The sequence below is a fragment of the Arvicanthis niloticus genome, chromosome 13, assembly GCF_011762505.2.
Source record: "Arvicanthis niloticus isolate mArvNil1 chromosome 13, mArvNil1.pat.X, whole genome shotgun sequence".
Classification (NCBI taxonomy): Eukaryota; Metazoa; Chordata; class Mammalia; order Rodentia; family Muridae; genus Arvicanthis; species Arvicanthis niloticus.
The window spans coordinates 31,281,541-31,353,629 of record NC_047670.1 but is presented as its reverse complement, the minus strand read 5'-3'; the positions used below and the strand labels follow the sequence as shown (position 1 = coordinate 31,353,629).

The window sequence follows — 72,089 nt, the reverse complement described above, 5'->3', positions numbered from 1 at the left end:
TTGGAAACAAGAGACTCTTGTTAATCTCATCTATACCATGACAGGTGAAAACAAACTTGTCGTCCCAACTAAGGAAAGACACTCAAGAGGATGGACTGAAAGGTAGATTTGAAAATGGCATTTTAAGGTGCATTTTATATAAACTGCAAAGTGCAGGGTGGCAACTGAATGTTCAACAACACATGGTTTTCTACATCAGAATTACATTTTAATATCCATAGGTGAGTCTGGAAAATAAAACAAGGAAGAGAATTATAATCAGACAATAGATAACTTGGATTCTATGTAGTAATCAGTACATTTCGAAGGCAAAGGAAGGGTTAGAAGTTGTGACTATATTTAGGAAAACTGAAGTCAGTGAGTTATATGTATTTTTGAAGCACAGAAGATACTTAATGAAAGATGGGTTCTTTTACAATGATAGAGTCCAAAGTTTTTGAATCAGTGTTTCCATTGTCAGCTGCCTTATCAACCCCATAAGCCTGTTCGCTGACAGTAACAGAAAGTCATAGAAACTTGGCAGGCTTTGGGTCACAATACAAAATTTATAATTTGCTGGATTGACCATATTCTTCCCCCTTCTTTCTGCAAACATTGGGCTTGGTCCTCCTTCCTCTGCCTGGGGGTTAGAAAGTTCTCCTTTTTCTTGCCTTGCTCTTCTCTTCCTCCTTCTTCATACAATGTTAAAATGTCTAATTGCTCTCTCAGGAAATTACCCTCACTCTACCTAATCAGATGAAAGGTATATATAATAGTTCAAAACTGAAAGATTAAGCCACTGGGAAATTTGAAAAACTTTACTGGTAATAGGCTGTGGCCCACACTTATAAGACAATCTGCTACTTTTTTTTTTTATCCTGAATACAGTAGTCTGAAAGAATTCTCTGGGATTGCCTCAAACCACTGGATTTGTTAAATTCATGACTGCATCTGGTCTCTCATGGCAATGGCATGAATGACACAGTGAGCCATGCACCATCTCTTTAGAAAGAACATTGACAGTGGAAATAAGCACACTTCATACACTGAGAGATGACACTGCAGAACTCAGGAGCTGAAGAAATTTACAACTGCTGTGTAAGTTTGTACCATACTCTGAAGTTAGAGGAGAGCCCTGACTAAAATGGGGAAAAAAAGCCATTTGATTACAAACACTTTTCTAATTATCACTGACTCCATTTTAATCTTTAAAATCCCCTCTGATGTAGTGTTAAGATGTTAATAAAGAGTAAATTGCTTTCATCCTGACCTTTTGTTTTATTGTTTTTTCTCAGCTTTTATTACAGAAGCATTATTGCTGTGGAAATGTTAACTTCCTGCTTGTGTTTCTGGAACCCTGAAGGGTATAGAAGTTAGCCTGTTTAGGCTCTATTAGGGAGCTTGTGGAAGGAAAAAAAAATACAGTCAGCACTTTCATTTTATGTTTATACTTCGCCAGAGGAAAGTCTGTTCATGATAAGTAAACTCAGAGGTCAATGCCTAGAAACAAACTGCAAACTTTAGGCTCACTTTTGTTAATGTTGAGAACCTGCAATGGCTGCATTTAAATAAATATGAACTAGCCAAGTGAAAGGAACAAACCAGAGAGGGAGGGTGGGGAGAGATGCTGAGGGAAAGAAATGACTGAAAACCAAGTTTAACACCATATATGTATGAAATGTCTTAATTAAACCTGGTCTTATAGGCTAACATAAAAATTAACATCCTCCATCCCCCCATGAGAAAGACAATAAATATGAACTTGAATCCAACCATTCCCCAAATGTTAATATGTTATTGGCATCAAATATACTAAATGTTAGGAAGGATATAGTCAGAAATTTGCTGGCTGAATTTCCTTGTAACTGTCAGTTCTAGGAGAAAAGGTAACAAGGCAAAAGTGGGGTCTTAGTCTTTAGGGTCTATAATTTTGATTCTAAATGTTTACCTAATTTACTCTGGTACAACCTCTTACACTTGAATTTTATATTATTCATTCCAAGATAACTGTGAAAATGGATATTTCTCATGAGTAAACCCTCCATGCCCAGAAGCCAGCCACTCAAACATTGTCTTATAAGGCATTGGCTGATGGAGGCAGGAAAAATGTCTTTGGAGGAATTTCTATCAAGTTAAGAGAGGTTCTGCCTGTCTGTAAGGATCAGAATGAAGTCCTGGGTCCATTTGCCCAGATGACTATAGGATAGGGAAGAGACCTGCAACATCCCTGTGTTTGTACTATCCAATTTCCCTTTTATTTTATCAACTAAGCCACTGTGTGTTTCATGAATGAAATGGGAAGTCTTAGCTCCAGGAAACCTCCTTTTTAGTCCTAACAAAGGATTAAATATGGTATAGAATGTTTTCCAGGGTTAAAAAAAGAACACAAATAATACCAATTGTGAAGTGTTAGACAGCCTCTAGAGAGCAGGGAGGAAACTGCTGTTTCACGTAGTGTGGTCCAGAAAAGCTCCCCTGAAAGGTGACATGAGAGTAAAGCCCAAATTCAGGGAAAGGTCAATGAGGATCTATCTGAAGCAAACGGGGATCTGAGCAGAGTGAACTGTAAAAAATCCTTGGAATGGGACAGATGCTCCTGGGTGATCTAAGGAAAGGAAGCCAGTCCCAACATTTAACTCAGAGTAAGTATAGGAAGGAAGGTGTCAGATGAGATGGGGTGAAGAACCTCAGCAAGGAACACAGTGTCTATCATGATTTAAATAGGAAATAGCTAGAAAGTTTAGGACCATGGTGTGACAGAGTGGTGTGACACCACTGTCTCAGGCTTACTAGGATATCTGCACCCATGCTATACAAATGAACTGGGGGACATGGCAGACAGTGTTCCAAATGGTGCTGAATAATTTCTGTCTCCTGGAATTGTTCTCATTAATCCCCTGCATGGAAGTATGAGCACATTGTGGCTTTATTTTTAGTCACTAGACTCCAGTGAAGAGGATGGGGTATTGCTTCTGTGATTAGGGGGCAAGACTAATTTTGTTGTTGTTGTCCTTGACTTTGAAGTAGCAGGAAACTGCTGCAGAGGAGGGTGGAGACATTCACAAAGACAAGAACTGAGGGAAGCCAAGAGCTAGCTGCCAACCAGGAATGATGCTGCTCTCAGGCCAACTAGTCTTGAGGAAGTGAGATTTTGTTTACAACGATTATGTGGGCTTCAGAATGAATCTTTTCCATTCTTGACTTCAGATGAGACTCTAGCCCTGGATCCTACCTTGACTGCAGTCTCATAAGAAATATTGAAACAGAAGACCCAGATAAACTTGCCCAGATTGTTGATCCATAGAACCCACAATAGAATAAAAGTACACAGGCTACAATATGATAAAGCACCCCCTTTCAACAAAAGTGTGGTGCTTTTTTCTTTGTGAATACATGATTAACATGGTATGAACAAGATAGAAGAACTGTTAGGCAGCTTATAGTGTAACCAAGGAGATGAACATCAGTGACCTAGAGAAAGCATACAGAAATAATTATGTTAGAGGAAAGATGGATTATAAGTTCAGAGCTCATATTTTGCTGATATATTAAATGTAAACTATGCAAGGAAGAGAGGAGTGAATGATAGTAGCAAGCTTTATAGCTAAACCATCTCATTCTACTTAACTGGCCTATGAAAGACAAGGAGAGAAGTAAAGGGTTTGCTTTGATTTGAAGTAATTTGTTGGGAGGTGTTTTAGTTAGGGTTTTACTGCTGTGAACAGACACTATGACCAATGCAAGTCTCATAAAAAGACAACATTTAATTGGGGCTGGCTTACAGGCTCAGAGATTCAGTCCAGTATCATTGAGGCAGGGACATGACAACATCCAGGCAGGCATAGTGCAGCAGAAGCTGAGAGTTCTACATCTTCATCTGAAGGCTGTTAGTCGAAAACTGGCTTCCAGCCATCTAGAGTAAGGGTCTTAAGCCCAAGCCCTCAGTAACACACTTACTCCAACAAAGTCATACCTCCTAATAGTGCTACTCCCTGAGCCAAACATATACAAACCAGCACAGAAGGTAAGGCATGTCATAGTTAGGATTTCCATTGCTTTGAAGAGATATCATGACCAAGGCAACTCTTATAAAGAAAAACATTCAGTTGGGGCTGGCTTACTTTTTCAGAGGTTCAATCTATTATCATCATGGCATCTTGCAGGCATGCATGGCACTAAAGGAGCTGAGAGTTCTACATTTTTGGTCTGAAGGCAAGCAGGAGAAGTCTGGCTTCCAGGAAGCTAGGAGGAGGGTCTCCAAGCCTGATTTACTGCCTTCAACAAAGCCTAGCGTCCTAATAGTGTCACTCCCTGGACCAAGCAGATTCAAACCACCACATGTAGCAGGTTGGAAACACTTTTTCTGTCTTGGATGTACCATGTTTGAGATGCCAAGATGACACTATGGCTAGAACTCAGGGAGAAGTTGCAGGCTGCATATACAAGCTTGACAATAACACAACCTATTTGCATCTTTCTCTCTGAAAATGTAAGTGCAGGCACACTCAGTCCTGAAGGGCCAAGGAGAAAGTAAGACAGGAAGTGACTCTTTACTAGAATCCCTTGGGGTCAAGAGGAAAATAAAGTGAGAAGTCACAGAGAAGCCTTCATGTCCATTGTTGAGGGCTCCTGGTTCCTTCTCGTACAAGTAGAAAAGAAGTGAATGAGTAAGGAATTTGGGTCTAACATAGATTCCTTTATTCAATGAAAATTCAGCTACCAATGGATATATAAAATGTGTCATATGATGTCTGGTATCCTTTTATAACTAGGGGGAAAAGGAGGAGGAGACACATAAATGGTATTAGCAATAAATACATTGTTTGCAGGACCATGTGCATAGAGTGGCTCAGTGAGGCAGTAAAGTACCAATTTAGTCTAAGATGATAGAGGTAGGAAGCCTGGGGTTGGGTGATGGTGTGGACCAGAGTTGTTAAAAGCTCCCGATGTAATATCAGCTCAACAATTTCTCTTTTAACATGAGAGTGATACTCTGGTGTTTATTTCTTGAAACTAGAACCAAGAGCTTTCCTGTAAGTGCTACATTTCTTTGGTAAAAGTCATGAGGATGAGCTGAGTACAAACACATAAAAGAACATTTCTGGGCAGCCGTGGGATGCGGTCCTTGTCTTGTGAAGCAATACTGCATGATCATTAGCACATTCACGAGATGCCTGAAGTTTCCATTTTACTTTAAAGGAATGTGACATGATCCTCTACAAAACACTCAAAGGACTTCAGAGTTTTCATTTACTTTCATGTGGGTTGAGGAGTCACCTCATCCATGAATATCCATCTGCAGGAATGTGCTTATGGGTGCATAGTAACTCATTTAATTCTTATAATGACTCATTAAAGGGTTGGTTTTCTTTGTTTTGGTGGTGCTTCGGGTTGAAGCAAAGGCTTTATGCATGCTAGGCAAATAGCCTATCCATTGGGTGTATTTTTAATAGATAAAGTTGAAAAGAAGGTAAGCAGATGACAATCAAACCGTTGGCAAGAGTTTGAGCCGAGATTGCTGACCCAGGTGAAGTGACTCCAGTATTACTTGCTGTGTAGTATTCTATTACTTCATTTGAGTTGTTTATTGAGGAGGCCACACTTATCCAAACACTAATTTAACTTCCTTTTCCTCAAAGAAGTTTGAAAATCTCTATTGGTAGTCTTAGATCAAATGTTTCTAATGAAAGTCAAAAGGAGAATAATAGTGGCCATTTTTAGCCCGGTTTGGACTTTAGCCATTACAGAGTGATGCAATAAGAAAACAGCAAAGTTCGTGAACTGTAACTTCATTTGTAACAAACACCATCGTACTCTCTATGAGTCTGGTTTCTTTATCTATAAAATAAATGCATTAAAAAGTGTGGGAGGAGATTATATATATATATATATATATATATATATATATATATATATATATATATTTCAGAGTCATAGCCCTTTCTGATGATCTCCCACAAGAATATGTTATGTTGCAGACCCTGCTGTATGTTAAGCATATTTTACTTTATTTAATCATCTTCTGAATGTTACCTAAAAAAACAAAAACAAAATTAAAGAAAAGAGAAAAAGATATTGAGGTTGCCATTATAGGTAATAAAATAGAAACTTGAATAGATCAAACATTTCCTTCAGCAGATCAGGAAGCTGATCAAAGATAAGCTGATCATCCAGAAGCCTGTGACTATGAATCCATTCCTGGTCTCGATACCTGAAAACCACCTTGGCTTGACAGGAGGACAAGCATATGGTCATAGGGAAGCGGAAGGGTACGGACAATGTTCTGATGCCCAAGGAAATGAGCTGGATGAGAAGGAAGAGAATCTTGCACCAGCTTCTTAGGAGAAACCATGAATTTAAGAAGATTTAAGAAGATTGGCCACCATGTGTATCACGGCCTATACCTGAAGGTCAAATAGAATGTATTCTAAAACAATCGAATTCTCATGTAGCACATCCACAAAATGAAGGCAGGCAAGGCCTGCAAGAAGCTACTGGCTGACCAGGCTGAGGCTTTCAGGTATAAGGTCAAGCATGAAAGCACCTAGAGGGGCACCTCTGGGCCAAGAAGGAAGAAATCGAGACTTTGTCCAAGGAGGAAGAGACCAATAAGTAAAGCTTCCCTCATGTCTGTACATAGTGACCTGGCTGTGGCCTCCTGTAGATCAGTCATTAAAATAAAGCAAGCTTTTGTCTGTTAAAACAACAACAACAACAACAACAACAACAACTACTACTACTACTACAGAAAGGTTGAGATTTCAGTCCAAGTTCAAGGAAATATTTCAAATAGAAATGTGGAACCTGGTTTGATATAGCATGGTTAGCACCGTGATACGGAGAACATTTAAAGACAAGCCAGTCTCTTCTAATCCTTTGTGGTCCTGCTGGCTCTGGTACCACATGCCTATGCATTCAAGAGATGAAAGGGAGGTGCCAGGACTAAAACTACAGATAAAGAAACCACAGAAAATGCATTGTGGTTTAAGTTAAATAGTCCCAGTCATTAGAAAATGGGGCAATTCCATCTCTAAAGAAGAACAACAGTAAATAAAGTGATGTTCATCTGTAATGTTTTCCATTCTCTGGGCAAGCTTGCAGTTCTACAAAAGGATTTGACAGGCTCAAAGGACTCTGAACAAAATCAGTTTAAAAGATCAGTGTGCTGTGACAACATACCGATTTTCAAATCTCCTTGCATGACTTTGCAGAAGCTAAGCTGCATAGTTAAATGCTTTCACCCCTTCCAGAAGACACAGCCATTTCTTATTTTAGCCTCTGTGTTGTTAGTATAGTCAACAAACAACTTTGTTTAGAGTTGTAGAAAAGTGAAAAGGGAGATTTAAAAGATCTTCTAAATGTTTGCTTGTAATGTTGATTTTTTAAAAATGGACTAATTTAGTGTCCTCTTCTCTTTCCTGGTTGTGAGTTTCCATGTGCAATCAACAGTCAGTTCCTTATTAGGCCTTACTGAACTTTTTCCACATCCCAAGAGTCATCTTTCAGTAGGTTGTTTTCCATTAAACACACACACGCAGTCTTTTCAGCAAACTTCCATTTCTTGAGATCTAGTCATTTTCCATTTAACTCAGCTTTCTCTCTGATTTGCTTTTAGATTTTGTAACTGTTGCCAAATTAGACATGGCTTAAGAAATACCACCATGGCCTCTCATGATGTTGAATTAGTATTTCAGTTTTACCACCCACTAGAAATATCAATAACCACTCATTCAAAGTGACAAAATTAAATTTATTTTTTCATCTAACCATGCCATGGAAAAAGAATAGCTGATTTCACCACTCATTGGCCTGACCTGATATTGATTTTCTATTTCCATGATAATAATTTCAGAGCCACAAAATATCAATTGAATTTCTACGATTTAGGAAAGCAGAGCTCTGTGTCAGGTTCTGAGCATGAGATCAATGAGAAATGGTTCTGGAAGCCCACCCAGTAGTCACCATACACTTCCTATTCTTCATACACATGCTTCTTCCTGGTAAGCAGCTTCATCCATCTAACAGAGACAGCAAACTTCAAGAGAACCCTTGACCAGCCTTACTTCCACTTAAAACATGGGTGTGTGGCCCAGCTATTTTACCAGATAAAGGAAAATCTAGGATGAGAAATGGGGAAACTGAGGAGAATGGTCCTTCTCTTTGGTGGAGAGAATTTTGAGAAAGCTGTTCTCATTTTAGATGTGTGTGTGTGTGTGTGTGTGTGTGTGTGTAGAATTATATATTAAAAAAATGCTACATGGACTTCATAATTTACTTTCCTTAACAGCTGGGTAAAATTCCATTCTGTATATATGCCATAGGCAGGGAAGTGGATGGGAGATTGTGAGGGAAAGAAGGAGGGTAGGAGAGATGTGGGACAAGAAACAAGAACAACAAATTTTGTTTGGAAAATGTCTTGATGAAACCCAATTCTTTGTAAGCTAGTGGTAAATAAATAATTTAAAAATATAGCTATGCCAAGAGATGTGGCAGCCATCCTGCAAATGTAAAGGAAAAGGCTTCAGAAGGAAAGCCTGTTGGCTACGAAGGGGACAACAGAGAGTTAGAAAGAACCTGATTTGCAATGACATTTTGAATTTGGAATTTCCTTGCTTCAGTGCAAATATAGTTGCGCCTACAAGGTTACCTTTTATGTTACCTGCTTAAGAAGTTTGCACTTCTTCCGTGGAAGGCCTCTCACTGAGTGGAACTGCCTAGTCCTTTCTTTTCTTTTTAATGTAGTTGTGATGTCAGTGACACAAAATCTGCCTTTACTTAATGTTTTCGATGCATCCCACATCAATCCCATCTCTTCTCGTTCCAACACAAGAAGAATCAAACCTAATTTCCCCTCAATGTTCCATGGTCCTGTGCCTTATAATTTTCTCCTGCTCCCCACAAAACCAAAGCCAACAAACCTCCCTGGGTTTCCAGATCTCCACTTCATCATTGAAATTCAATGCAACACTGTCTAGTTGGCGTGAGCATTTGTGCTGCCTATTGGTGGATAATGGATTTGATCTTCTTTTATAAATATAGATGGGCGCAGCACCCAGTTCTTATCTAGAAAGCCTATGATAATAGTTGAAGCAGGGAAGATGACTTCATATTACACTGAAGTCATCAGCTATCATTCATCTTTTCAGCATATCAAACTCTGTAATTGATTAGATGGTGTCCTTTTTACTCTCAAGTCTTTTCTGCAACCGTTTATTGACCTAGTACACAGCCTCTCTACAATAACAGTTCATTAAAGGGATTGATAACTTTGTATTTAAGGATTAAAGCTTGATACCGCCATTCACATCTCGAGGATATTTTCCCAATTAAATGAGTAAAAATGCTGAAAATTGGGGAAAGTAGGAAGACATCAGTGTTTATAAAATAGAAGCAAGGCCAGATGCATCACTCTGGGGGCTGTTTCCTACTCCAGTGTTCATTTTACTCTACTGCAAGCAATCTGTGTATTTGTAATCTACAGAAGATCCATGCAAATATACCAGTATGGGCTACAGTAATGACCAATGGCTATACCCATAGAGTAATGCTTAACCATCAGCAGAGTAGACACTTCAGAGCAGTCATCTCTACATGAATTATCTTTATGAAACTCTTCCCCACACAGCCTAGGAATCCATGTGGAAGAGACAGCCAAAAGAGAGGGAGTGGATGACTTCAAGAAAACAATTTCTTTTACACTCAACAAGACTGAAACACATGAGAACTCAGAGAGACTATGACAGTATGCACAAGACCTGTACAGGTTCAACTTAAACAAAATCCCATCAGAGAAAAAGTGAACTGTACACCAAATCCCACCCTTAAATCTGGGAAACATTTGCAATTGATACTTTCTAGGAAAGAGAAATCAGTTGTCTCTGTTAGAGTATAACTGAATGTTTCAACTACACGCTAGGGCAGGGCCCATTTCCAGGAGTAAGTGCCAACACAAACTGGAGTCCATGTTTCTTCCATGTGTGTTTTGTTTGGTTTTTTTTTTTTTGTATTGATTTTTCTTTATTTTTTTTGTTTCTCCTATTTCTCTCTCTCTCTCTCTCTGTCTCTCTGTCTCTCTGTGTGTGTGTGTGTGTGTGTGAGAGAGAGAGAGAGAGAGAGAGAGAGAGAGAGAGAGAGAGAGATGAAGTTGGGTGGTTAGGGAGGTGAGAATGATCTGGAAGGAGTTAGAGTCAAGAAAGAATATGATCAAGATATATTGCATGAAGAAATTTAAATAAAAATTAAAAGACAAGATAAATATATGTAGATATAAAGGTCTTACTTTGATATGGGAAACAATGTTCCTGCAGCCTATAGCCAAGATACCTAGATTTATGATATTTAGTCATCTGATGTCAGCTTTGGTTTCTACTCAGAGAGTTCCTCCCCAGTTTTCCAATCCAAATTTGGGAAGCACTCCAGTCCCATTTTATTTTCTCCACATCATTTTCAATATTTTCACTCCTTTCAACTCCCCACAGTAAATTACACATTTTTTGGCTGGAAATGTACTCCAGGGTAGAACACTGACCCTTTGATTCCAGCGCCACAAAACAAAATTACATGTTTGCTTTGTGTGCTTCTTCCTTGTTTGTTTGCATCTCTTCCCTGAGGGCAGAAACTATGCCTGTTCTATTCCTTATACTAAATCCAGCACTTCACATCATTCTCATTGCACAGCAGGCATGCAATACCTATTTAGCAAACAGTTAGTTAGATAATATTTCAAATGACGGAAGATGGAAAAATGAAAAAAAAATTGAGGAAAATAAATATCCCTTTGGGGCCTTGTGTACCACAGTGAGAAAACAAACAATATATTTGCATAAACAAAGGTATACATAACTAGTTGAGGAATATAGGAAGCCACCATTTCAAAGATGTACTATAGACTTTACATTAAGTAATGAAAACAGTATTTCAAATTTTGCCCTGCTGTAGTTGGTGATATCTTGATGCTAAATTTAGAGACATGAAAAACATGACTAAAAGGGCATCTTAAAATTGATGAAATATACCAGAGTGCATGTTAAACAATGGCAAGCAGAAATGAGCAACACACAGGCAGGCAGTGTGTACCAAGAGAAAGTACCTTGCATTGACCTCATCAGAAAAACAGACATATTGAGTAGGACTCAGTCCTTTATTCATATGGCACATTGTGACTTCAGTGACAGACACAGCATAATGCCAGCTATGGCAATCCTTTATTCTGTGAATTTGGACAATTTTTGGAGTCTTTGATATTTTGAAAATCAGCAATACTTAACAAAGTCAGTAAACTTAAAAGATCTTCTGTATGTTCATGATGTAATGACTCTCATGATTCTATTCCATAACTCCAGAAACAAACTTCATTTAATGTCTTTAAAAGTTAAAAATATTAATAAAAATGTAAATACATTATTTTTTCCTTTTCTTCCTTCAGTTTGCGTTCATCCCCCCACTCCCTCTTAAATTAATGACTTCTTTTTCTTCTTATTATTGTTACAAACACTCATATATTAATTCTCTTTAATGTTGTTATGGGTATATAACTTTAGGGCTAAATGCTTGGTATTGAATACCAATTAGTGTGTTTACCCCTATAAAAAAAGTAATTCTTAGTCTCAGTAGTCATTATCAGCCTATAGTTCTTTTTATAGGAAGGGTTTCATGGAGGTGCTGGCTATATTTATGTCAAATTGACACAAGCTAGAGTTATTTGAAAGGAGAGACACTCAATTGAGAAAATTCCTTCATAAAAACCAGCTGTAAGACATTTTCTTAATTTGCAGTTGATGTGGTGGTGGGGTAGGTAGAGGGAGACAGCCCATAGTGGGTGGTATCATCCCAGAGCTAGTGCTCCTGGGTGCTATAAGAAGATTGAGTAGGCCAGGATGAACAAGCCAGTAAGCAGCACTCCTCCATGGCTCTGCATCAGTTCCTGTTTCTACCCCTACTTGTGTTTTCTAATGAAAAACTATGATCTGGAAGTGTAAGTTAAATAAACCCCTCCCCAACTTCCTTTTAGTTATGATATTTCATTCCAGCAATGGAAACCCTAACTAAGACAATGAGATTTCCCCCATTCACATTAGCATCTGTTTGCAGCTCTTACATAGGTATTCATATCGTTGAGGCATCATGGGTGTATATTTCTTGTCATCTCTAAGAGAAACAATCTCCCAGTAGGAGTCCAGGTCCTCTGGCTCAGGCAAACATTCTTCCCCTTCCTCTGAGATATTTCCTGCACCGTGAGGGAGAATTGTGTTGCAGATATATGCATTATATCTGGCTCACCACAATCAGTTCTTCTTTGTATTTTGACCAGTTGTTGTTTCCTGTAATGGCCTCTGTCTCCTTCAAACAGACACTTCTTTGATGAGGGTTGAAAACTACAAATATCTGTGTGTACAAGGGTAGGTTTCACGATGCAGCTAGGAATTATTCTCATTAGTAAAGTGGTTTTACAAGGTTCCTTCCTAAGGTTCATGACCTCAGTATCCAGGAGTACTTGGCTAGATTCTCAGTTCCAAGCACAGTTTCACTTCTACTGAAAAGGCCATAAGTCCAACAAGATCTGAGTGCTGGTGGCCACCAAAATATGAATCCATTATTGCACCTTTAGAAAGAACATGCAGCACTTTTCATTGTTGTGGTTCATAGTACAGCTACTTAGGGATATTCATGGCTTTCCTCTCTGGGAGGATTGTGGAGCACCTTCTGGTACTATGAAAGCTAGATTTCAGGGAGAAGGGTTTCCAGTCAAATCTAGGTCTAACCTTGCAAGTGCTGTGGCCAAAGTATGTGGTACCTTCAGTAATAGGGATATGCCTTCAACCTCAGAGAAGCAACCAAGGGCCACAGCAATAACCTATATTGCTTTAGAAATCTCTTAATCTACCTTAACCAACAACTTGAAGTTTCTTGTGCCAAATTTGATGGTTCAAACTTTAATCCATTCATCATTTAATCTACATAGTAAGTTCCAGGCCAGCCAAGCCAATATACCGAGACTCTCCCTTCACAACAACAACAATAGCAGCAACAACAAACAACAACACATACCTTCTTCATGTCAGAAAAGGACTTCCTCCCCACTGCATGAATGTGCACAGCATTCCTCTCTTTGTCTTTTGTGTTTCTTTTACATCTTCGATTTCCAGGAATCTGCCTCACACTAAACAATTGTTTCTTGAACATCTGAGTTCTGACTTAGCCAATGCCTGACATCTAGAAGGTCTTTATGATATTCATTGATTGAGTGAAAGAATCAATTTGAGTAAGCCAGTCACAGAGCAACTGATGACTCCACTTGGATGAGGTAACTGGAGGAGTATAACGGCAGTAACTTGAAAGGAGAACATTATTGTTTTCTGGAATACACAGGAAAATCTGATGGAATACATAGATAAGGACTCATCCTGGGGTTTACCTATCTTTACCACAGAGAGGACCCCTGTCCAATAGGATTTGCACATGCTATCTAAGCAGCTCCCAGTTGCTAACCTTATACTCTTCTAAAGGGACTGCAATTCTACTTAGCATTCTTGTTAGAGTGCCAGAATTCACATCCTCCACCCTGCCAGAGTGTCTAGCTCTTAGGTAATGCAAAACCACATGGAATGACTGTTTTTCAAGCCTTATTTAGATGATCATGCCTTGTTGAGCACGAGCTCAGCCTTCGGCCCACTAGCTGACATACCAATTTGCTCAGTGCTCCTCCAAAAGTGATTTCGTTGCTTTTCTACATTGGGAACCAACTGGGTAGGAAATTTTAAAAATAAAATATCCTCAACTCAAATTCTTGTTGAAATCTTGAAGTCTCTCTAAGCAAAAATAACCTTCTTCTGGATTCAAAGGTCAAAAACACTATTTAAAAAAAAATAACTGTTTAAGGAAGATTCAAGTTTTCAAGTTCAGCCAACCAGGTGCCAAAATCAACAGCACTTTGACGCAGATGTGGTCCTGCCAGAGAAGCAGAGCCCCAGCATCAGACTTCCCTACCCTTCTAGCCTGAGTGTGAAGAAGTAGAAGATGGGAAAGGGAGAAAACAGGCCAAGAAACCAACAAACTGCATCATGTCCCATAGCCAAGTCACTATTTCATAGCCCTTCAACACTGTTGACCAGTTTCTGCACTGTGCTGAGAGAGACAGATTCTGAATCAACAAGTCACTTGTAGCCTTTCATCTATGGGTTCCAGGAAAATCAGGATTTGAAGCACAGACAAAACTATTCTTTGGCCTATGATTCCCAAGCACTTACTTGCAAACGGTAGAAAATTTTTGTTTCATAAAGTTTTGTGAAAATAGCTGTCAAAATTTGACAGGCCACAGAAGTTTTGAAAAAGTCTAGGGTTTAGAGTATCTTTAATTTGGAGTCCATTTCTTTTTAACTGTGCTATCTTGGACTGGCAACTGAGTCCTCTGTGTATTTATTTGGTTCTTATTTTGATCATTTATATAATACATGGATAGATTATTAACCATGTTTGAGTATATCAACCTCTTATTTTGTTGGGATGCTCAGGTGATTAAGTAATAACACAATATTTATCAATCTGAAAGAACTATGGAAGTGTTAGCTATTATTTAGATGACAAATTGATTCCATGTACATAAATATGATTATAAAATACTTTATGAAAAAGTATATAATTTCTTTTTATCTGTGTGTTTACAAATGCACATGCCTATGAATATGTATGCATGTTCACACACATGTGCGTGCGTGTGTGTGCGTGTGTGCGTGTGTGCATGTGTGTGTGTGTTTGCAGGTACACATGTGCCACAGAATACCTGCAGGTATGGTCCTGCAGGAAACATTGGAGGACAACTCCAATGTTAACCTCACCTGCTACCTTGTTTGAGACACCTGCTCTAGACACTAGGCTATGTTGTCTACAAGATTCTAAAGATTCCCCTGTCTCTACTTTCCACCTTGATTTAGGAGTGTGGGGATTAGTGGTGTGCCTTCTACCATGTCTAACTTTTACATGACTCTGGGAATCAGACCTCATGTTGTCATATTCACATGATAAATACATTACTCACTGAACTATCTCTATAGCTAGGAAATCATTTCCACCATTCAAGTGCTAACTAGATCTGATCCTCCTTAGCCCCCTAGATCAATACAGACCTGGCATCTTCAGAGCCATATGGCTATAGACTAGAAATAAAAGCTCATTTTCATTTAGTAGAATGGGATAAACCCTGTCGACAGTCATCAATATTGTTCGGTATCATCTCTCACAGGCCTTCCTCTTGAAAGAAAAACACCTTTATCTTTATATTCTAAGAGTATGGTGACATAAGTAGGTACAATGAGGTACATATTAGTTTCCTTAAATGTCACAGAGACTTGCTACTAGAAAACACTAATATAAAGTAAGAGAAAAAGAACAGTTTACAAATGGTGTCTTAAGCTCCTATCTATGGTCAAAATCTTTGAACCCCTACTTCCCTAAAGATAATAGCACTTATTGTTCATATCATGTGTTCTTGCCCTGAGACCCCCTTTTTCTTTCTCCACGATTTCAAACACTAGTGACTATGGCCTCTTGCAGCTTTGTCTATTTCCCCTCTGGTGGATCCAAACTCCCTGCAGTATCAGTACTTTTATTATCAATTGAGAGCCACCCACCCCACGTGCATCCACTCCTAGACCATGAATATAATCTCCCTCCTGTCTGGGATACATTCCTTTCTTGTATATTCCTCTCAAAACTCTACTCATTCTTCCAATCAACCGTCTCTCATGAAGCCTTTACATATGCCATTTCCATTTAATTGCAAGTCCTCCCATCTTAGCTTCTAAACTAAACTCTAGTTCTATGTTTATGCTTTTGACCACTACATTTATAAATCTTTTGGAAAGCATATAGTATTCTAGAGAAACCTCAGAGAAAGAAATTAGGTAAGAGATAATGAGAACACATAGACACCCAAGGTAGTAGGTTGTACTGTTACAAGTGAGAGTTCCTATGTTTTAGGCACTTGGGGACATTTAAATCCTAAGTGACTTGACTTCCAGGACCCTGGGATGCTTTGTGTTTTATGAATCTAGTTCTCCCCCACCTTTTCCATTTTTTTCTGTTAGGTAAGTGGCCATTGGAGAATGCCCATCCTTTACAATTATAAATTTTTTCTTGGCAGCTGTGTTGATATAGCTCAAAGTACAACTCTAGTAACTCAGCAATAAATTTTATTGAAGATAGAAACTAGTGCCTGTTTTCCAAACAGGAAAGCTAAGGGAGGTAACAGGGAGTTAAGGTTTTCCAAACGTTGTTTTAAGTGTTTGATGCACATTTGGCAGGGGAGGGAAATGTAGAGATGACAAAAGGTGGATACTGGCATTAGCTTCTCCATTTTCAGGATGGAGAAATGGAAGCATGAGAAAATAGGCTGGAGCGATTAAGGAAGTGATCTAGGATGCAGAAGCAAACAGTCTAAGGTCATAGCCTCAACTCATGAGCACCACACTCTATTGTTCTTGGTCTACAATGTCCCCAGATGTATTGATTCCACAGGCTGCAGGTCTCTGTGCCATGTTATCCAAGCCTTTTCTTATATCTGTTGATTTAAGAACAAAATGTAAATGGTCAACAACAACAACAGCAACAACAAAAATCCCCTCTTGTACACTTCCTCCTGGGCTTACAGTTGGAACTTCTGCTTTTGTGTTCCTTTCATCTCCCCCACAGCTAACAACCAGTAAAGCAGGGGCCAAGCTTCCTTCCAACACAAACCGTGGTAAGTGGTAAGTACCAGGCTGTTAGGAATCCACCAAGCTCTTGAATCACTCACTGTTTGCTGCTTCTTCGAACAAGGATTTCTTTGAGATTCTAGAGTGAGTCAGTCTCATGTCCCACACCTGCCAGAGGGAGTCAGCTGCCCCAATCTTTGAGCTGCCAGGAAGTACACAATTTCCAAGGGTAAGAGCAACTACCAACCGGGTTAAAGTAACAACGCTGCACAAGTGAGCAGGCAACAGCACTTATTTATATAATGTGGAAAATTCAGTAGCCTGGGGAGGAATCCAGGAAAGATAAATATTGAAGTATGAGAAATAATCATACAACAATGTTAGTGTTAAGTTGCATACAAGCCTCTCTTTAAAAAAGGAATAGCAAAGGCCTGGAGAGATGGCTCAGTAGTTAAGAGTGCTTCCTGCTCTATTCTGTTTCCAGCACTCACAACTGTCTCTATAACTCTAGCGCCAGGGTATCAGACACCCTTGGCCTCCTCTGGCACCCTGACACATGTGGCACAGATCCATATAGACATACACCCATATACTTAAATACAAATAAAAATAAAATTAAAAAAAATCAAAACACAAAACCTCTTCAGAAGAAGGGATGGGAAGATTGTAAGAATCAGAGGAGGTTGGATGACTCCCCAGAAGCAGCATCTTCCAGGTGCACAGGACCAATACACATATGAACTCATAGAACTGTGGGAATCACATAAGACTTCAACATGTTCAAACAAGGCAAAATACCAGCACTCAAAAAGCAGAAGTAGATACAAAGACAAGAAGCATTTGCAGTTGATACCCATTGGAAAAGGGAAAATCAGTTCTCTTCAATAGAATGTAACTGGGTATATCAACCACACTCCAGGCCAGGTATAATGCCTGGGAGTAAGTAGTTGATCAACAAAAAACAATTTCCATGGTTTTTTTTTTTGAGTATTTTTTGATGTTTTGTTTGTCTTACTGATTTTTTGTTTGTTTGTTTTGATTTTCTATTCTTTTGAAACAGAGAAAGAGAACATAACATTGGATGGCTAATGAGGTGGATAAGATCAGGGAGAATTTGAGAAAAGGGAACGAATATGATGAAAATATTTGATATAATTTTTATTCATTTAAATAAAAAGTGCATTGGTGCACATATTTAATCCCAGCACTTGGGAAGCAGAGTCAGAAGAATCTCTGAGCTAGAGGACAGCCTGGTCTACAGAGCAAGTTCCAGGATAGACAGGGCTACATAGTGAGATCTTGTCTAAAAGGGAAAAAAAGTATATTATATGGATCTATAAAATTCTCAAATAATTATAAAAATAAAGAAAATTGAAAATTATAAGCCCCAACCCTTTAAACAGCAAAAATATTCACATTCCAAATCTATTTTCCCTCTGGATCACAAGTTGTGAACTTTGTGAAACTGAATGTGAACTTAGTATGAGCTTGCATATATTTTTTGTTTTTCTTTCTGAGCAGAACCTCCATTATTTTAAGACTTTATCTTGCTAAGAAAACAGTTTTGCCACAAAGTGACTGAAGCTGAAACAAATACTTCATCCTTTGTGGACCCAGCCTTTGGGTCCCTCTGTGCCAAATGTTCCCAAGTGGCTTAGAAGTTCAAGTATTCCTTTGTCTTTTTTGGAATCCATACCAACAAGAGAAGAAGAGAAGTAATGTGCCCTTTGAGAGAAGAAAGCAGAGCCCAGACAACACCCTTCCTACCAGACATCAGGTGGCCTTGACTGTTCTCAAGTTCCACTCTTTTCTCATTCCTAGTCTGCAGTCAGTGCCATGTGGTGCCCAGAGCAATATGATCCTTCAAGGGCATTGCAGTGTCTGAGGAGGAATGAAGTTTATGTGCTTCTCATTTGTGCATCATTTATAGTCTTCTAGAGTCAAGCCCCATCTTTCTCTTCTTCCCAGATACTAGCCTGGGCTATTTTCTGCCCACAAATCCCTTCCCACTCACTTCTCATGTGTCCTATTCAATCCGTCTTTCCTTCCTTTGTTCTGTCGGTCTTCCTTCATCACCTTCTTCCTTCCTTGCATCCATTCATCCCTCTGCCCTCCCTTCCTTCTCTTCCTTCATCCATTTCTTCCTTCAGTCCTTCATCTTTCTGTCTTTCCTCTAAAGCTCTTGTTGATTTGGAAATTAGAATTCTTCTGCCAAATCCTCCAGAATGCTAGAATTATAGGCTTGTACAGTCATGGCCAGCTTGTTTGCTTGTTTGTTTGCTTTTATGACTTAATACATTTTAAAATTCTTGATTACAAGCACTCTGACCTGTTTGATGTATGTATAGTCCAGTCATGTTGACCTGCTCTCTGCAAGGATGACATTTGATTTATTTGTGGTGTCTGCTCCTTGGGGAAGAAGCTGGAAGATCAAAAGTGACTCAGTCCATTCTGAAGCTTTGTTTCTTAATCTATGTAAGATCTTGTGGCAGAAACTTTGGATATTCAAGGTGCAGAATTGGTTACATTGTGCATTTTTTAATGGGGAAACTTTGTCTTCAAGAGACAAAGGTTGCTGTTAAAAGTTAAGCATGTTAAAAACAGTTGGAGGCAACCTCCTGACAGTGCAGTGACAAGGTATAAGCATCTGAGCCTGGCAAATATTATTTCCTAGTATTTAAGTATCTCTTGCTCTACTGACCAAGCAACCCAGGCAGCCTACTCCTTAGTCTTTATTGCATTAAGTTCAAGTAACATTTTCTTCTATGTGGACCATAGCAGCCAAAGATGTGGTAAATATTGACTTAAAGCACTTTCATATTTTTTTAAGCCTTTGTCTAAATACAGAACACACCCCCTCTTTATATTTAAAACCACTACTTCAGACTTGATTTTCACTTGTCCTGGATTCCGTTCTGGTTCTCGAAACACTGGTCCATTGGATGGAGGCACTACATTTTTATTCTTCTCTTGGATCTTCTTACATTTGATCCAGTTCATCTGTTTGGCAAATTGTCTTCATAACTTGCCAATAGAGGAAGGCTATAACTTCATCAAAGCATTAGCACACATTGGTTGACAACTTGTAGACTGGTTCCCAATAAGTATATATGAATATGCTAATTTTTTTACTTACTTCAAACTCTAGGGTACTCTGAAGATATCCCAAACACTTAGCAATTCTGCATAATGAAATTAATTGAATTTCAGCTTCAGAAAACTGTTCCATCTCGTAAAGGCAGCAAAGATAATGAGAAACATAGACTTTGAAATTAGACTGTGCAGCCCCAAATCTGGCTGCTGACGGTCTGTATGTTAACTAACTTCTCCATATACAGTATTATTACAAAAAAGACAACAACGGTACCCATGTTCATGAGGCTGTTATGTGTGAAATATTCTTGCAGCATTTACAGACTGTGAGCAGTCAAGGTAGTGTCATTGTTTGGGCAAACAATAAATAACAAGTATATAGAAAATATGTAAATACTAAAAATAAAAACTAAAACAATCCCACATTGTCACATCTGCACCTAACAACAGTGTTTCACTTTGGATATCTCCCTGTTGTTTTCTTTGCTTACTCTTGTTTGTTTTTTTTTTCCTTTGTGTTGGGAACAGAACTCCAAGCCATGTGAACTCTTACTGTTGCAATGTATCCTTAACCTGCCTTGGTGTCTTTTATAAGTTGATAAGTAAAAATTATATGTATTTATGTTGTCCTGTGTAATGACTTAATATGTGTTTACATTGTATAATACCTTGTCTATCTTTTAGAACATCTATTATTTTTTAAGAATGAAAGTATTCAAAGTACTTTTTGGTAAGACTGATATGTGCAGTATATCAGTTGTTTATTTTTTACATTTAGTTTTTAATAGCTTTCTGTTCATTTTGAATGCTAATTAAAAAGTAGGATCAAGGAAGTTAAATATTACTAAGAGCTAGAGAAACTTAGAGTGCTTTAGGACTCATAAATTGTCCCATTATTTGGCTCTGCTAGAATCCTTATGTAGTATTATGGATTAATTCAATGACTAGAATATTCACATTTATAAATAAAATTCCAGGGGCTGGAGACACAAGGAGACATATAGTGACTTCAACAAACACACTTCGTTATAAATGATGGAATTTAAACTCATTTTTCTATCTCTCAGGACCTAAGGCTTTAATGAGGATCATCCTGATATGAGCTACCTGATGGTCCTTCTGCCTCTTCATATTTCACATTTCCATCACAGGAAGTAATCCTTTTGCCTGTGCATCAAACTATTTCACTCATATTTAAGATGTATCAATAGCTTCTTACTGGCTATGGAAGAAGTGATCAAAGTTTGAGCTGAGAGGTAGACTTTTGAATATTCAGGAGATGGCTAAGAAAACATTTTCTGAATAAGTTAGTAGTGCTTTAAATCTTAGATAGGCTTTATCTCCTGATTTGCTTATGTTGTTTATTCATTGAATGTTAGATGACGTCGTTCCTTTCTTATATTAGTTTCTCTTCTCATTCTTGTGATGGGACACTTGATTTAAAAAAAAAAGCAACTTAAGAAAGGAAAGGGTCTTCTTGGCTCCTAGTTTGAAGACACAGTCCATCATGGGGCTAAAGGCAAGCTGGTACAAATGAGATACCTGGCCACGATGTGTCTGTAATAAGAAAGCAAAGAGAGGAATGCAGGCCCTCAGCACCATTTCTCCTTTTTATCCAGTCAGAGATCCCAGACCATGAGATGGTGTACCCACCTTCAGGGTACGCTTTCCTCCTAAGGTAAGTCTTTCTGGAAATATATTTACAGGTACACTCAGATGTACGTTCCCAGAATCATTCTAAATTCAGCCAGATTGACAAGGAAAATTATCTACCATAACTTTTTAATTCAATATTCATGTAAAGATGTTCCTTTAAGTTCAAACTTTTATAAATAAGCCCTTGTTTGAAGAAGCAACTCAGTCTTGTAGATTAATTCTCTGAAAACTATCTCATCCTAGCCTCTGCTTCCCAAGGATAGATTTAGTTAAGAAAGGTTCTTTCCCAGATAGAAGCAGCTAATTGTCTACTAAAAGAATCGTTCTAAGGATCCCATATATCATATCTCCATTAGGTAGGCACAGAAAAATTCCACAAGGGCTTGTAGACAATAAGAGTTGTTAAATTAATATGAGAGATGATCAGATACTCCCAAGGAAGAAGTGGTCATAGGTTGAGTTGAACAGGAGCCCTGGATAGCATGTTTCTTTAAGATACTGTTTTTGTGAATATTTATTTGTTCAGAAGCCTTTGGGTGAATGTTCATTTGAAAAAACAAAGCACTGTTTAATTAAGGAACTAATTCTTAGGACTGTGGAGCAACTAAGATGGATATCTGGATTTCAAGAAACTTCATTTGGAGTAATTGCAGTGATTGGCAGGAAAGGTCACACACAGTGTCAGCAGAATCCATGCCTCTTTAGCTGATTGGAACAGAGCCCTCTGTTATGGACTGCAGACATATTTGGTTTTGATTCTATAATCTGCATCTCAAGAGACACTATAAATTTGACCATGATTTGTAGCTTAACACATAGTTCTTCTGTGTCTATGCTTGGATGTATGATCCTCAGACTTTGGCAGGGTGAGATTTAGAAAAGTATAGCCCACATAAACTATAATGGTCATGTCATACTGCTATAGGCTGACTATTATATCTTTCCCCCAAATTTTATTTTAAATCTTATCACCCCAATGGAATGATATTAGAAAAAGTACTTTAGTTAGGGTTTCTATTGCTGTAAAGAGACACCAGGACTGTGACAACTCTTATTTAAAAAAACAAACATTCAATTGCAGCTGGTTTACAGTTTCAGAGGTTTAGTCCATTATCATCATGATGGGAAGCATGGCAGCACACAGGCAGACATGGTGCTAGAGAAGAAGCTGAGAGGTCTACATCTGTATCTGCAGGCAGCAGTAAATGAATGGCACACTAAATGTGGCTTGAGCATCGAGATCTCAAAGCCCTTCCTCAGTAATCACTGTCCCCAACAAGGTCACACCTCTTCAAATAAAGTCACACCTCTTAATAGTGCCACCCCCATCATGTATGGGCCTATGGGAGCCATTTCTTTTCAAACAACGTCAAGGAGTATTCGGCGGAGGCAATTAAATCCTGAGGATGGAGTCCAGTTCCTTGAAGTCACAGCATCCTTCCTTCTACATAGAGGCTGCCCGCCTATTCTCTTTATCTTCCAGTGCTCATTCTCCAAGACCTTCTCTGCCTTCTCACTACCTGCTAACAGGTTCAACTTTCAGACATTAACTTTAAAGTCTCACAAGTTCAGAGGTCTCCTTTGCAATGTATTTCTTTCTACTTGGTACATAGCCCTGATTATATTTTTTCTGGGATTGACTGATTAAATTTAATGTTCAAATAAATCATTATTTTGATGTACAAGTGACAAGAACTTTGAATCATTCCAATGTATTAGCTACTAATCCCAACACTTAAGAGCAACTAGTTACCAACTCCATCAAAAAAGAGATTCAGTTGATGTTGGTATTTTCATATACTTTACGATTAAGTAAATAGATAAACAAAGAGCTGGAGTGATGGCTCAGCAGTTAAGAGCATTGACTGCTCTTCCAGAGGTCCTGAGTTCAATCCCCAGCAACCATATGGTGGCTCACAACCATCTATAATGGGATCTGACGCCCTCTTCTGGTGTGTCTGAAGACAGCTACATTGTACTCATATAAAATAAATAAATAAATATTTAAAAAATATAGATAAATAAATAAGTACCAAAAAAACCAAAAAGTTTTCATCCAATTCTCAACACACTATATAATACCTTTAAAATTGGAAGATTGAAGTTTAGAATATTGTTAATGGAGAGACCAGCAAACATAAGTGAAAAGATCAGATCCATACCCTGTCAGCACTATGATTTTCTTTCTATCGTTCTGTTTCAGAATGAAGGTTCTTCTTGGTAACAGGGAAATAATGAGGAATATGTTCTTATTCTTCAAGTTAATGCTCTTTTTATATGCACAAATTGAAAATGAGAATTCTTGATTTTCAATGGAGGAAGCGTGCAATGTTTCAAACATCTGATCCATCACCTTGTCACCTCAGAGCATGACCTGTCTCTCAGATCACCTAACTCGATCATTGTCTGGGTTTCAGCTATCCCAATTATGATGGTCGTTATAAATGATTTTCTATATCAGGTACTGAGCTGCCGTGCTATAAAGATGAATTGCTCCTGAATGGGAAGCACCCAGTGTTCAGGTACCATTGTTTCTAATGTTAGAAGTGACTGCTGTAGAGGACAGAGAGATGGACAAATGCAGTTGGAGATGGTCAGCATCATGGGCAGTCAAAATATTTTAATATAGGACTTTATTTAAATATTTCAGGAGAATGAATTTGCGCTATATTTGAAAAGCTATTACCTAGAAAGCCAGCATCAAGCATACCTCATACCCAGGAACAGAGGTTAAATTTACAGGACTCTTAATTACTATCCCAATGGCCTCTGCCTGTGAGGAACCTCCCTGTCACAGGAAGATGAATGTAGTCTTCCAGGTTACTGTTCAAATGTGTCCCCTTGGGATTCGTTCGTATCTTCAGGTTCTTTCCAATTAATTCTTAAGATGAACTGTAGTTTCAAGTGTTCAGGGCCTGCTATCCACAGTGGAAGATCACTTAGGAATATCCCAAGGGGTTGGTCAGATTGGTACAGGAACATAACAAATGAAATGACCAATAACTCACAGTCTCTCGTCAGTTTCCTGCTAGCAAGTGATTAATGAGGAGCCCACGGTCAAAGTCTGAGATACATAGTCAATATCTGGTCTATTGTGTGATTCAAGATAAATGATGTTCCAATTTGTGTTAAGTGACAAATTATAACCAAATTAGCATCACCATTTCAGCTAATTACCCTATTCCCATGGCCACCACTATCATGTTTTGGTTTTTTTGTTTCTTTGTTTGTTTTTTGTTTTTGTTTCCTGAATAGTTGCCGGGAGCCAGAGGTATGACTTGTAAACTTTAGGGAATACGTCAGAAAACTATGGGGTTCTAGCTCCCAGGAACATAAACTCACCTTGTGCTCCTACCAATTTCCTAAGGACTTTAAATAATAGTAACTAGCAACAATTAAAACTTAATGAAAATTAGAAGCAATGACACAAAACTCTTATCCCAGCATTAGAAAATGATTCAGGCAATGGCACTCCGAGTTCCAGGTTAGTCATGCCTATGTAGGCAGACCAACGCAATCTGGACTACAGGACTGTCTAAAATTAAATAAGTACACACACACACACACACACACACACACACACACACACAATGTATCAAAACTGTAATATTCTTTTGAGTGTTTTTGTGCTTTATCCACATCCCCATAAATCCTGAAGTAGTTTCAATCTGTAGATCAATTAATACTCTACATAGATAAAGAAACACAAATGACTTAGTCATTTGTCTGAGGTTACAGCAGTAAGAAGATGTAGAACTAAGGCTTAAAACTAGGGATCTGAACTAAAGGATTCACATCTCATTTTTCCTAAACCAATCCCAACTGGAATTGAAGCCAGGTCTAGTGGTGAAGACCATAATCTTAGACCTCAGTAGATTGAGGTTGGGGGCAGGACAGACTTTGAAGCCAGGTGGGACACACTATCTAGTGATGATAGTGATAATAATCATCCAGAATTCATAGCATGGGAAGATGGTTCAGTCAGCAAAGTTCTTGAAGTGCTTGCAATACAAACGTGAGTACTAGAGTATGATCCCAGTGCTCGAGGTAAAAATATGGATGTGGTGGTGCATACCCATGTTTCCAGCATGATGGTGGGGAGACTTTCATGGTATCTGAAACTTATATTTAGCTAAATTTGATATTGGTCAGCCCCAAGGATCCTTCTGTCTCCATCACCCAAGTGCTGGAAAAATAAGGTTCAGGGAAGGTACCATAACATGTACCTTTAATCCCAATACTGGGATGGCAGAGGCAGGCAGAGGCAGGCAGAGGCAGGCAGAGGCAGGCAGAGGCAGGCAGAGGCAGGCAGAGGCAGGCAGAGGCAGGCAGAGGCAGGCAGAGGCAGGCAGAGGAGGCAGGCAGAGGCAGGCAGAGGCAGGCAGAGGCAGGAAGATCCCTGTGAATTAAAGGCCAGCCTGGCTACAGAGTGAGTTCCAGGGCAGGCAGAGCTACATAAAGAAATCATATTTCCAACAAACAAGTAATCAAGCAAGCAAGCAAGCAAGCAAACAAACAAACAAAAACCTCCGGCCTACACACACACACACACACACACACACACACACACACACACACACACACGTACACACACCCCACAAACCTTGATTTTAGTAAATATTTCCTATCTGCACTAATTTATGTTGTGTGCATTTGTTATTTTAGTCTTAAAACTAAGTGAATATGAACATATATTTAATATGATTTAAAACATTTCTACTTTCTGTCTCATTCTATAATACCAGGGTTGTTTTTGTTTAAAGTGGAAACAGGTTTAGAAGGACATAAATATTTTTATAGCCTACATTTCAGAATGTAATAGTTTTTGGAGTGTAGGATGGGGGAAAAGGAGTTAACTTAAATTTGTAAGTTCTTGTTATAACACATCATTGTGGAAAAGTCATGGCAGGGACTTCAAATTTGTCACATCACATCCATCATCAAGAACTGAGAGAAAAGAGTGCATGCATGTGTATTTGTTTGCTTGTGTCTTTATTTCTGCATGTTTATACAGCTCAAGACACCCTGCCTAGGGGATGGTTCTGCCCACAATGAGTTGAGTCTTCCCACATCTATTTTAAGACAGTGACCTACAGAGAGACCTACAGGTCAATTCTATGTAGATAATCAATCTCTCATTGCCGCTCTCTTTCCAAAAGATTCTAGGTTTTGTCACTCCTGCATCCTGACATTGTGTTACAGTTTGAGAAAAATGCTTTAAGTTAATATCCCTGATAACTATTCCTGAACAGAAATAATTGCTCTGCCACTAACATAGGGCTTGAAAGTTAACACTTAGATTTATTTGAATCATAAGTGTTGGTATCACACAGTTGCAGCCGTAGAAATTGAAGCCCAAGAGGCTAGTGTAGAATCACGCAACTTTTCCTTCCTCCATGGTGTATTAATGGAGTGAAGTACTTTGAACTCATGATAGGATGAGAGCCACCCTGCTGTGAAGAGGTGACACCTCCTCTTGTTGAGAGAAGAATTTACCCTACTCAGGAGACATCTCACTAGACCTGCCCCTGATAAGGAAGCCAGTTCTGCAGGGAGTAATCACAATGTAAGCAATCATGTTGTAAGCAGGTTTGAGTGACCACCTACAGCTGACTTGAGAGCTGCCTATGGCACCTAGGAATGAGGATTCAATTTGGAACCAATCACTTCTAACTTTAAACATGCCAACAGCAGAGGGCAGTAAAGAGGCGACTTAAAAGGTGAAGGGGCATTAGACTAGAAGCTTAGTGGTTAGGACTCTCAGGAGCCAACATCCCTTTAGGGAGAAGAATGCTGGGAAGGGAAGAGATGCTTGTAACGTTTTTTTCTACTCCAGGTACGAAGAATTTAGTCTTCGGGTTCTTCCTAGCTTAAGACAACCTCAGGCAAATACGAATTTGGACAAATACATTCTTCAACGGTCCCAGGACACTTTGCACACTAATGACTATAAACTCTCCCAAGAGTGTTGAGGACAATGCCATGCCTATGCGTGAGAGGAATTATTTTGGGAGCTCCAGAATCTTTGGGAAGGGGGTCAGAAAATAGTCTAAAAGAAAACCCCAGACTTCTCTCAGAAAGGGTACAGTGACTGAGACATACAGCAATAGGCTGTCGAAGTGGAAACCTGGGATAGAGAAGCCAGCGCCTGGAGGCTGCCTAGAGGCTCCCCCACGTGTACCCAGCCTCTCACCGCAGGTCATAGCTGCCCTGAGGCTAGCCGCTGGCGGGAAGAGGCTCAGAACCCTCAGAGGCAGCGGACAGCTGCCGCCTTGTTCCACAGCTCAGCGGAACCTGAGCTTCTTCTTCCTCTCCCCCTCTCCCCCCACCCCCCTGCAGAAATCAGTCATCCCCTTCCCTTTGCCCCACGCCTCCGCTCAGGATCCTCCCACTCCGGCTCCTAAAGCGTTAACCCCGGAGAGTCCAGCAGCCCTACCACTAGCGCCCAGGGTTCCTAAAAAGGAAAGGTACAAGGTTGGTAGACTTAATAGATCAAAGGCAGGGCATACTTCCTGTTGCCCAGACCTTATATAAAACGTCATGACCGCCTGGGCTGCAGAGACGCACCTAGCACTGCCCCAGCCGCTGCCTCCTGAGGTTTCCCGAGGACCACAATGAACAAGTGGTTGTGCTGCGCATTCCTGGTGGTAAGTCGTGGGCAGGAGGCTGCTGACCACCTGAGCTCGGGACCTCCCCTCAGGATGATGGGGACCAAGCCCGGCTATCTCAGGAGGGAGCTGGGGTTTGGTTGAAACAGGAAGCCTTTTTCTAGCTACAGCAGGCTGCCCCGGAGAGTGAATGGCTTTTCTATGAAAAGTCCCTGCTGAGTTTATGCAGATGGCAGAGAGACACTGGGAGAGGAGTCTTAAGACGTTTTGCTTGTTTTTTTTTTATCCATTTTATTTATCTTATTTATTTACTTATGTTTTATGTAGAGCGCCATCCCTTCACTTGACCTGACTTTTTTATTACTGCAGGTGAAGTGGACTGTATGTTGGAAAGAGAGAACAGACGTTTTTGAAACTTCTGTAGAACAGTTTGGATGGGGAGGGTAGTCTGAAGCATCTTAGCCTAACTTACATATGTGTTTATGGGCATTACAGAAAAATATTCTCTTATTTATCTGTGCAATTTACTATTTTAATAAAATTCCATTCATCTGGTTCTCAACTTCAGTAGTGTGAAAAATATGAACAGACTAATGATAGTCATGTTGTAGAATAGAGTTAAACACCAGATCAGTTCAACAATAGTGAAACGCTGTTTGGAAAATAGACCTCTCTCTCTCTCTCTCTCTCTCTCTCTCTCTCTCTCTCTATCTCTATCTCTATCTCTATCTCTATCTCTATCTCTATCTCTCTTTCTCTCTTAGCTTAGGCATTTGGAAAATTGTTATTTGGGTTCATATACAAGTTTTCCATGCCTCAAATATCTTTCCTTCACATCAGTAGCCTGTGAAACACATAAAGTTACAAATCAGACAGCGAACTCTCTCTTTAAGCGACTTCTCTGTCTGGAATGCATTAGATTCAGTGTTTGAATTTCAGCCTCCTGCTCACACAGTGAGGTTTAAAAACTATGCAATCTTTCTCTTAGCTTCAGGGACACACGGACATGCATATGTAATAGCAGAGTCACTCAAGAAAATGTGGACAGGAGACTATACATAAATATGCCAACTTCATGTGTATGTATATGTAATTCACTAAAATGTATATATGGATAATTTCTAATTTAATGTGTGTGTGTGTGGTTTGCTTGTATGTATGACTGTGCATCACTTATGTGCCTGGTGCTGACTGAGGCCAGAGGAGGGCATTGAGTCCCTTAGAACTGGAGTTACAGACAGTTGTGAGCTGCCACCTGGGTGATGGGAATGAAACCCAAGTCTCTGGAGGAGCAACCACTCTTCACCCACCGCTGAGCCATCCCTCCAGTTCCACTAAGAACTCTTTAAAAAGTGGAATTTTTAGAGACAGTGAGATGGCTCAGTGGGTAAAGGTAAAACATTATGAGTTTGATCCTTGGCTCCCTGTGTGGAAGGAAGGAGAGACCTGACAACTGAAAGGCATCCTCTGATCTCCACTCACACTCTTCTGGCACATGTGTACCTGCACTGACACACAATAAATAAATGACAGTCTCAAAAGAGTGATGAGCACAGAGTGCTTGTACAGGTGGCAGTGCCTAAATGAATTCATCAAACTGAGTACTGGTGAGCTGTCAGAAAGTGCTACATTATCAGTACCTCCCATAAAGGTCCCTGCATCCCTCCCTCCCTTTCACCACTGTGTTCCTAGGCAGAATAATACACGGCACAAATTGATTTGGCATGTACTTAAACTTCATGTATGAACTTTATGTACTTTTCACACTCGCCCTTGTCAAACTTCTCATAGATCCCTCACTAGTATTGGATATATGAAATCATTTGCTTTCAGTACAGAATTCCATGTTTCTATGGCCTCATGAAAAAAAATTTAATTAGGTTTTGGCTGGTATAAGTTACCCCATGGTTAATGTGGTGATTTTTTTTTTTATTATTATTCTTTCCAACTTCTTGTATTCTGCCTTTACATTTTGCATTTTCCCTAAATAACATATATATTTCTCCCCATAACTGTTCATAAATGGAAAAAAGTCATAATTTTATAGGTGGTCAATATACAGAGATATGTATGTAGATAATCATTTTAGATAATACAACATTATCAGAAGAGAAAACTTCGAACGTGTCTTGAATATATAAATGAATAGGAAGGATCTTGCTCATTCTTTGGTTGCTAAGGTAGAGTTTATTTTATGAATGGTTGGTAATGGACAGACTGTGCTTGCATGTGAAGAGGCCGTATTTCCCCTGGTAAACAGAGAGGCGTAGCTGTAGAAACCTGAATCATTACAGATATTTGACTCATCATCTGAGGCATTGCACTACACACTGGGGACAAAGTGAGCTTCCAGGTAGATGTTGTTCCTGCCTTCTAAACCTCACAGCCTGTGGAAAGAGGCAGATGTGGGATAAATATTGCATATGCTATGCCAGTTGCTAAAAAGGAAGTCCCAGCCTTCCTTTGTGAGCTCATAAGGGAAGTTTCAACATGGTGGTTCTCCACTAGACCCAGTCCAAATATCCACACACCACTTGCCTGAGGAGCAACAGACTGGGTTTCCTCCCTCTGAAGTTCCTGTCTTCTATAATCTGGCTGCAGGGAAAGGGTGTTCATACATTAACACAACCATTGAAGTCTTTGCTTCTTGTTACCACTACGTGTATGACAACAATCAACTAGCAGATGATATAGAATCATCTATATACCAGAAGTACTGACGATACTCAGAGAAGAAAGGGATGAGCTCCCACTCTCACTGTGTGGGAGCAATTGGACATGTTATTGGTGGAGATGAAGTCAAGACATCCAAGTAAGAGATGGAAAACCATGCAGTGAATTCTATTCTAGGTTCTTCTGTGAGAGTAGAAGATATGCTGGTGAAGGGAGGACCACAGTCTTTAGGTCAGCATTCCTAGAATGCTCAGCAGCACGATCCGGCAGAGCGATCTTTTGCAAGGAGGCACCCTTCATCATCCAGAATTATTTCCTTTCTTGTTACCATGCATTACTAGGTGAGCAGAGAACATCAACATGTCTGACTTAGGTCTTGGCTTTAACTGTTGTTAAATCCTCCACCATCCATCATGCAGTGTCAGAACCCTCCCTGAACTTCTCATAGCCAAGCTTGGAGTTTGTCTTTCCATGCCAGAAGGGAGGGGAACAGAAGGAAAGCAGATCCAGCTGCTCTTTGCTCAGGAAAATTGCCTGGTGTTCTGCTCTTCTTTTAGGGTAATAGTCTTGGAGTTTCTGACATTTGACTTCTATTTATTTTGTCTGTTCTCCTCTTACCTCATCCACTGAGTTTATGGGCTTGCCTAGCTGCTGCTGCTGCTGCTGCTGCTGCTGCTACCCTCCTCCTCCTCCTCTTCCTCCTCCTCCTCCTCCTCTTCCTCCTCCTCTTCCTCCTCCTCCTCTTCCTCCTCCTCTTCCTCTTCATCCTCTTCCGCCTCCTCTTCCTCCTCTTCCTCCTCCTCTTCCCCTTCCTCCTCCTCTTCCTCCTCCTCCTCTTCCTCCTCTTCCTCGTCCTCCTCGTCCTCCTCCTCTTCTTCTTCCTCTTCCTCCTCCTCTTCCTCCTCCTCTTTTTTTCTCTTCCTCTTCCGCCTCCTCTTCCTCCTCCTCCTCTTTCCCCTCTTCCTCCTCTTCCTCCTCCTCTTTCCTCTCTTCCTCCTCCTTCAGAAAATATCTGTGCTTAAACTGTTTCTAGAAGAATTTGACATATATTCAACCCCATACAGCCCTGCCCCATGTCCATAGCAACCTTCCTGGCCTCTGTCACCTAGCAATCTTCAGCACAGTTCCTAACGTCAATCTGTCAATCTAGTTTTCAATTTGACTTCTTATGCTAAAAACCACAGTAGCCAAATACCACTGGTGGAGTAAGAAGGCAGTCTATGCCAAATATCATATTCAGGAAGTTCTAGAAGCCACGGTCATGGTTTCCAAATGAACACTGAGCTCACAGTCTGCTGTTCCTGTCTTCCTATCCACTAACTTGCCTTCTGGGTTTTGCTCTCAACAGCTTCCAACCCACATGCTCCCCCTGTATAAAGGCTTTCTGTGAAAAACACTATTTTCCTTAGCATAGCATTAACCAAGAGTATTTCCTTCAGTCTTCATTTAGACTTTGAAGCCAAAAGGAGCAGGGAGGAGCTTAAAATACACCAAAATAATACAAAAATCTTTACATTTATCAGAACTAGCTAGCAAGTTAATCAAGAACTAATGTGTTTGCCTGCCAATTATGTTGCTCTGATGGAGTGAAGGTGTATTATTATTAGTGTATTTATGTTTTCCTTCATAGGACAGACTTCTCTATTATATTTGGCATTCTCTTCCACGCACTTTTGTAATAAATCCTTTGTAACAACCCCCATGTCTCTTGAAATGAGACTCAGTGTACATGTCTTTTGCTGACACATATAAGTTTTACAAAATCAATATCCTGACATAACTATATTATAAAGAAGTAATAAAAGAAAAGTAATTCATAATAAAACAAGCTTCAATAGATGTCATAATGAAGTCATGATATGCTGGCATTTGCACCACAGACACAGCTAGGCATGAAGAGATGGGGGTGGGCTTGTCTCAGAGGTGATCCAAACACTTGATCAGGCTTGGCTTGGTGCTGTGGTATTGTAAAAAAGTGAGACAATCTTGCCAGAAATTTTAGTTTCATTTCAATTCTTACCAAACCATGTGTTTCTAAATTCCTGGAAAACTCATTTTGGACAGCAATGATAAAAAAGGTCTTTCCTGTGTGAATAAAATAGAGTTCCAACAAAGGTCTGGACCATAGTCCTCGTTTCATTCCTGTGGCTGTGATAAAATGCCTTGATCAAAAGCTGCACAGGGAGAAAGGGTTTATTTGCCGTACAGTTCCAGGTTGCAGTCTATCATAGCAGAAAAGACACAGTGGTGGGCATTAAGTAGCTAGTCCCTTCCACAGTCAGAAGGAAAGAGAAATGAATGTGTGCCTATTGGTTTGCTTGATTGTTTGTTCAGCTCAGGAACCTCTGCTAAGGAGATGGTGATATCCACATTCAGTGTGAAAGGTTCCACCTAAGTTAGATGAAATAAGAGAATCCCTCATAGGCATGCTCATATCCTACAGTCCAAAAAGATCTAGGTGCTTCTTCATTGAGGATCTTTTGCCAGATATCTTAGGTAATGTCAATTTGACAATTAAAGCTAACCACCACAGTGACATTTTATATCTGTCTATCTATCTATCTATCTATCTATCTATCTATCTATCTATCTATCATCTATCTATGTCTGTGTATATACATATATATCCATGTATCTTATTGGACACAAAATAATTTTCACTTATTTTATTCTGCATCAGCTTCCAATAGTACATTAGAAGGTTTGTAGGCCATATAATAATTCTCGGTTGTTCGGGATATCAAAGGGCCACTGCATGGTACCCTTAGAAGCACCGCATCAATTTCCAGAACTTCTCCAAGGATGGGGTTTCCACAAAACATGGGCTCTTTGAAAGCACAGATTTTTATCTTCTTCATTTATAGCTCCAAAGTCTCCACCATCGTGATGCATGTGTTTGCTGAGTTCGATGAGCTACAGTAAAAATTTCTAGAGTACAGGGCAATCAACTAGAAATCTCCATGTACATTTCAACAGAATTTGCCCACCTAATGTGTTATTATAATATAACCACCTAAGGTTGGCTTGACTTCTCAAATATTAATGTAAACTTCTCCTCATCTGGCCCATATCTTAAATATCATAGTATGCATTTCTACTACGGAGACTCAAAACCTTCATGCATGTTCATTCTTAAGAAAGCAACAAAATTAAATGGATAGAACACAGGTCTTGTGGTATTATATTTGAGCATTAGATATTCAGTTTTTCCATGACAAATTTTAAATCTTTTTAAAAAGATCTCATCACAGATGGGATTATTAGACTCAAAAAATTTAAGTCCCTAGAAGGATCCCAGGCTTGATACACAAATAATATTAACAGTCCAGCTGGTTACCATAGACAATTAAGCTAATTTCACATGACAAGAGAGGGAAGGGTGTAGGTGCCTTTCAAACTCATTTATATTACTGAGAGCCTTGCAAACAAAATGCAAATAAGAGCAGCAGTAGCAATCATGTTTAGAAAAGAAAACAAAAATCAAAATAACATTTAGCAACCCACAATAGCAGGAACTAGGAAGTCAGAAATCCTAGCAACATCTGTAAACTATCTGTGCAAGAAGAAAGACTGAGGTTCGGCCAACTTGAAATAGATACCAGGACAGTATTTTTATGGGACATATAATTAGTTTTTGGAACTCATTACCACAGAATATTTTGGAATAACTAGCATAGAGAGTCTAAAAAAAGAATACTTTTAGACAGTTGTAAGGGATAAGAATACTGTTACAACACATTAGGTAAGGAGATGTGAGGTACCCTCTCTTCCTCACACTAAACTAGCCTCAGTAAGTGATGTGGACTCTACAGGCTCAGGAGAATAAGTTTTCCTGCCTATAAGGCAGCACAGTTTCCCAAGGGTTTGCACAGATACATTTTTTTCCATGCAATTTCTCACAAGTATCTAAGCTTGCAGACAGGAAATTGATAGGGGATGCAAAAGGAGGGAGCTATCTCCATAGAGTGCCTGCCATGAAAGCAGAAGGAGCTGAATCTGTATCCCGAAAAACCTACAGAGTGACAGGTGAATATCGTGGCCCACCTGTAATTTCTGTGTTCACAAGGTGGAGACAAGTGATCTGCAGAGCAAATTGGCCAGCCAGATAAGTCAAGACACCAAGCTGTGGCTTATGTTGAGAGACTACATCAATGAGTTCGGTGGAGGTCTACCAAGGAAATCATCCAAATTTGACCTCAGGCCTCTGCATAGATGTAGGCACACATGAATATACAAACAGGTGTGTGTCTATATACATACAAATACACATACACATATAAAAAAGAAGAAAGCAAAGATACATTAAAAAGAGAGTGCAGACTGTTTCTAGAGCTAGTTAACTCATTTGTCTACTCTCTTAAGCAGTCTTGTGTTTGAGAACACGTAAGATCTTCAATCTGAACAAATACGCTGTATGGCATTGTTATTTTATTTAACTTAAAGCCCTTGGATGAGTAACTCCATCTGTTCTGACCCTGGTAATTAGCATTATGTTCATAGGAGAAGTGGAGCATCTTTGAACATAGACTAGCCCAAGGCCTTCACTTCAACCCGTCACGCACTTCGGCAACACTCTTACTAAATGTTTCTTATATGACCATAAATAAAACAGAGAAATGGGTGAGAAGACTAATTTGGATTTGAAACCAGGCCATGAGCATGGTTCCTCTAAGGCAGTCACTGCCTTTGGGGAATTAATTTCCTGTTGAAGTTTTGATACAAAATTCTTAGTGGCCTTGCCCTGCTTCTTGTTAGGTAGCTGACCGCCCCACCCCCTTTGTTTCTGCTGTCCTGTATCCTTGTACATTTTCGGATTCCAGTTTTCCTCTTACTCTAGTTCTTACTTGTGACTTTGCTTTATCTTTATTCTTCTTTTGGTCTCTGTCTTGCTCTTCTTCATGATCTACAATTCACCGTGGACCTTGTCCTGACTTTGCTCTTGCTCTTTGGGGAGTCTTGGTCTTCCTCTTCTACTTAGTCACACTGTTCAAATACAGAACCTTTTTTTTTTAAATGTCTTTCTTGTTCAAAACTTACGTGTTTTACCCTTGGAAACTGTTGATATCAAGAGCCTGTTTCTTATAATATCCCTTCCCCATGAGTGTGCATCAACACTACCAAAACTCTCCATGTAAGTCATCATCCCAGATGCAGAGTGGTGTGGCAATACTTTGCAAACGTAAGGCAGAAAGGACTCAAGGGCCCTGGTTCCTTAGTTCAACCCTCACCCTCAAGGTTTACCCAGTGACCCCATTATGTCTCTGCTTAATAGAGGAGCTGAGCCTGGTGGTATATGGAGTGTCTGCTATAATTTAAAAGTTAATTGATTATATATTGGTGCATACCCTGAGTATCAAAAGATGAAGTAGACTTGTTTATCTATAAAACATTACAGGAATATTTATTAATACAATAATCCCTTTGTTCCGTTGATCTGTGCTTGAAGTCAAAGAGATGACTCAAGGCCACAGCTTTTTGAAATGTTATCTAATTTTAGATAGCGTAACATATATTTGAGTGTCATGAATTATTCTTTTAAAACAAAACCATTTTCTCCTTCTTGCCATCAGCTGGCATGCATAGAAATTGGCAATGTGGGCAGCTTTATGCATCCTCCAGTTAGTTAAAAGCCAAGTTCAAGACATTCTCCCAGGACTTGCTGAAGAGGTGTAATTATGGTCACAAGCAATCTCTTTAGAGTCATTGAGCAAAATTTTCTTTGAATCTATATTCACAAAGAAGTGCTTGACAACTGCACACTGCTCTTTGGAATAAATGTCAAATCTTTAGGCGTACCATGCATGGTAATAGGTAGCCTGGCAAGACCATTAAAATCTACACTTGAATAATACACCAGCTGCCTGACAGCAGAACTCCCTAACCACACTCTTCTTGTATCTTCTTTTAATGTCCAGTAAAAACAAAGAAATAAGAAATAGCTGGTCTGTGACGGTGTGATGGTGTTTACTGTGTGGTGGTATAATCATTAGTGGGTGTTGGCCAAGCATTCTCAGTTGCTCTCCTATCTGGAAGCTTGGTAGGGAGTTTCATCTAATGAGGATAGAATGAGGGGGGATATGGGCACCTCGAGCAGAGGACTGGTGAAATAAAATGATATCTTCACTTCAAAACCAAGCATCATCATATTGCTGATGTTACACCCAAAATTTTCCGTAGTTTTTGGTTGTTTGATTTTTCTCCTCAAATTTCCACACATATATGTAATTTCCAAAAATTACTTATTAGACAAAAATCGTTGACTGTTGACAGAGCCACTGGGACAGTTCACAAGTAAAAACTACACCTTCAGTGTTGCTTGCAGGTATTGAGATTATGAAGTTGCTTATTTGAACCTAACAGAACCCAATCAGGCCTAACTGACCAAGTAGCCAACATCCCAGTCTGTGTGATGCCTGAGGTAAGTAACTTTGAAGAGCATCACAACCCAAAAATGATGGTTAAAGGCTTCACAAAGAAGAACACCTTTCGTGAAACCCAAACATAAACCACATTTTTATATAAGTCTCCTTACCTTACAAGAATACTTTTGTTTCCTAAACTTTTAGCTTTGAGTCCCCCTACTCTTTTTTCCAGGTGCTAACTGCCAGTTATCTTGACAGATGTTTTCTATCAACCTTAATCCTTCCCCATAAAGGAGTGGGAGGTTGCTCTCTGAAGTCTCAAACTGGGGAGAGGTAACTGGATGGGAAGTCTAAATAAAGATTGCTTAACCAATCATAAAGATGGTTTCTTTCTCAGGTCTAACACTTTTTTGGATAGAAATTAAAACTTTAGGCATTACAGAAAGTCTTAGCTGGGCTGCAAAGTAGACATACTATCAGATGCTTAGGCTGAATTAAAACACCCATGAGCATCACCTAGCAAATTGTACTGTTTTTTCCTTCGTTGCTTCCAGCTGACATTCACTCTGTAAAGATTCCTTCATCTATAACATCAACACACTGAAATGACCACAGAGGGTGAAAATATAAAATAGAAAGACATAGTACCTTTTACAATAACTATCACACCTACATGTGACATATACTATTCCACGTATTTGTTAATAAGAATCTTATGATACAGAAATTTACAAACTAGATACTGGAAAATTCAGAGGAGTTAAGTAGTTTGCGCTAATTTCAGTAATTTTTCCCTAAAGTTACCAAATAAGATGATGATGATGATGATGATGATATTTACTATTTCTGTAGTAGAGCATGCTAATGTCTAATCACCGAGTCCATTGAAAAATATCAACAAATCAGAAAAAAAGGCATTCAGCTGGTGTGAAGGATGAACAGACTGGGCCCTTAGGCAAAATCCTAGAAAATAGGATTCCATGTATTCATTTTTTCCTTCTCCGATTCATTTAGCGTTTTAGCTCAAAGGGATATGTTTTGTTTTTGTTTTTGCAATGATCTTTATGAAGATTGGATTGAATCACTGGTTATAAATCTAAGTCCAAATTCCCTAGGTGACACAGTAAGTATAAGGCAAGAAGCCGATGTCTTAGACACTGAAGGCCTGGGGAAGGAATCTAGCATGTAATGGGAGGTGGGAAAGGAAAGGGCCAATACAAGAAGATGCACCACTGAGGATCCATTGCTTGCCATAAAGTGTAATTAATTTTCCATTCTTGTCTTTCTACCAAAACATTGTGTCAGCAACTTCAGTGGAAAAAAGGAGAATTTCTGCATTGAATTGAGTGAATATATTGATGAATGGTTGATAGAGAAATGGTTAAATAGCTGAGTAGCTAGTCTAGTGACACATGTATGATACCTTTACATCATATGATAGTTACTTCATGTCTGTTTCTTTCATGAGTCTGGGAAGCTTATACCCAAGACTACAGCAAGAAGAGTCAGTAGTCAGAGGCTTAGTTTCAGGTAGGGTTGGGTTTAAATTCTTAAAGGTATGGAATTTTTGTTATCTCTGACTAGTCATTCAACTCTCTTAAGACTCTTTTTTTTTTAAATCTTTAAAATGGAGTTAATCATATCTCCTTGGAAGTGGCTGTTGAGGATAAAGAATAGCGGAATGTGAAGAATGAGCTTCGCCTACAGCCTACTATATAGTGCTATTAGAATACACAATGCTCTTATCTTTCTCCATGTCATACAGAATGGATGATACGATCCTTCAGACATCATAGGCAGACAATGAATAGCTACCTATTTAACACAGATGCTATTTTGATTCCACCTTTCCTTCTAGCTTTTATCTCACTTTGTCCCTAACATAGCTTTCCTTACTTTTCTTCTAACAATGGCCTGTGGACATGTGTTAATTAGACAACAATAGGCATTCTTAGTCATCAAAAGGATCCATAGGGTATCGTGAGCAATATGTTATCTTCCAAGGAAAAGACCATAAAAATAAGTTGTAATCTTAAAATTGTGTTCAGAAGTATCAACATGCTAAAATACTCCACCACTTCTCAGCTCCAGAAGCCAGGGACTGTAGCTAGAGAGAGAGCCTTCCAAGACCTGCCTGGTGCTTGTCAAGGGCGGCTGAGTAGAGATAACTATGCAACCAGTACTCTGTGGTGTTCTTTTCCAGAACTAATATTATGTCTCCACAAAGGTAATTAGCATGAGACCAACAGAAGAACTGTTAGGATCTAGGGACCCATATGGGTGAGATTTCTATGATGTGTGTGTGTGTGTGTGTGTGTGTGTGTGTGTGTGTGTGTGTGTGTGTGTGGTGTGTGTGTGTGTGTGTGTGTGTGTGTGTGGTGTGTGTGTGTGTGGTGTGTGTGTGTGTGTGTGGTGTGTGTGTGTGTGTGTGTGTGTGTGTGTGTTAACTTGTATCTGCAATTCCTTCTTTCTGAATGTTAACTTTTTACTTCGGTTCATTTTATTTTTATTTTACAACTTGTTTAATCAGTAAAATGTTAACCACGTGTAACAGTTTTCTATCACTGCAAAAACCTCATAAACAATTTTTTTTTGTCCATTAGGACTGATTCTAAGCACAAACAAAACACTGCTAATTAATGTTAATGCCTTCAGAAAGGTAAAGGGAAAGGAAACTTCTGAAGTGAACAAAAATTACATTGAAAGTTACATCTTACCTGGAGACGGTTCTTCAGCCTCCAGGGAAGCAAATGCACATCAAATTTGGCCCAGCACTTCTTCTAATAAATCATAGTTGTTTGTGTTTCCCTTCCCTCATTTGCCTGGGAAAGCTTTTGGCAGGAGAGCACAGATGTGGAGATGAAGAGATTTAATTCACTTGCTTTTGCTTCCTTACCTGGAGACATAACCCTGAGCCAAATAACTGGCTATTGTAGAAATTACTAAGCAGGCTACTCCCCAAGAGGGGCCCTGGCAGCAGCAGATAAACCTTTCCAATGAACTGCCTTTACTCATGGAGGCTAAGTCCAAATGAAACAGTGCTTACAAAACTCCATGCAAATGACAGATTCATTAAAAAATACTCCTCTAGGTGGATCTTTCACCTCTGTACTTCTAGAGACGAGGAAATGTAGGCTATGTGCATGTCTGTGCAAGAGTATCCTTTTCACTGTAGATAGTTAACCTGTGCTGTATAATCTCCAATTATCTGATGTTTACACAGAAGGCATTCAACCTGTCTATTGGACTGAGTAAATATCAAGCTATAGCAGAGACTTTCTATCTGTACAAACTCATATGAAGCATTCAAAGAACATGGAGACCAACTCTTAACCCTGAATCGCCCAGGAAAAAAGCATGGACCAGCCTTAAATCCCTTGGCAGAACCAAAAAAAGTAGGAACAAGCAACATCATTGGGAAGATACCAAAACATCGTTGGGAAGATTTTATACACACACACACACACACACACACACACACACACACACACACACACACACACACATATATATATATATATATATATATATATATATATATATATATATATATATATTGGAAACAGAGTCGCATGAACTCCAAACTGGTCTTAAACTTTATATAGAACCAACTATGATCTTGATCTTCTGATTTTCATGCCTCCACATATCAACTGCTTGGATTCTAAGATACGACACCCACGTTTATGCATTGCTGGAGAAGAAGGAAAAGTTTCTAGCCTATAGACATGAGGGAATAAAAACCAATATTGACCATTTGCTAAAATAAGTTTCTATATTACTATTTATTTGAAACAGATTATTTGGAAAATACAAAAATCAGAATCATTCTCATTTTAGACACAAATTACTGGTCGAGGGTCACCGAGGCAGTGGTAGAACTAAGCTTGCAATCTGCTTAACATAGTCTAAATGCAACTTCTCCAGTGGACAGTGCATATCGGTGTTCATATTGGGTTTCCAGACTGCAGGCTTTTCAAACTTTATTCATGACCAATTTTGCATGTTTCTCACAAACTGTCCATGACATTCATATACTGTTACATTCTCCCTTTTATCTCATCTCACAAATATATACAAACACTAAAAATTAGTGTGTGTTTCCCCTTTTCTGCTTATACACAGCATCTTTAGGTGATGTATCTGCTCTGTTCCTAGAGACATTTATGTGCTCAGAACCTTCAAAGCTGGGTCCTCAGTTGCATTTTTGAATTACCAGTATGTATTTCCAGCTATTTGCTTAGCATCATCACTGGATCTCATACAAACAAACAGCGAAAGTTTCCACCTAAAGTCCTTCTCTTTATTCATATATGCTGATACTTCTATCTTCAGAAATTAATAGAGACGTCAGGAGATGCAAAATTCAGCCTTTCCCAGTAAAATCAGCCAACAGTCCTCTACCCTTCCCTCTCTTATTATCATGTCTAGTCTCTTTTTCTGCCTTCACTTGGGGGTGGGGATGTTTCAGTGATATATATATATATATATATATATATATATATATATATATATGTATTCATTTCAGAGAATAGTGTTTGTTTTAATCAATGTTTGCTGAATGAGCTAATTAGTTAAGGAATGAAGGGGGAATGGATAAAATCAGAGGGCCAAAATGAAAATAATAAAAAAAAAAAAACAAAGAAACAATTTGAACCTAACATGAAAACTGCTTATTTTAAATAAGTTTTATTATTTATACTACAAGCAATCTTCAGGAAACTCTCAATCGCATGTATCCTGGATCTTTCCTTTAACAACTGAGATGGACTTGGAAATGGCAGAGTTTACACACTGACCAGACGTTTAGCTAACTCTGGACAGTCCTCAAATAGTTCCTTGTGGCAAAGATCATGACGAGGGATTACAAAAGGAACTCCCAAACCAAGTGACTATTTCAGGACCTGCGTGGGATGCTTTTAATGAATCTTCCATAAATGGAAACCCACTGGGTCATTCATGGTTCTGCAGACCAGAGAGCAAGCCCAGTAGTATGGGACTGTCTGTATTGCATAATGCAAAAATAAACCTGCCAGAGGAAGTGTATTCTTTTGGCTGTTAGGAAGTCATAAAGTCACATAAACCAATAGAAGGCTCTAGTCAAATCGCTTGTCATCTGAGAGGGAATAGAAAACATAGGTGAATCTGAAAAGTGGTGATTGGAATAAAATTGTCTGCATACAATGAGGCTGCTAAATAGGGTAGAGTTAAGAGTCTGAAAGGACTAGGATATTTGTTTCTGACTTCATTTGACTAGTTTGTCAGAACCAAGAGCAATGGTTAAACTAGAAAAGATAATAGAGGGCTAACTAAGTCTACCCATCATCTTTACTCAGTTCTGCCCACTGTTAATATTCGGTAGATAAGAAAGATGGATAGCCATGGAATAGCAAATTCTTTAATCGTGTAAAACATTAAAAACAGAAGTGGATAATACAATGTTTAGAGGTAGAAGTTTAATGACACTTTCAAGAAAAGTAGTATGGAAGCTTCTAGAAAAAAATCCCAGACTGGTGTAAAGTAGTAGAGTGTAGGACTTTTAGATTACTTTCAAGAATGTGAGATTAGACCAGATAAAGGAGAGACAGGAGATGGAAAGAGGACAGATAAAAAAAAATAGAAAGGCAAAAGAAAGCTATACCTAATTTCTTTCATCAACCAGACATGAAACATGGAAAGGATGTTCCCTTCTGTAAAAAGCACTTTCAGGTTTAACAAACACATTTATATATGTACCCCAGTCTCTGCAGATGTTCAGGGATATTTGAAGATTGCATTTTTTTAAACCCTTATTAAGTTTTAAATCTTATCAGGCGGCAAAGGAACAATAACTAACATTAAGACCATGTCTCTGCCTTTGATCCAGAAAATGGGAAAGGAAGTGAGAAAAGGGACGGAGAAGAAGAGCTGTATTAATCTTGCCCATCCCCTGTCCAAACTCCAAATCCAGAAATTCTGTGTGGGAATTGGGGCTAACCAAAGATTGAGACCTAACTATCCAATTTTGACCACACAGAATTTTTACTTTTACTAAAGTGGAATTTTTTTTTCCCAAGCAAAGCACAGAGGTCCAATTGAACTTGCTGAAAACAAGTTTATTGTTCCTCAGAGCTTTCTGAGTTTTAAAAGTGTGTAGGATAATAATTCCACATGGTAGCCTTGAGGAAAGTGTATCTACTAATTACTCTCTAATTCTTAAATCCAGACTTTGTTTATTCCATTTTCTCTCTAAGTATCTTTAATCTCAATTTTCCTGTATCTTAAAGAAATAACTGCTTTCTATGGTATTGGTTCAGAAAAACAGTAGTGTCATGTCAACTTCCTAGAAAAATACAGATTGCATTAGTGCTCTTGATGATAGAGTCTTGAGTTTTAATGTCTTAGAATTTGAAATATTTTATATTTTGACTTTTAAATCGATTTAAGAATAATTGTGTGTGCTGAGACCACCGAATCCCCAAATCTCAATCCCTCATTTCTTCACAATCTAAATGCTCTTGAATACCTACTTGAGAGTCAGGAATTTTGGATTTTAGACCATTTAAATCTTTGTGTTTCCAAGTTAGAAGTACTATGCAGTTGTTGGCGTTTTTGTGGCTCTGAAGGGTGAAGGACATGAAGAGTTACTACTTTCCTCTCCTATCCTGTCTTCATCATGTTTGAGTAATGGACGTGGGTGGAGTGACGCTGATGAACAAATGAGCTTTCTTGACCCCTGTGGAAATAGCCACAGGAAAAATGATGAGAAGCCTGCCTGGATGCAGCACTTGAGATAGAAGGCCTCTCTAGACCTCTGAGCCAGACCTCCTGAAAGCAGACAAAACCCTCAAAAGTGGCTTTCCAGGAAATCTAAAGTTAACAGTAAAAGAAAAAAAAAAGAAAATATGTCTCATTGCTTTCATATGGGTTTGCATGTTGTGTTAGGCAAACCTCATGCTGTAGCACTGGGGACTGGAGAAATATTTGAATCAGATCCTTACAACAGGCCTCATAGCATATTCAAATCAACAGTCAACCAGTCAGTCATTTCATCTTTGCTCCTTTCAAGCCAACAAATAGCCTCAGGGAAACAAAAGAGCATGCTTTCTTCAGAAGCCATCAAGTTGTGGGGTGTCCTGGTGAGCCAGCAGGACTGACTTTACATGGCTCCATTCCCAGGTTATAGGTTGGAGTATCTCAACATTAAAGCACTCTGCTAAAAGATCCATCATTCTGGGGAGGTATCTTGTTCTTTTCCTTCAGTTTGTCAGCTCATATGGTCTCAGATACTGGCCATGTTCCACAGAGAAGTGAACAGAGTCTCTCACATTAAAAAACTGAATGCTTATGAAATGGAATAGTTAGTCTTCTTTGTCTTAACAATATCTTATTTAATAAGGAGTTCCATTTCTCTAGCTTGGCATGTTTGACCCAGGTATGTGTGGTGGTGAGCAGGGAACATTGCCCAAGTTCCACAAACTAGAGAGTTTGGAGGAAAAAATATTGTGCTTGGTTTGCTTCTTTCCCCCAAACCTGTAAACAGTCAGTGTTGATCCTTGTACCAGAAAACAAACAATAAAAATCAAGCAAGCCACCCTCTACACACAAATAACACTGCTCTTTCTGAGAACATGTTTCCTGTAATTAGTGGGAAGTTGTTCTCTGAAGACCTTTGGGGATGTAGAACAAGAGAGGGAATTCATATGCCGCTGGTCCTTTTTTTCCTGTTGACTCCCTTGCTTCACAGACTTCTTAAGATGGATGGTGGCATCTGAAACCATGCTTGCTCCCTCATCTTTCCCCAAGTTAACCCAAGCAAAGACAGCCATTCCATCTTCTAGATGAGAGGCAAGACTGTCTGCCAGCATGCTCATTGGAGAAAATGTCAATCTTAAAATACTAGGACTCTTCCTGGTGGATTATAAGCTTACAGGAACTGTGCTTGTGTGTGGTGCAGCAGCATATTCTTGGTTCCTGACTCCAGTAGACATTTCACATGGATCTATTGAATGAATGGATGGATGAATGATTCATGCTACGAATGGCCATTGTCAATGATGTACTTCCCCACTTTGTCAACTCTATTCCGTTGCTTTTTATCATTAAGCCTTAATCAAGGAAACTAAAAGAGCCATTATTTGGTCCTGAATTCAACTACTGTAACCATGTTAACAATTTATACTCTCATCTTCTATTCCATGTTTCACATCTCCTTAACCTGCTTTTCCACTTATTTTTTTTTGAAATAATGCTTATTTTCTAACATTTTATTTCATTTGCCTATATGTATTTCCTTTTCTAACTGAACTGGAAACTCCCAGGTGCAGAGTCTTTGAGCCATTTAATTTGGAGCTGTATCTGGAGTACCTAGAACAGAGTCTAGCCCACAATAACTAGTAAAGTCAATGAGGAAACAATTCTTAGTATGTCCATTCCATACGTTAGCATCAACACAGTACTTTTGTTCCTTTGCATTGCTAATCCATAAGTCCTACTCCTCATGAGGAGAACCATAACTGCTTCAGGGTGTAAGTCTTGGTGGTCTACATTTTTAACAAGGAGTCTAAGTGACCTTGATGGTCTAATAGTTGTGAGAGTGACCAGTTCATCCACACATTAATCAGGAGATGATCTTGAGACCTGGGTAATGAAGTCCCTGAGGTCAAATGGTTATTCAGTGGTACCCCCATGTGTTAGCAGTGCTATTCTGAGTTCTTTTTATTGCACTCTTCTTTGAGTCTGCATCACATTGTTCACGCGTTGCCATCTATCTTCTTGGCTATTGGTGAAACATCTGGAAACAAAGTCATGGCTTTGGAACCTCTATTGTGTATTGAGCTCCTGGCAATGGCATTAAGGTTAGGGGTTAGTGACTTTTGACTCAGATATTGTCTTGGCATAGAATTACCACCCTATTTCCACCCTAATAAACCACCATGTCTCTTCTAGCTCCTGGACATCATTGAATGGACAACCCAGGAAACCTTTCCTCCAAAGTACTTGCATTATGACCCAGAAACTGGTCGTCAACTCTTGTGTGACAAATGTGCTCCTGGCACCTACCTAAAACAGCACTGCACCTTGAGGAGAAAGACATTGTGTCTCCCCTGCCCTGACCACTCTTACACAGACAGCTGGCATACCAGTGATGAGTGTGTGTACTGCAGTCCAGTGTGCAAGGAACTGCAGTCTGTGAAGCAGGAGTGCAACCGCACCCACAACCGAGTGTGTGAGTGTGAGGAAGGGCGCTACCTGGAACTCGAATTCTGCTTGAAGCACCGGAGCTGTCCCCCAGGCTTGGGTGTGGTGCAGGCTGGTAAGTATCTGATATGGGGCATAGCAAAATCATGGAGGACCATGTAAAGCTGCACAGCAGCTAGCTTAGGGGTCACTTGTCCTGATAAAAGGTACCTGTTAGCTGTGTGCTGTGTATCTGGATTGTTTCCAAAGGACCTTTCTCAAGGGGACCCTTTGCCACTACAGTGTAATCTAGTGAGGAATCTCAAATGCAGCAAATTGTTCCCTAATGAGATACGTGATGAATTGCTCCATTTTAAAGGACCGTGGTCTGAGTTGCATGGAGAGATGATGACATATACCACCATGTTTCACATTGGCATGGACAGTTTCAGTCTGCAGTGCTTTTTGACAAACATCAGAAATGTTAATCGATACCAAGAGAGTAATTATGCTGATATTAATGAGACTCTGGAGTACTAACAATGAACAGTTATAATTAATTATGTAAAAATGGGAACGGTTAGGGGAAAAACATTTCATTATTAAAAATGAAGCTGCTTCTCCTCTTGGCATGGGAGTTGAATGCTTGGGAGGATGAAGACAGTAGTAAACCCGATAACCAGCTTATTCTTTATCTTAAACAAAACAGATTGTCAAGCAAACAGGAAGTCCTTGTGTATAAACAAATACTCTCCCTTCTCCCTTTCTCAACAGCACAGGCTGGGGCTAGTGAGAAACTTTGAAAGCTAAAATCCTTATTCCTTTTCTAGCACACATACAAAGCCACAAAGCTGCACTGTAGATTACAACTGCTTGTGGCTTAAGAAAATGAAGAGCATGCACTTAGTGGGAAGAAAGAGGAATCCCTATAACTTGCTATAACTCATTTTAAAGCAGGATCTCTTAACTCATTGCTCTTTATACAAGATGGACCATTCTTTTCTGTGGGCGCCTGTTCTGTGACTCCCTTAAGACCTGTGAGTCTAGCAACTAGCTACCAGCTGCAGGCCTCCTTCCATTGCAGGAAGCCAATTTGCTCCTGGTTGAGAGGCCTAGTACATGGATTGCTTGTGACAGGTTAAAGTTTGAATGACCAGTATGTTAGGTTTGAAGGCAGACACAGGAAGCATATACAGTTAATACCAGGTGCATTAGCAAAGGCCAAAGGAGATCCAGGATGGTCACACGATTGGGGCTAACCAAGTGTATGCAGTGAGTGCCAGGCCAGCCTAGGCTATTCAATAAGTGTGTGACTCTCTCAGGAAAGGAAACAAAACCAAAAATTTGAAATCTATTTAGTCCCTTTTGTAGGGAAGCTTTAAAAGAAAAGACCACGGTAATACCACCACATTGTACAGTTCAAGGAGAAAGAACTGTTATTTCCTGCTTTTTATTGGGAGATACTTTGGGACTCAATCAAGTAGAATAACTCTAGCCTTCTTACCCTAGCGATGTGGGTTGAATAGATTCAGGTACAGAAATTAAGCATGGACTGTGCAGCTTAAAAGTTGAATATTGTGGAAACAGTAAAGTTGTTGCACTCATAAACATGAAAATATTTCTGTAGGGCCAAGCAACACGTAACCAGAAGACTTGGAATAAAGATACACGGTTTCTTCTGATGTACTATGGTAGACTTTATTTAACCTTTTTTTCCCTGAAAACCTGCAAGGTGGTTCTGCAGAGAGGTTTCCAGGCCAAAAGGCACGGAGTTTTGTGTGATATTATTCTACAAAATATTTGATAACTATTTTTGTTGTTCTGAAGTCAAGATTGCTTCATATTCTGTTCTTCACATCCTCCTGCTGGCCAGTCCCCGACTTCCTGTCTAGTTACCATGGGCTGTCTTAGTGAATTACAATTCATCTTGTCACTATAGTGTTTCACATTTTGTCTGTCAGGTTACATGTTTGTTATTTTTACTCATACTAATGAGGCAAAATCATTACTTAGATGGCTACATCTTTTTTAGACCCCAAAGTTCTGTTGATTTTAAAAGAAGTCCTATTCCCAGAGGTTATTAGAGGAAGCCTACCAACAAATTATTCTTTGGATTCCTCTTGTTAAAGAATTCGAAAGGACCGTTCACCTGAAGAGCTATTTTATACCCATGACCTCTTGTTAGGTGACATCAGAAAATTCAAGCCACAAACTTGTACCTGAAGAGTGATAAAATTTCTTTCCGTGTAAATCATGTGGCAGTTGGCAAATGGATTCATGGGTCCACACACTTAAGTCCCAATAAGTTGGCAGGGACTAGATGCCAAAATATTTCTACTTACAAGACTGTAGAGCTTAGCATGGAGTTGGGTTCCATTTAAGGAGAGGGATGTCGCAAGGATGTACACGCTGCATGCAGTGTATGTCCTCTTTGTTTTGTGAGGGTGGCTCTTAAGACAATGTCACTGTAGTGTTGAAAACAGCATTTATGTGAGACTTCAGGGCTGTGGTTTCCCTTCTGTTCCATCTCTGGTAGCCCTTTATCTTTTTTTACAGGGCAATGAATCATCATTTTTTTTTTTTTTTTATAAAGGAAGAAACAGGAGCTGAGACTAGAACCACACTGTTTTACTGTTTTTTTTGTTTTGTTTTGTTTTGTTTTTTTTTCCTTTCCAGGATGGGTAAACAACACAATGAAATGGGAGCAGGAACTTTTTAATAAATGAAACTTAATAACTTTCTGTAGCTTTCATTTGTTTCTTTTGTGTTTGTTATCTTGCAAGAGCCAGAGCTGGCCTATGCAATCTACATTTGAATACTGAGGTCTAAATCTGTTCAGCCAGCTTACACTAGATGGAGATATTTTCATATGCAAATGCACTATAATGTGTGCTGCTGCGCTCATGCATAATAGAGTCCAGGGTTTGAATATATTTATTTTCAGTAGCATCTGTATTCAAAGTTTTCAACTCAAGAGTTTTCAAATCCAGTGATGTCTTCAAATGTATTGAATGCCTTAGAAGCACAAAGTAAAATATCCTTATAGTTATCTTTCCCAAAGATTTACCCATGCGATTTACTCAACAGTATAAACAACCACCACATCATCATCATCTGTTTATCATGTAGCTCAATCTTGGGGATACGATTGGAGTCAGCAGTCAACTTCACCACCACCTTCAAGAGTTTATTGTAATGTGGGCTTCTCAAGGTTAGCACAGTTCCCAATTAGGATCTAGGAGAGAAAGAACTTCCGTAAGAAGTGATTGGAATTTAACGAAGCAGGTGCAACGTTGAATGGGCACTGACTTCAAAGAGTGACAGACAGTAAAGCAGACACACAGCACTTATCTTGATGGTTTCTTCAGGAATAATTGCACAAAGAATACGGTTGACAAGCCTTACTGGCACTTTGTCACAGGCAGCACTAATGAGAACTCCACCCTCCTCTCCTTCCATCTCCCGTTTCAGAATCATCTTTGTAGGTAATAGCACAACAAACGTGTGCGGGTATTACAAGAAGGGGAAAGAGCCTGAGGGGATGACTATAGAAGTTTTGTTATCTCTGTCTAATGAAGTGAAAAATGGGAACTCTGAAAGTTTCCTGCAATACACAGTAGCAGTAAAAACTTGGAGAGAACTTTTGTCGAGAACTGCGCTAAGTCACTGACTACAGAGAAAAGATGGGGGGAAGAAGGTGCTAAATTTTTGGGTGTTTTCCAACAGGAACCCCAGAGCGAAACACGGTTTGCAAAAGATGTACCGATGGGTTCTTCTCAGGTGAGACGTCACCGAAAGCACCCTGTAAGAAACACACGAACTGCAGTGCACTTGGACTCCTACTAATTCAGAAAGGAAATGCCACACATGACAATGTATGTTCCGGAAACAGAGAAGCAACACCGAAGTGTGGAATAGGTAACTATATTCAACTGTCTTCTTAGCATTTCAGCATAGCCCTCTCAAAGAAGAACACAAACTCACATTTTGCATTTTATGTTTGTTTTTGTTTGTTTTGAGACAGAGTTTCTCTGTGTAACAATCCTGACTTTCCTGGAACTTACTATGTAGACTAGGCTAGCCTCGAACTCACAGAGATCTGCCTGCCTCTACCTACAGAACACTGGGATTAAAGGTGGGTAACACCCAGTCTGGCTACATTTTGAATTTCTTGATACTTAACCAGCCTAACAGCTGCTGAAAGCTCAAACTCAAACAAACAAACAAACAATCTCAACAACAAAACACAAACAAAACAGAACAAAACAACAATAGAAAACCTTGCATCTCCTCACTGATCCTGGGAGGTACAAGGCAAGAAGCTGGAGGCTTTCCAGTGCTCTCACACTAAAATCAAGAATAACCCATTGATGGCATCAAGCTTATCACCTGAAAACAAATTAGCCAACATCAAATTGTAGAACTAACTTTATATATTTTTAATAATTTCTTAAAATGTCTGTATTAGCTAAACTAAAAATTGGCAACTAAAAATGACATAAACTTTAGAAATGAGAACTGAAATTTTAGCTTTACTACCAGTCATATTCATAGATCTATTTCAGCACTCCAAGGTGCTTTGGTGGTGTTAAATTCTTTATTTGCTTGTAGTCACCACAAATAGAAGAAACTGCTCCCTTTGGTTGATTCTATTGGTAGATTTCTTTACCCTGGCCCCTGCTTCTACACTAATCTCAACACTTCACTGTGGGACTTACATACCAATGCTGTGCCTTCATGTGCAGGTCAAACTGACACAAACCAACGTGATGTCCCAAAATGTCTTTCTTTATTATACAAAACCATGAAATGTAAGAATGAACACAGGCATATTTTACAATTCCAAACCACTTCCAATATTTTTCACTACATTATCAGACCCTTTAATTAATTTACCTTTTTTCTTATCTAAAATAAATAAATAAATAAATAAAATGAGTGGTAAGGCTAATGAAAAGAGTTAATTCTAGCCTTAACATGGGTTTTATTTTTGCAATTAATTGAGAATTTAGTATATGCTAAGTCCTTTACTTAATAAACTTTAATATTTATAAAAAAGCTGTGAAATTTACTTAGAAAAAAATGTATGTGGTTATTGGTTTAACATTCACCTATATATACATTTGTTCCTACTGAGAAACTATATGTTTACTACACATAAAATAATACACTATCGTGATTGCACATAAATGTAATACACTATTTTGATTATTGTTTAAGTTCTTTCTAGGGAGTGGTTTTGTGGTTTGATTTTCATTTGACCTTGAGGTACCCAGTAGTAACCTTTTAACAAAGTACTAATATTTGCATTAAGTTATGGAATTTTTGTCATTTATTTCTGGGTATTCATATTAAATTCTCATTAAATGTTTATTAATGTTACATTCCCCCCCAAAAAAAGACAAAGGGAAGTGAATGAATATAAGATAACACAGAAGCCTAGTCAGTCTCTATATTAAGAGCATCCTACAAAAAACTGTCTATTCAAATTTCCCATTTTAGCATGCTGTCTCACAGAAAACTCAGCCCCCATACTCATTTTGTGGTTGGCTTTGTTTGCTTGGTTTTTGTTGGAAGGACTACAGGAAGTGAAAGCCTTCAGTGAATCTTGTTATTGGTCACTCTTCCTACAGATGTCACCCTATGCGAAGAGGCATTCTTCAGGTTTGCTGTCCCTACCAAGATCATACCGAATTGGCTGAGTGTTCTGGTGGACAGTTTGCCTGGGACCAAAGTGAATGCAGAGAGTCTAGAGAGGATAAAACGGAGACACAGCTCACAAGAACAAACTTTCCAGCTCCTGAAGCTGTGGAAGCATCAAAACAGAGACCAGGAAATGGTGAAGAAGATCATCCAAGGTACTGTTTCCTGAAGTAAATGAGTCAATAGGCGATCAAAGACACCTAGTTGTCATAAAATATGAATTAGACTATTTGTCTATGTAGTGGGGCCAGTATTTTCCTCCTGCAATCGCGATGGTACTGACAATTTCTCACCAATTGACAGTTTAGACGTGATTCCTGTCACAGCTGAGGAAGGTTCTGTTCTATTCTCTGCAGTGATTGAAAGAAAGGTCGTGCTCTTTACATGCACGATTAGGCTGCGGGGAATAGGACTCTGCCCACGGATTTCTAAGGTCTTCGCTCTAGTCACATCTGCCTAGAAGAAGGTTCTTTGGTCCCTTGGTTCCTGCTTCACATTTCACGCTCTGCTGTACTTTGTAATTCTCTTCAGTGAGACACCAAGTGCCTTGCAGATAACCTCTCATTATCCCTAACTATATAGCCTACATCCAAATTACCATTTTGGTAACACCTGTGGCGAGGATTAGTAAGGTCTGATAAATGTTTGAGCTTCTTAGAAGAAAGGGCTAAGCTAAAAGCATGTAGTCACATATGGTGGGGCTTCCTGAAGAATCTTCTTTAGAAAGAGGGTGAAAAGGGGAAAGATTGGGGGTGTCCAAGGAAGGAGAGAGGAAATCCAAAAAGAACATGAATTTCAGTCTGTATGAAATTTATGTACACTATATTATAAACTTTCCACTTTATGATATATAGTGCAAAGAGACTTTGGGAAGTTATACCACAGAGATGAAGGAGGGTTTTCCTAATGCAAGCAGCAAGGAGCAGAAAGTACCCTGCTACACCTAAAATCTGACAGAGTTTTTCTACACCACTCATAAAGCTTCAGACACGGAAAGCCAGAGCGATAGATTTTAGGAGACTTAGTCCTCTTGACAGTCCGGTGCTTTTATTTATGCAAAGACAAAACTTTTCTTGTGTTTCTGGCAAAACAACATTATTCTTTGAACCTATAATTAGCCCTGAAGCAAAAAAAAAAAAAGAACTAGAAAGCCAGGAACTGTCAGTATGTGAAAGGACCCAATTCCCGGCTTTATAAATGAGAACATTGCAGCCCAGAAAGATGAACGGAGTTGCCTCAAGGCTCACGGATAGTAAATGACTCATGTCGTTAATAGAGACATTAGTTACTCCTTCTTATGTTTATGCCCAAGCTCATTGCTGAAATGCCCTCCAGGCTATGTGTTTGCTGTTCTTGGACTCCCATTACTGACTTCCCATATCTGCCACACTCGGGTGCTTCTCCAGTGCTATGTATATTTATTAAAGACTAGTTAAAGTGACTCCTGTCAAATAGGGCCAAGGTTAGTTGCCAACTGAAGAAATGTTCATTATAATATAAAGAACCTGAATAGTTTCTGAGTTTTTTCCCCCTAAAATGTGATTTTAAAGTTTCAAGTTTTACTGGGAAAACTAAAGGTGATAAGTCCATAATTTTCTAGTGATCAGTGTCAATATCCAGAGCTTCTCACAAAACTGCTCTTGGATGCTTCAAATAGATTGTATGATTTCATATTATAACATAAACTATTATCACCTTAGTAATCAGAAATAACTAGTCATCATCTACGGCAAAGCTCTTTCTTAAAATGTAGTTATGAATTGTGTGAGAGTGTCTGCCCGAGGTATCAGATGAGGAAGATTGATGTGAGAATCTCTTTGGTTCATACAGACATTGACCTCTGTGAAAGCAGTGTGCAACGGCATATCGGCCATGCAAACCTCACCACAGAGCAGCTTCAAGTCTTGATGGAGAGCTTGCCTGGCAAGAAGATCAGCCCAGAAGAGATTGAGAGAACAAGAAAGACCTGCAAACCGAGCGAGCAGCTCCTGAAGCTACTCAGCCTGTGGAGGATCAAAAATGGAGACCAAGACACCTTGAAGGGCCTGATGTACGCACTCAAGCACTTGAAAACATTCCACTTTCCCAAAAACGTCACCCACAGTCTGAGGAAGACCATCAGGTTCTTGCACAGCTTCACCATGTACAGATTGTATCAGAAGCTCTTTTTAGAAATGATAGGGAATCAGGTTCAATCAGTGAAAGTAAGCTGCTTATAACTAGAAATGGTCCCTGGGCTGTTGCTTCAGGATGGGCCAAAACTGATGGAGGACAAGACTGTTTCTCAGGCACTTGAAACGGCACCGAGATTCCCTTCTCATCAGTTGATGGGAATGAAGACCTGCCCACCAACACACACACACTGGGGACTCTGAGTTGGGAGACTGAGGCAGGCTGTTTTATAATTGTACAAAGCCAGGTGCACAGCCAGAAAATCAAGCACACTGAGTGAGAACAGAGGAAATTTGTTATAGCCTCAGACATGGGTCCCTTCCTTCCTCTCCTCGAGACTGAGTAATCAGAAGGCTTCTATTATCATATGTGCCATCCCTAGATGAAGGTGTCTTTCCTTCTGCATCTGATAGTCTATGACATTCTGTTTACTATAATGATTATCAGGTGCTTGAGCCTTATCACGTTTCTAGGTTTCTAGGCAAGCTTGACTGTTAGCTGTTTTTCCCTCTGAAGATTTTATTTGAGTTTCAGACTTAACTAGACAAGCGTGGGGGGTGGGGGGGAATTGTGATAGTTTATTTAACAGACTGCCACCGAGAGCCCAGTGTTTCTTGTTCCTCTGTAGTTGGACCTAAGCTGACTCAAACGTACTTTTAGTTTAAAAACTGATCAACGAATTTTATTTCTTACATCAACAATGGCTGGCTTTGTTTCAGGGTACTAAAAGAAACTACTATACAGAGAAAGAATTGATATCTCCCCCAAAGTTCAACAAATCCCCAATAGTTTGTCCAGCTGTCATGTCTGGTTCAGTATCTACTGACTATGTGTCCTCTTATTATTGCATTCAGTAACTAAACTGGAAATAATAATAATAGAAATAAAATCAAGACTCCATTGGATCTCTTTGAATATGGGAATATCTAACATAAAAAGCTTTGAGATGTCAGTTGTGTTAAAGGCTTTTATTAAAAAGCTGATATTCTTCTGTAAAAGTTACTAATATATCTGTAAGACTATTACAGTATTGCTATTTATATTCATATCCAGATATGTCTTGTACATATTATAATCCTAGAGAGAAATGTTGTAGGACTTAATTTTAGAAAGAAAAAAATATTCTGTTTAATATTAAGACAAATAAAAGAGATAAAATATATTTTTAATAGAAACTTTGTAGTATTTTCCAATAGGTACTGTCAGTTTTCTAGTGTGGAATGTTTTTATAATATAATTTTATCTGTATAAGATGTAATATCGTTTTATAGAAAAATGCATTATGTATTCAGTTGTTTAATGTCAGAAAGTGTATGAACTATAAATTATCTGAATATTAGATGCTCTGAGAAATTGAATGTACCTTATTTAAAGATTTTATGATCGTACTACATAAATAACATCATTAAAGTTTTCAAATTATTTTTCATTTCTTTTACTCTTGTTTTTATTTGAGCAAGACATTAACAGGCTTGCTGGCTTACAGTTTTCCTGTTCATCTTTGATCATCACAAACATCTAGGAGTTGTTTAAAATACAAATTCCTGGGCTATGCTGTAAAAAGCTTTTAGAGATGAATGAGTATGGGCCAGGGAAATCTCCAAAGTGATTTTTTTTTTCTATATAAGAAACTGGAGAATTTCTGAAGTCAGGATTGGTGTATAGATGAAACAAGTCATAAGTGACATCATCCACATCAGAAGACCAAACTCTGCTTCTGCCTAGAAGAAATAAAAACCACACTACCCAACTCTTGAAAAGAGAAAAGGTGGTAATTGGAAGGGAGACATATTGATTGGATTGTTGGTTGTTCTCAAATTCATTCACTTATATCATAATCCCAAGACCATGCCTATGCTACTCATTTAGAAAAGAGAATTCTGTGGATGTAATCAGATTAAGGACATTGAGATGAGAAGATCATCGATTACCCCACTGAACCATTTCTATTGATGAGGATCTTTATAAGAAATGCCCTGTCGAGACCATATCCAGAGGTTAGGCATGGCCCCAAGTTGAGGGATAGGACCACCCACTCATATCCTGTCGCTTCCCACTCCGACCCGCAGAAAGGAGCGACGCGATGAGTTCTTCTCAACGCAGTTTATTCTGGAATCTTTTACAACACCCCTCTCTGGAAGCCCCCGATTCCAGTTGGGTTTTCCTTTTATCCCCAAGCCTTCCCTATACAGCGCCTGCCACGTGGGGTAGTTTCATTGGTATACGTCAGGTGGCCTGATAATGCGTAGCAGCGAGACTGCGTAGTAGTTTTGCAGACATGGCTCTTTGTGGGGTGTATAAGGAAGTCAGGTGCTAGTCCTGAGACTTGGCAGCCTCCAGGGCGCCATCTTGGGTTGGCCGCCACACCTGCTCCTCACAATATCCAAAATTTTAACCTAGAATTGCTCCAGTCTAAAGGAAATACAGGGACAAAGAGTGGAGCAGAGACTGAAGGAAAGGCCATGCAGATACTTCCCCAACCTGGGATTCATCCCAAATGCAGACACCAAACCCAGACACTATTGCTGATGCCACAAAGTGCTTGCTGACAGGAGCCTGATAAAGCTGTCTCCTGAGAGACTTTTCCAGATCTTGACCAATACAGATATGGATGCCCACAACTGGACTGAGCACAAGAACCCCAATGAAGGAGTTAGGGGAAGTACTGAAGGATTTGAAGGGGCCCTATCTGGCATCAATGGGAGGGAAGACCCTTGGTCCTGTGAAGGCTTGATGCCCCACTGTAGAGGAATGCCAGGGCAGTGGGTAGGTGGCTGGGGGCACCCTCGTGGAAGCAAGGTAAGGGGGAATGGGATAGGGGGTTTGCAGAGTGGAAACTGGAAAAGAGGATAACATTTGAAATGTAAATAAATAAAATATCCAATTTAAAAAAAGAAATGCAAAAGTGAGGAAAAAGAGGAGACAATGGTGTGAGGATAGAGATGGAAGAGGTGGAGCCTTAAGTCAAGGAAGCCAGAAGTGGTAGCACACAGGCAGCCTCTCCCAGGACCCTGGGTGGGCTAGTTGGCTCACAGCTGTCTTCCATATCTGAGGAAACACCTTCTGCTATTCTCAACCATACCATCTGTGACATTTGTTAGAACTGCTGGAGTTAAGTGCATAGAGGTGGTATCCAAGCTTTAGAAAGAAGAGAAGTAAAATAAATCTACTTTCGTTTGAATGGAGGTATCTATTTTTTCACCACTTGTACACAACTATCTTTCAATTGAGTGTCAAACTGCCTAAAGTGACCTCTGTTCTCTTACTCTAAAATTGGCATAAAGACAAACCTAATAGGGTTTGCACTGATTTATTAATTTCATTTTCCATGAAGTGACCTTGTGAATAGGGTCCACTTATATCTCCTCCTCCCCCCCTCCCCCGGCCCAGTCCTGTACATTAGAACGTTACACTGACTCAAATCTCAGGTTGTGGCTACACAGACTCATAAGTCTAAATAAATAAAAGGCCAACGCAAAGTCAAGTCACTTTCAGGAACAGGACCCCATCTTTGTCATACGAAGGCAGGGTGTGGAAGTCAAATATTGAACGGTAAGGCAAGAGTTCAGGGGTTGACTAGTAGTCTACACCTGGTCCTCGGGAGCCCCAGTTCATTGACTGAAGATCTTACTGCCAGAAAATAAAATGGCCTACACCAATTAGCTAAGCTTGAGTTTGAAACTTAAAGGCATTGATGCAAACTTACTAAGAGTCTTACAAATTAGCGACCCTTTTGGTGTTGGTTTATCCCGAGTTTTGTCTCATCCAAGAGAAAAATTCCAGTCATGATTTTTCCCTTCATTTTATACTTATAATTCTGGAATAAAATCTCTTTTTTTTCCTCAGGTCTATAATCAGGTATTTTTTTCCTTTCATTAAAAATTATATTTAGAAAAAAAATTGTTTCAGAGCCAGTGAGATAGCCCAGTGGGTAACAGTACTGGCCCACAAGCCTAGTGACTGGTTTAATCTCTGGAAGCCACATATAGGTAAAAAGAGAGGAACCACTTCACAAAGTTGTGTTTTTAACTCCACATGTGTGCAGTGGCATACGTAGACCACCCATCATGTACACACTCAATAATAATGAATAAAACTTTTGAAACACTATTTGGAAACCAGGATGGGGTTGTTAGCTACATCCTTGCCACTGAGGTGTCACTATGTTTAGACCTTTCTCAATGGAGACAGCCAGTAAATATATGCATGCATTATAATCTATGTATGCACAAATACACATATCTATTTATATGTGGAAATATACATGTATATATGCATAAGTATATGTATAAGTTCTGTGTTTGTCAGTATATGGGTATGTGAAGGTACAGCCACCTGCAGAGGCCAGAGGCTTCAGATCTGCTGGAGTTGGACTTACAGAAGGCTGTGAGCTGCTTCATGTGGGTGCTGGGAGCCAAATTTCAGTGCTTCAGAAGAGCAGCAAATACCTTTAGCCACTAAGCCATCTCTTTTTCCATATATTTCCTGCCACCTATCTGCCATCTATGAATATTCAGCAATTTTTGTACAGATATTTTGCCATTTTAATTATATTTCCTCTTTTATAATTGTGCTTAAGAGTTCCTTATTTATCCTTGGTACAAGCCTTTTAGCCTGCAGTGATTTTCAAGTACCAGTTCTCAGTCTATGTCTTATCTTTAATTTTTAATACTTTTGTTGTGAGTTCACAAAAACGAAACTTTGAGCTTTTATTGAAAGTCCCCAAATACCTTCTTTATCTGTGGAACAGGGTCTCACTACGTATGTAGCCTTAACTTTCTTGGAACTCACTCTATAGGCCAGGCCAGCTTTGAAATCAATTCTCCTACCTCGATCTCAGGAGTGTTAGACTGCAGGTTTAGGTCACACTCAGGTCCTCTGCGTGTGTGTGTGCGCGTGTGCTCCTGTGCATGTGTGAGCATGCGCCCAAGTGCCTATCTAAACCTTATATTCCAATACCCACACTAAATCCAAATTAAAGTGTTTCTTCTGTTTCCTTTCACAGTTTTATATTTCAGATTTATCAACTACATTAAATTTTATAGAATGTGTTCTGAATTTTACTTGTCCCAGAAAAATGCTTTGTGAAAGCTAGCATTTCACCATTGAGTTTCATTTGCCTGTTTATTAAAAAATAAAAATCACCTGACACTCTATCTGCGCACCTAGCTCAGGGTGTCTGTCCTAGTCCATTAATTTGCATTTGTTTTGGATTGTTCATTGATTGGTTGGTTGGTTGGTTTTGTCAATTTAAGAAGGTAGGGTGTTGATTGTGATGATATGGGTGCATGAGGTAGCCCTTATGGCAATGTGTGTATGTGGAAGTGACGGAACAGTTTTTGGTGGTAGAGTCAGTTCTTACCATTTACCTTGTTGAGGTGAGATCTCTGCTGTTTTTGCACTGCGCTGTGTTTTCCACGCTAATTGGTCTTCAAGCTTCCTGTCTTTACCTCCCATCTTAGATTGTGTGTGTTGAAGTTACAGATATGTGTTACCAAATCTGGCTTCTAGTGAGCTCAGGTTGTAAGTCAGGCTTATGTGCAAGTACTTTCACTAGCTCAGTTGAGCCATGTCACCAGCACAGCAAATTCATTTCCTGAGACAAGGCTTTATATAGTCCACACTGGCCTTGAACTTGTCATGTAACCAAGGCTATCTTAAACTTCAGATCATCCTGTCTGTGCCTCCAGAGATTGCAGGCATCCACCAACATGCCTAGTCCCATTAACATGTTGACTCTACCATTTAGCCAGTGCCACACTCCATTAATGATTGCCACCTTTTATTAAATCTTGAACTTAGTTTAAGTGATTACTCTGTGGCCTGGACATCTTGTTGGTTGAGTTTGTACTTGTTTGTTTTTATTCTTTTCTTTACACTTCATATGCCTTGAGTGTTCGTTAAAAGCTACATTGGCTATGACAGCAAGTGAACAGGAGCATGAATGGTTTGTAGACCTGGTGATTAGCTTTCCTTTCTTCCCTCTTGCTGGAACTAGAATGAAAGGCTTCATATTAATCTATATAATAACAGCAGCTACTTAGGGATTTTTCTCTTGTATTTACACTCGATGCAGCACAGATTTCGAACTTTTCTGTACATGGGCACTTCTTTAGAGTTGACTGGCTGTCCATGACAGCAATGCCTTTTTAAGGTTTTTTTTTTTTTTTTTTTTTTTTTTTTTTTTTTTGTCTTTAACTGGAGCAGTGCCTCAAAGATGCTTTCCAGCACACTCATGTACTCTTTCTTTTCTTGCGTTTGCTGCTAGTTATGCAAAGCATTTTGGCATTACTAGGGGAGGGGGAGGTACGTACAGTCTCTGGTGTTCTCATTAAGGCTCTGTATTAGGTATGTGTGTGGCCTTTTCAATTCTTGAAGCTATGAGCTCAGTCCTAAATCCTGTCTCTCTTTCTAGAAAAACTTTTCCCTCTGCCTCGTGTTTTTCCTCCTCTCGGCTTTGATGAGTGATCACCGATATCATAAAGCCTGCAGTTTTTGCCTGTTTCCCTGATGGCTTAAGAATTTTGTTTTATTAAGTAGGTATTTTATTCTTCACTTAGAGCTACTGTTCCTCCTCCTTCTTCTAAGGATGTATGGCTCTCTGAGTTCTCTGAGCACCTTTTGGGAGTGTTCAGAGGGGTTTTTCAGAAGGGGTTTTTCTGAAGAAAGCCTCCAACTTTTGTCACTCCCAGGGATTTTGACATTGATCCACTAGCCTATCTTTGGTTGTCCTCACTTTTTCACCAGCTGAATTTTTCTTACTAGCACTCAGCCCCATATTCTCCTGGGACACTTACATGTGTATGTCTTCTGTCCCTACGATTGCTGTCTCTTAGATTTGGGGTCACGTACTTGTTTTATAATCTCAGGTCTTTGTTACTCCTGAATTTGAACTTGGGTGGTCTTTCTCCATCTTCCACTTCTGTGTCCACCACAGTAGAAACCAAAAATTTATCAAGTCAATGTTGTTCTTTACATTTTAGTAAGGAAGCATGGATTGGAGTTTAAAAAGTATCCCCAGGAGTCTAGATGTGATATCTTCTCTTGTCCATGTAAGACATAGATATATTACAAAAATATTATTGTCTACATATTATTGTCACATTATAGACTACAATGGTAATATAAGGAAGCAGCATTAGACACATATTCCATGTGTATCAACAAAACATTCTATGAAGTTTTTATTTACATAACCTATTCTCTATTCTATCTAACTCTTATTTACTATGTTATCTATTTTTGGCTATAGTAAAGAAAGGTTCTGAGTGACATAGTAGAGGACTCAAGAAGTTGCACTTTATACTTATCTTTAAAAAAAGACCCAGTTATAAAGACCCATCAGCATCTTTAAATCTATCTATTCTTCCATCGTTTTTCTCTATATACCTCTAGCTCTATCTCTGACTTTATTTCTATCTTTAAAAATGATGTATCACAATGAAGAACTAGCTGTCCTCAAAATTTCCCCAACCCTTCTGCCTCTGCCTCCAAGTGCTGTGGTTATACATACATATATTAAACATAGCAATATTTCATTAACTTGGGGAATAGTCACTGTCAAACAAAAAAGTATTTATCTGTTGAAGGTAGAAAAGAATGTGAAGAAAGCAGAAAATCTGGAGAACTGGGAATCTCCAACAGTTGCTACTAATAACGAGATTTCTGGACCTGGGAGCATCTCTTTTCTAATATATTTAATGCATTTGAAGCCATTTCTTGAGTTGAATTTTGCATAAGAAATGAACTTCTATTATTCTATCTGTAACCCAGCGTTTTCTCTCAGTGTTGTGTGTGTTGTTGTTGTTGTTGTTGACTAAGCTTTAATTCTTTATGGCTTTCTTGCTTGTCTTTCCACCCCCACACCCAAGGTCTAAAATTGTAAAACAGATATTTAAGCATCACAGTAACCAGCAGCAATTCTGTCTAGAGCATCTTTCCTGAAAACAGTTTAATCTGCTTTAGGAAATGGTACACACGACTGGACGTGTAATTGCTAGAACCTTCCAGCATGGACAAGCGCCATTTGAGTTTAACAGCAGAGTCATCGAATGTCATGTCATGAACGCCAGGGCAGCCCCACAGAGATCATATCCCTTAGATGAGCCTGGAGTCCACAGGTAGAGAGCTATGAGTGACATGTGGTTGAAGCATAAAAAAAACTGTGCAGGAAAAGCTCTAAAGCCTAAAGTACAGGGCATGTTGAGGACACATTAGCTGGACCCATGCGGTCACTGTACAATTTCATGAGTAGCATAACATAAGCTCATAGATGCTGATTACTAAGACACTGCATTATAATAGCTGAAGCTATTTATTTTGTTTACCCAGAATCATTATTTTTTCCAGTGAACTCCTTTTCCTAGTGTTACTCCCAACTAAATTCAGTGCTTCACTCTGGGTCTGGTAACCCTTAAACCTTCCACATCCCTCATTCAAGAGATTTGAAACTTTCCGTAGGATTCGAATATTTGGAGTTGCTTACAGTGGACTTTTTTTATTCAGTGAAATACTAAAGGTGTTTGTGTAAAACAAGGCTACAGAGAAAAGGGTGTAGCAGAGGATCATGGACGTAGACCCTCTGCTATGTCAGGCATGGACACATAAGAAGACCTATGAATCAGTGTCCAGTTTCATGAATCGTTACCTTTTCCTTCTCAATCAAGACAGCTTCTATCACATCTAAATAAGAATCATGACTACTATATGAAGTAAATAAGGTGGTCTTTGGGATTGAGATGCTGCCTGTTCTGATTTGGGAGGTGGTATGTTTCCCACCCCATGTAATGTTACCACTGTAGTAGAAGCCATCGGCATAATTTTCTGTAACCATAGTGGCAGCCATTGGACGTTTAGGGCTCATATTGATTATTTGCAAAACAGTAAATGGAAAGATTATTCTGGGAGAGGAAAATAAAATGGATTGGAAGACATGACACAGACAACCTAGACAAAAATGTGAGAGTCCAGAATGGAATGAAGATGAGTGTTAAATTCAAAGGCAGTTCATCTTTCTGGAAAAGTCATAACAGGAGGAACACCATCCCTTGGCATTTGGTTATGAGTAATGGATTGAGACTTCTCTCTTTTTCCAAGTATTTAATACAAAATAAATCTTCCATTTCCTGGGCTTTTGTGAGTTTCTCCCTCAGGGAAATCCAGCTCATCATTTGAGACATAAAGGCTTAAGTCATATTTCCACAAAATTGTTGTGACTAAAACAAAAATGGCTTCCAGTTTGACATTTCTAGTCCAATTTTGGGTTTTTCATGATTCATGGACTTCTGACAAATGATGGTTCTTTAAAAAAAAAATGGTAGGGGTTAGGGTGATGTATAAAATCAGCATCTGTCCCATAGCATCACATATCTGGAAGAAATAATATGAGGTCATCTGTCCATACCTCCTCCTTTGGTCCATCTATCCTAAAACCATCCCACAGAATTGTGAGTTTTATTAAATAGCATTACTCAAATGTCTCCCTCCTTTACAAATACATGCAACTCTCATTGAAACTGAGACTGGGCAAAACAGTACCCTTACTAGTAGAAACGCCCAGCCTTTATAAATTTTAGAGCAAGTGTTGAGGGAGTGAGCTCCTCCAGATTGTACTGGACACATTCCTACACCTCCTAAGAAGAGTCTCAGTGGTTTCTAAGAATCACTAGGGATGGTTGTTAAACACCCACATTCCTAGGACTCTTTCAAGCTGATTTAGATTACATAGATCAGAGTGTGAGTTGCTGGATTCATATCAGTTAAATAAGGAAACAGTTTCCTTCTTTATATTCAGTCATGTTAACTAAGACTCCTGTTTAACTATGGGCATCTGCAAACAAAGGTAGAAATAAAGAGTCATCCTTATCTGGGTGTGTGCATCGATCCACACTTGAATATCTGGCTAATCAGAATCACTTATTAACCAATCCTGTTTCTTAACACTGGGCCTATTTAGGTTTCTAGAAAGGAACATTATATAAAGTGAAAACCTTGGATATCACTTGTTCATCTTCTACACATTTGCTGTTGCTCCTACACTGACCTTGGTACTCAAAGTAAATGTCATTTATTGGGAGCTAACAAGGAGCACAGCCCCACACTTAAGACTATTATAGACATCATCTCATTAAATCCCAATGTTTCAATTATCTCACTATGGCTGACCTCTACTACTCATTTATTTTACCATCATTGTTTTATTAAATCCTAACAGCCTTAGCTGCAGACCGCTGTGACATCCACCGCCATTTATTGGAATCTCTACTACTATTCACTGTTTGGACAGGGCACACAGTGGGCCGTATTTAATGTCTCCAAACAGCTCAAGCACAATGCTCGAATTGAGTAGTATACCAAAGATCACTTTACTTTTGCCTCTACGTTTAAGCCAGGGAAAACAGACATCACTCCTGAAATGGGGTCATATCAGTAATCAAGAAAGAAAAACTTACAAATCTGAGAATCAGAACTCCACAGTTCCTGAATCTGGTAGTAACAGCCTTAAGCAGAAAGCTCAAACTGGTCTTTGTGGGGCGTTGGAAGCTCTGGGTCAAATTTTCCTCCCCAAGCAGGAAATATGTCACCTTGGACGATACACAGAAACATTTTGCTGTAAGCTCTTGCATCACGGAAAAGAAACAGAATTTGTTTACTACTAAGGAGAGGTAGTAAAAAAAAAAAAACAACTTTGCCAGTGCGTCAGAATAAATACATTTCTCTAAATCCCAAAACACTGCAGATGGAACAGGGAGTAAAACAAAATTTAAGACCAGTAGAATGTCATTTTTGCATGTGGCTGACACTGTATTATTTCCAAAGAATTTGTAAATAAACTCTATTGACTAAGCCACATTTTAAAAATAGGGAGTGTCATAATAAAGTGTCTCAAAAATAAAGTCTAGCAAGGCTTGGGAATACAAAGAAAATAAGGAAATGGCTTGGAATGAGACATAGCAGTGTTTCTCCTGAATATCTCTTTGTATCTTTGAGTCACTTGCTTTGGGGCTTAGTATGCAGATCTGCATGACAGAGAGACAAAACCACAGAAGCTTAATCTGATGATCTCGGTGTGAGTTTCTACCACTGTATTTTGTATAGTAAATCATGTTTATAAGTTTTCTTCCTTTTCTAGAAATGAATGCAAGCAGGGAAGGAGACTGGCCATCTCATGGTATAAATTTGAGGACATGATTAAGGGACACTGTGCTAGATGACAGTGCGTGTTACATGGTTCCAAGTTGCAACTATATCTCCATAAAGGGAAATAAGGTAAGACAGAAGAGGAGGTTGAGGACACAAGGAAGTTATCCGCATGAGTAGTTTGCTTCCTATAATCCAGACTTGCTTAGTCTCCCTAGAAATGTCACATAAGCTCATGTAGCCATAATATTAGCTACCTAGAGCTGGGAAATGTACCTAGAAATACAGCTTGGAGAATCAGGCAGTATCAGACACAACACGAATCTTACCTTTTGTCATGCACAGCAAAGATAGTAAATATTTCCAGTATATAAAGACTTCGTAAAGACAAAACTGTGTATGAACTACTGATATTTGAGTGAAGAAGGTAGTGTATCCTTGAGGACAATTCAGGATGCTTGGTGACTTAGTATCATTCATGTAGCCTCTTGATGAATTTAAAATGATGTCTTAGTAAGAAACATTCCAACAGGAAGTAATCTAAGGACAGCAGAAAATACCACTCGCAGATCATATCTCAGATGCCATCCTCTCTTCTCTGTGTTCATCTCAACAGCCTTAACACAATGAGCTTATCACTGGCACTTCCAGTTCAGGATAAAAAGTTACAATCCAAAAAGTTTATGTTATATTCTACCACTTCACAGCAAGTAAGAGCTCCATCTTCATGACCCCTGTTAACAGCAAGGCCTGGTAGTACATATCTGTAATCTTAATGACTCCATCGCTGGGGTAGAAGAATTGAAACTTAAAGGCCATCCTGGGCTACAAAGTGAGTTCAGTGTCAGCCTGGGAAACTTAGTGACTCTTTGTGACAAAATAGAAAATAGAAAGGTAACCAGGATATAACTTAGTGGTACAGAATACCATAGTTTGTACTCAAAGGCTCAAATTCCAGTTCCACACACAAAACAAACACAGATATTTTATTTCATCATGATGGCCCCAAATCACAAGTCATTGCAACTCAAGGCATGGACATTTAAAAATAGTGATTGATATCTTTTTGACGTAATATTAAGGGGGAAGTGAGTTTTGTCCATAGATAAATTCTTCACTACATCAAACCACCTAACCTAATTAAACTCCTCAAAATTATTCCCCTTCCTAATATTCATGATCTAGTTAGATGCAACACTAAGTGCCTTTTCTTTTACCATGTCAGACCTACCATCCAGGCTTAGCTTTGATTTTCTCCTTAAGGCTTCCTGTATTTGGCTGTCTTCACTCCCATGGTCACCACCAAGCAGACTGTGAGTTAGGCTCCAGCTTCAGGAGCCTACGTTAGTACAATTTCCTGACTGATCTGTCTTCAGATTTACCTCCTTCAATATTTTATGTACATAAGTAAGGGATCAATCTCTTAAAACATCCCAGTAATTACCATGGATTTGTTCTTCCAGACAGCTAGCATATGAATCTGATTTCTCTGTGTACTAAGGTGCCCCATGACATTACACTTCCTTGCCTTACATTCAAGGAAGCCAGAAAACTCACTACAAGCTCAAATGAACTTCAGACTATGAGATACATATGAAAAGGGGCAGACAAGAAAGGACAGTATACATATAACCCACACAAAGCTTGGCTTACTCTTATTAATGATAACATATTTAACTCTATTATTATAGCCACTTTTTTCTATTTTTACATTTAATTTATTCACTTTGCATCCCGATCACAGCCCCTTTCTCTCCCGTCCTCCTACCTCCACCCATACAAATCCTGTCCCCTATTATCCCCTCCCTTTCTTCTCAAAGAAGGGATACCACTCCACCATGAGACATCAAGATGCAGCAGGATTAAACCAGTTCTCTCCCACTGAGGCCCAAACAGGCAATCCAGCTAGGGGAAGAGAATCCAGTGGCAGGCAACAGAGTCAGAGACAGTCTCTGCTCCAATGGTTAGGGGACCCATATGAAGACCAAGCTGCACATTTACTGCATATGTGTAGGAGGCCTAAGTCCAGCATGTGCAATAGCTACTCCTCTTATCCTGACTGGCAAGGACCACATGTTCCTCTCCAAGTAATTATATTATGTATATCAACAGAAAATCTAGTCTATAGCTAACTGTCAATTTTCATTTTTTGCCACACCTTTCTTAAATTATTTCTGGTAAGATAATGTATTAATTTCCTGCTGAAACAAATTATCACAGACAGTGGCTTAGATAATGTAATTCTTTTTGCTTAATCGTTCTAAAGATCAGAATTCTTAGATGGGGTCAGTGGGTTTGAATAAAGACACTGGCAAATCCATGCCCACTGGAGATTCTCTGGGAGACTATGTAATTCCTAACTCTTTTCCTGACAACCATAGCATATTTTCTATCTGCAAAGCCTAAAGCATCAGTCCAAGTCCTCCTTATGATGCCATGTCTCTTATTCTCTTATTTCCATCTTCTTCTTCCAGGTGTAAGGACCCATGTCACTCTCCTTGGGACGACTTAAAGAAGACATGCAAATTTAACAGCCTCTCTCCATCTGCAATGTGATTTTGCTTTTGCCTCAATGAGGCAATGAATTTGGAGTCCTGAGAACTAGGGAACTGTCATCTTGGTTTCGAACTAGATACTATTCTGACTACTGTAAGTCAAATTCATGTAAGCTAGCTTACATTATCCAACACTTTTCTGATGATACTTTTCTGGACAACTTTTACCTTAATCGTTTTGAACCCTCTAGTCCTTTTCTATCTATCTTAATTAGAAAGTATAATCATCTGGAGTAGTTTGCAAATGTGTGAATCCTTAAGATACGAATTAAATTGATCTAAAATATAAACTTGAGTAAAGGATATTTTTAAAAAGATGCCTCTCAATGATTCTTTTAGGCAGCCAAAATTAATAACTATATATCTCAATACATTGCCCTAATATATTTTTATAATATTATCTGTCACTTTGGAGAGTAGGTATATCACAATGATTAAAAGTGGAGTCTACATTCTATTTTCCATCTGAGTACTGGCTAACTCTTACACTGGGATAAGCAATCACTTGATTTCTCTGTTGGAACTGGTTAAGTTACCAAGAGAAAGACTGTATAGAACCACATATGACTCAGGGTATGTTTTAAGAAGCATAAATATTTCTTGACCTTTCATCTTCTTTTCAAAGGCACCTAGACATAACCAACTTTTTTATTTCTGTGGTTCTCAGAACACACTTGTTATTTGATGAACAGAACACAAGAAAAATGTAGTCAGGCCACAAAATTGCAACCCTTTGAGCCAGATATCACATTTGTTTTATTTTTAGGTTAGTTTTCCTCTTTTCTTTCCAAGTATATTCAACATGAATGCATAATAAAATACAGTTGATACTTTTTAAAAAATATCAGGTGTAGGATCCACCTGTCACAAGGATAATGACTCAGTTGGCACACAGAGGCATCATTAGGCTCTTCAGGAAATTATAATGCTTATGGAGGTAAAAGATCAGACTAGGATAAAGAAAGTACAACTGTTCACATTTATAACACTTCCAATGAAGCCAATGACCTATGCTTGAGAAAACTCATGCATAAGATTCTATAAGTGGAGAGAAAGAAAAGTGAAGAGGAGTAAGGAAGGGAAAGGATGCCAAAGGAAAACCCAAAGACAGAGAAGAGCATAGGAAGACGGTGAGACATGGCTATATGCTAAGTCTTAATCACATATTAGCGTTCATGTCCTATGTGCATTCTGCTTCTCCATCCTAATAAGGTCTCTCAGGAGGATGGTGATTATTGAATAGAATTTTATTAGAGAAGTATAATTTTGTGCTCTTTTCAGAGTATGTACTCAAAATATATTTCAGAAGATTTGAAGCCACTAACTACAAATATTTGTTCTATGACTACTTAGGAAGGTGACTCCAGACAAAGGCTCAGAGTTATTCCTTAAACATCTTTTTTGCTCACTCTGAGTAGCTATGGGTACCGAGGACACAACAAGAATCACCAGTCAGAAGAGCCAATTACTCAGGAATGTTGCACAATATCCTTCCATCTAGTGGTGGGAAGAGGCTCTTAGTAGCCTGAAGGTGACTCTTAGACTTCTAAAACCACCCTTAACACAATTACGTTCATAGTTCCAGCCTAAAAAATATCTCTATCTACGGCACAAGAATTATAAAAGTCATCATAACTTGTATTTGTGCTTCTTCCTAATTTACAAAGTATTTCCTACCTAAGTTCTTACATGATGTTTTTGTGGTACTCCAGCAGTAACTATAACTAAATCCAGGGTCTCACATTTGCCAAGGAAGTAAACTACCATTGCTGCATCCCAAGCTCTGTTTGTTTGTTTGTTTGTTTTCTAGGAAAAGAAAATGAAACATTTTTAATATTCATATTTTCTCAAAATTTGAGATGTAGAAATTAGGTTTAAAAAAGAAAATGAAAACTAAATTAAAATGGAAGTATACAGTAGAAGAGAGGATATGAGGAAAAATAACATACTAAAAGCCATTTGAAAAAGACATACTGAAATGTACTAATATAAAAACTCATGAAAATCCTAGGAACTTCTTTTTGAATTATTGGTTAATAGGAGCACATAGACTTCTAAGTATTACAGGCATATTGCCAGTACTCTTGACTACTTTCCATAACTTCAAGGCAAGACCCCGTTACTAAGAACTCCACGTACTTGAATCAGAACATGGAGACTTTAAGCTGGTACTCACTTACAAGCTTCATCCCTACTAACTAGCATTCATGTTTCAAGGACGTACTCTGTCTAATGCTAGAGGAGATAAATAAGCCTCTATTTCATCCATCTGTGAACCCTGTAAGCTACAAAAATGACTGGCCTGACAGCATGGGCCCATTGGTACAACAGTGGCACCAATGCTATGAGAGTAACCAACCACTTTCTGTTTTTTTTTTTTTTTTTTTTTTTTTTTTTTTTTTTTTTTTTTTTTTTTTTTTTAGAATACAGCTTTAATTATAAAAAAAAATATCATGTTTTAAAACCTTTAGGTATGCCTTCAAAGACAATGTCTTGCAGTTTTCTACTGTGAAACAATGTCACCACTGTCACCACACTGCAACCTTAAGGCTTTCCCCCACTACTAATACTTTTATCTTAATCAAACACACATACCAATGCCTCCACTTGAATAAAAAATTTTCAAAGATACTTTTTTTTTATTTTTTAATTTTTTTATTAGATCTTTCATTTACACTTCAGATACCATCCCGTTTCCCCATTCCCCCCCCTTAGAAAACCCCTATCCCATGCCCCCTTTTCATTTTGCATTTATACATTTTTTTAAGAAATGTTAATCATAGGCTTTATAAGTTTGGTATTGTTCAATCAGAGGTGTAACCCACTACCCAACCTAGATATATCAACTATCTTTGACTGGTGGAGATACATGAACATCTGCTTCCCTGTCTCCCCCCTCTATCTCTCTTTCATCACCTAGCTTCTCCTCTCCTTCTTCTTCTCCTCTTCTTACTCCTTTTCTTCCTCTCAGTACTCCTCCCACCTTAGCTCCTCCTACACATCACCCTTCCTGTTAAAAGGAAACTTTTCTCTCAAAATACAATTAGAGCATAATTATGCCAATTTGTACCAGTGAGGTACAAGATAGTCCTAATACCCAGTCCATCCTTTTGTTGACTAACCAGCACCTCTGTCATCTATCCTAACTAAAACACTTAGTTCTGAACCTGGCTTTTTCCTTGGCTTTAGGATGAATGTCAGCTGATGACCATACACTCAGATCTTTTCTCTCAAAGTAAATAGCTATAAGTTTTCAACCCCATCAGAAATCCAGAATGACTGAGTTGACTATAATTGTGGGAAGCACAAAGCATAGCTTCTAAAACTTAGCCAATTTATAGAGACCTCTGAACACCTGGACACTCGTTCTACTTCAAAACGTTGGAGCATCTGTTCTTCTGCCTTCTGGCCCAGGATCATCTGACAGACCTTAGTGCTGCAGAATTATTAAGGGCTGATTACTCTGTCTAGGCAGATATAATCAGTCGACTATTCTGCAAGTGTGTCCTTTTCTGGACAGTAATTTGTCTGTAGAAGGAAAGTGGCAATTCTTGCCTAGTGGCTGTCTCACCACAACTGGAGTAACTCCAAGGATGCGCAATTTCTTCTTAGAATTTAACATAGGAAGCTGTCCGGAGCAGACAGGTCTCTAATGAAAATGAACATTAATACTGAAATGTTTGTCATGTCAATTCTAAGGATTTCTGATGTTTTGAAAACCAGCTATCCATGTAAGGTAATCTGGACTGTTGCCTGTTAACTCCACTCAGCTATTTCTAAATAAAACATAGAGAACACCCTTATAATAAACTCCAAGTCATGAATTTGCTATAGTCCCTTAACTCACAGGCTGACCATCTCAAATCAGTTAAAAAAGTTAAAGAAGGACTGGGTCTAAGCTTTGTATTCCTAAGTGTGTTATACTGGTACAATGCCTATGAGAGTAACAATATTCATCTCACTCTTATATCAGTAAGAAGCTCATGCCAATGAAAACCTTAAAATTTGTAAACAAAGTAAATTGGTGCCATTTAAGAATTTATATCTTCATCTTGATATTAATTATACAGATTTCTACTAATAGGTTATGGCTATGCAATAAACCCTAGCTAATCCTCTCTATTCCGACAAAACCACTACTTTTCCCTAGGGAGACAGCCCAACATTTACCACCTTAGTCCCCATGCCCAGGGAATAGGGGCGCTGACTCATCATTAGCTTCTTCAAGCTGATTATGGGCGTTGAGATATTAGAAGAGGAGTGGGGGGGAGAGCAAGTTGACAATCCTCTGATGCTGTGTCT

General features: G+C 39.0%; 1 protein-coding gene and 1 pseudogene across 1 annotated transcript; both read left to right on the top strand.

Annotated features, from left to right (window-relative positions):
- Positions 1-1,032: 1,032 nt before the first annotated feature.
- LOC117718716 (large ribosomal subunit protein eL19 pseudogene) lies at positions 1,033-6,595 on the top strand (annotated as a pseudogene).
- A 21,194-nt stretch (positions 6,596-27,789) lies between these two features.
- Tnfrsf11b (TNF receptor superfamily member 11b) lies at positions 27,790-55,522 on the top strand. Its single transcript, XM_034517605.2, has 5 exons — positions 27,790-28,063; positions 45,988-46,354; positions 49,945-50,136; positions 51,852-52,076; positions 53,752-55,522. Exons 1-5 carry the CDS (start codon positions 28,031-28,033, stop codon positions 54,138-54,140), a joined length of 1,206 nt encoding a protein of 401 aa, XP_034373496.1. The 5' UTR covers positions 27,790-28,030; the 3' UTR covers positions 54,141-55,522.
- The last annotated feature ends 16,567 nt before the right edge of the window (positions 55,523-72,089 follow it).

Excerpts from the sequence above, each read along its gene's own strand:
- Tnfrsf11b (XM_034517605.2), top strand. The coding sequence starts at position 28,031 with ATGAACAAGTGGTTGTGCTGCGCATTCCTGGTG. Across the intron at positions 28,064-45,987 it reads TGTGCTGCGCATTCCTGGTG|CTCCTGGACATCATTGAATG; the intron begins GTAAGTCGTGGG and ends TGTCTCTTCTAG. Across the intron at positions 50,137-51,851 it reads AACACCGAAGTGTGGAATAG|ATGTCACCCTATGCGAAGAG; the intron begins GTAACTATATTC and ends CTCTTCCTACAG.